Genomic DNA, 72,089 nt, shown 5'->3' with positions numbered 1-72,089 from the left:
CCACCTACGTAACAGCCACTGCTATCCTGTGGCGCGATTTTCAAAACCTTAAAAATCCTATTACTTCAATTTTTCAAACATGTGACTATTTTACAGCCATTTAAAGACAAGACTCTCGTTAATCTAACCACACTGTCCGATTTCAAAAAGGCTTTACAACGAAAGCAAAACATTAGATTATGTCAGCAGAGTACCAAGCCAGAAATAATCAGACACCCATTTTTCAAGCTAGCATATAATGTCACCAAAACCCAGAAGACAGCTAAATGCAGCACTCACCTTTGATGATCTTCATCAGATGACAACCCTAGGACATTATGTTATACAATACATGCATGTTTTGTTCAATCAAGTTCATATTTATATCAAAAACCAACTTTTTACATTAGCATGTGACGTTCAGAACTAGCATACCCCCCGCAAACTTCCGGGGAATTCGCTAACATTTTACTAAATTACTCACGATAAACGTTCACAAAAAGCATAACAATTATTTTAAGAATTATAGATACAGACCTCCTCTATGCACTCGATATGTCCGATTTTAAAATAGCTTTTTGGTGAAAGCACATTTTGCAATATTCTAAGTACATAGCCCAGGCATCACGGGCTCGCTATTTAGACAGCCGGCAAGTTTAGCACTCACCATAATCATATTTACTATTATAAAAGTTTGATTACCTTTTGTTGTCTTCGTCAGAATACACACCCAGGACTGCTACTTCAATAACAAATGTTGGTTTGGTCCAAAATAATCCATCGTTATATCCGAATAGCGGCGTTTTGTTCGTGCGTTCCAGACACTATCCGAAATAGTAAAGAAGTGTCGCGCGCATGGCGCAATTCGTGACAATAAAATTCTAAGTATTCCATTACCGTACTTCGAAGCATGTCAACCGCTGTTTAAAATCAATTTTTACGACATTTTTCTCGTAGAAAAGCGATAATATTCCGACAGGGAATCTCCTTTTCGGCAAACAGAGGAAAAAATCCCAAAGGCGGGGGCGGTCAGGTCACGCGCATAAGCCAGTGTCCCTTGATCGGCCACTTGAGAAAGGCGATAATGTGTTTCAGCCTGGGGCTGGAATGACGACATTCTGTTTTTTCCCGGGCTCTGAGCGCCTATAGACGACGTGGGAAGTGTCACGTTAGAGCAGAGATCCTTAGTAAATGATAGAGATGGAAAAGAAGTTCAACAAATGGTCAGACAGGCCACTTCCTGTAAAGGAATCTCTCAGGTTTTGACCTGCCATTTGAGTTCTGTTATACTCACAGACACCATTCAAACAGTTTTAGAAACTTTAGGGTGTTTTCTATCCATATGTAATAAGTATATGCATATTCTAGTTACTGGGTAGGAGTGGTAACCAGATTAAATCGGGTATGTTTTTTATCCAGCCGTGTCAATACTGCCCCCTAGCCCTAACAGGCTAAAGGGGAATGGACCAAGATCTCCACTACAGGTGTGTTGAAAACAATAAGAACATCAACTTTAGACCATTGAAAGTTCCCTACTAGTCACATACATTCCCTCTCTCTGTCAATGTGTTTGTGTGTCTGTAGTGAATATAGTGGATGTTGTACTGCCTCCAGAGCCCAAGACCAGAGAACAGTTGTTACAATGTGAGTATCTTTATTGTGAAGTAACAGTCTCTTTTTACTGACACTCCTAACAATCCCTCTAGAAATATATAGCAATAGTAGATCTAATCAAAGACTGGGTATCTATCTGACTCCTCATATTTCTCTGATTTGATCTCTGCTGTGCTCTAATCAAAGACAGGGTAGATACAGTATCTGACTTAACTTATTGTTGTGACTCCCCTCAATGGTCTCTGCTCTGCTCTTCTCCCAGATTCCTGTCAGCTCACACTGGAACCAAACACAGCGTGCACACACCTCTCTCTGTCTGAAGGGAACAGAAAGGTGACCTGTACAGACCAAGTCCAACCATATTCTGACCATCCAGACAGATTCACCAACTACAACCAGGTTCTGTGTAGAGAGGGTCTGTCTGGACGCTGTTACTGGGAGGTGGAGTGGAGTGGGGAGTGGGTTGTTACAGCAGTCTCATATAAAGACATCAGCAGAACAGAGACAGGTAATATATTTGGATACAATAACAAGTGCTGGAGTTTAGTGTGCTATAGAGGTGGTTATTGGTTCAGACACAATAATGTTGATTCTGAAGTATCAGGCCCTCAGTCCTCCAGAGTAGGAGTGTACCTGGATCACAAGGCAGGTACTCTGTCCTTCTACACTGTCTCTGACACAATGACCCTCCTCCACAGAGTCCAGACCACATTCACTCAGCCCCTCTATCCTGGGTTTAGTCTTACTGGTACTGCTAAGCTGGTAAAACTGTAGTAGGGTCCACATAGATACTAGTCATGCTGGTGTAGTCTATAGCTGAGCTGGTTAAACTGTAGTAGGGTCCACATAGATACTAGTCATGCTGGTGTAGTCTATAGCTGAGCTGGTTAAACTGTAGTAGGGTCCACATAGATACTAGTCATGCTGGTGTAGTCTATAGCTGAGCTGGTTAAACTGTAGTAGGGTCCACATAGATACTAGTCATGCTGGTGTAGTCTATAGCTGAGCTGGTTAAACTGTAGTAGGGTCCACATAGATACTAGTCATGCTGGTGTAGTCTATAGCTGAGCTGGTTAAACTGTAGTAGGGTCCACATAGATACTAGTCATGCTGGTGTAGTCTATAGCTGAGCTGGTTAAACTGTAGTAGGGTCCACATAGATACTAGTCATGCTGGTGGTGATGGTCCCCAGATGTGATGATTCATTCTACTCTGTTTTATCTACAATGATTTAACTGATTTGATCTTCAGATGTTCTGAATTAAAATAAACATTCAATGTATTCATATTTTTGTAATTGCAATGTTTTAATCTTGCACATTTCCATGAATCATGATGTATGGTGTTGATGTATATTGGTTGTCATTCAGAACCATTGATATGTTTTCTCAGTTGGTTCTCTGTCTCTATGTAATTCTCCTCAGTATCATTCATCAGCTTGTAGGCTCGGCCCTAATTGATGTGTTCTCTGTCACCTGGAGCTGCATGGAAAATGGTCCAGGAACAAAAGGACAATTCAGGACTAGTCAGCCCACTACAAGCTGGAATCACTTACTTTCTACTAAAGTATATGGTCTGGTTTCCCAGACACAGATTAATCCTAGTCCTGGACTAAAAAGCATGTTCAATGTAGATGTCCAGGAAACCGGCCCTAAATGTGTCATCTTTCATCCTCCCATACAGCTCAGTCCAGCAACATTAAACCTGTCCAGCAGGTGGTGCTATTGACCAAACAATAAAACCAGCAGACTTGCCACTCAGTATATCAGTAATGTTCAGAATAGTACTTTAATATCATTGGGGATTGATGGTCTTTTTAATCCACTATCCAGAGTCAGGAACAGATTCACCCTCCTGTTGTGTTGGTTTCTTGTTAATTCATTCTGTGTTCCCAGTCCAAAATGACCGCCCCATTATAGGTGATTATAAATCCATAATAATACATATATTATCACCTAATGTTGTGTTAGATCTTTTTATCAACTGAAGTTCTTCTGAACATTACAAGTTTTAATCTTCTATTTGCTATTTATGGCCTGTAGGCCTCATTGACCTGAGTTCATACAACACGTTCTGAGTAAATAAAATCACAATGTATGGATTATTCTGACTATAACAAATACTCAGATGAAACATATTGTGCTATTTATCACAGACTACTTTGTGTCAAAGTTTAACACGGACATTTGTTTTGAAACCATTTGAAATGTTTAAATAGTGGCACAAAATAGCATCTGTTGTGTTCCTGGTCCAAACTGACCGGTTTGATTTGATTAGTAAAGAAAGGACATCGGCCCAAAACTACACATGAAAACTTTACCATATTACAAAATGAATGTCTGACCACATTAAAGAACAACAGTAACAATAACAGTATTACTAACAATTACAAAAACATTAAAATGTTCACAATCTGTCAATCAATGGTGGCTACATGTTGTGTGTTCTCATGCACATGTTGGACAATACGTGGTGTTGTTGCATGTGCCTTGCAAATATATGCACTGCATTTATGGAACGTGATGCTGGTTTTGACATCTCTTGGTGCACACAGATTGCCCCTCTTCCTCCTGTCTCTTCTGTCTCTGCTGGTCGTAGATCTTGCTTCTGGCCCTTGTATATCTCTCACCAATCCAGCAGAGGATGGTGTTGGTGCTTTCCCCAACTCATCTAGGAATAGTCTCCTCTTGAAACATTTCCCCTGCTTCCAGCCTGGATTCACCTCCATCCACACCAGGAACGCGCTGTAGGCCGACACATCTAGATGTTGAAGAACACCACCATGGGCCAACGTGACGTCATCCTCAGTGCAACAATCAGGAAACAAAATAATGACTACATACAAGTGATACTTCATGTCTTGCATAGTGACGTGAAAAACTGCATCAAAGCTTTGTTTTCATTTATCACATCTAGAACATATTTACATATTCAAATGAATAGAATTGACTCCATATTGTTCACAAATTCAATGAGCATTTCACCAAACAACAACATGTCTTATTTTTGTGGTGCAGATAAAACAATCTGGTAATAGCAAAACAAATACATGAGACTTGAAAGATAAAAAGTAACGTACTTTATCAAGGTTGTCAGCTCCTCTTTGTTCCTGTTGTAGTCCAGGACAGCGTTGGGCTTCTCGTCCTCCCTGGTACTCCCTCTTTGTTCCTCTTGTAATCCAGGACAGCGTTGGGCTTCTTGTCCTCCCTGGTACTCCCTCTTTGTTCCTGTTGTAATCCAGGACAGTGTTGGGCTTCTTGTCCTCCCTGGTACTCCCTCTTTGTTCCTGTTGTAATCCAGGACAGCGTTGGGCTTCTTGTCCTCCCTGGTACTCCCTCTTTGTTCCTGTTGTAATCCAGGACAGCGTTGGGCTTCTTGTCCTCCCTGGTACTCCCTCTTTGTTCCTGTTGTAGTCCAGGACAGCGTTGGGCTTCTTGTCCTGCCTGGTACTCACAGTGGCATCCCTGTGCAGAGTTGTCATCAGGAGCGCATTCTTCTTCTTCTTCTGGCAGTAGGACGCAAGAGTGTGTATCGGTGAAGGCAAATTTAGAGGAAAAACGATCCCTGTCCTTGGTGGTGAGTTCGGCAGGAGGCGACTCAGGCTTGTTCCTTCTGACCCACCATGGTCATCAGCATATGAGGTGAAGAAATGGTCACATGTTATGTTGTTCCTCTGGAGACCTGCAGTCATTTCCAGGACCACCCACTTCCCCTGGTTCCTTTATGGGAACACCGTCAGCAGGTTCCCCTGGTTCCTTTACGGGAACACCGTCAGCAGGTTCCCCTGGTTCCTTTACGGGAACACCGTCAGCAGGTTCCCCTGGTTCCTTTATGGGAACACCGTCACCACATATCCCTGGTTCCTTTATGGGAACACCGTCACCACATATCCCTGGTTCCTTTACGGGAACACCGTCAGCAGGTTCCCCTGGTTCCTTTACGGGAACACCGTCAGCACATATCCCTGGTTCCTTTATGGGAACACCGTCAGCAGGTTCCCCTGGTTCCTTTCAGGAACACCGTCAGCAGGTTCCCCTGGTTCCTTTCAGGAACACCGTCAGCAGGTTCCCCTGGTTCCTTTACGGGAACACTGTCAGCACGTTTCCCAGTGTAAACCTGCATGTTCCAGGCATAACTTGTCCTGGCATCACATGCTGCCCATATCTTTATTCCATATTTAGACAGATTGCTTGGCATGTCCTGTTGGAATGAGCAGCGTCCCCTAAAAGCGACCAGACGCTCATCCACTGTGATGTCTGGACTTGGGTTATAGATGAGTGGCAGGCACTCCACCCACTTGTGCCAAACCTCTCTGATCGCTGCCAGCTTGTCTTGTTGACGGCGGCCTGGTCTTGTATCACGGTTGTCGAAGCGAATCACCCGTGACAACACGTGAAACGTCTGGAGTGACATAGTGGCAGGAAAAATCCCCAGACCAAACTCTGCATCCCATAAACAGGTGGTAGATTAGTTTCTGGATCTGTACACACCTGCCAAAATCAAGAGACCCTCGTCTGCTTGGACGTGTGTCCGGTCCACCTCCTTCCAGTTGTCTTTGTAAACGCGTCTCCCCTCCAAGTTGGTCATGTTTATCACTATAGTCTCCATTGACTGTCAGGAACAGTTTGAAACAGGATGTTATGTCATCAACCCGGGATATGGCGTACCTTGATGGCCCTGGTGTCATCCTGATAACATTTTCAGCAGACAGCCGACCTCTCTTCTCAGCTGGGGATGAAGACCAGGACAAATTCACATTATTTGACCGGAATGTACCAACAACCTCAGCAGGGCCCTCTTCGTCATCACTGGATTGTTCCACATCGGTTGTCACTTGGTCTGGATCATATTCTGTGTTGTCTTCAACTTCTGATACTTCCTCTTCTAATGCATCTTCACTGTCAGTTTCCTGGCCTCTCTCCTCCTCACCAGCACGTGTGTGTGTGTGTGTGTGTGTGTGTGTGTGTGTGTGTGTGTGTGTGGTGTGTGTGTGTGTGTGTGTGTGTGTGTGTGTGTGTGTGTGTGTGTGTGTGTGTGTGTGTGTGTGTGTGTGTGTGCGTGCTCAAACACACATGCATGTGGGGGTCTGGGAGAGGAAGTGTGTCCATCTGATGAATGGACATGTGCCTGAACTCAATTTTATACACTAATTATAGTCTCACCCATTCATTACTAATGACCGGCCATTTTTGACCGGGAACACCACAGGTGTACAAAAGTTAAATAAAACACCCAAAATGTAATTGTGTGTTAAGATGCCCTGTGTGGACAAAGTCATGGAACCTTATGACAATCAGATTGAATGAACTACATTTTTCAGAGAGAACTTATAAATCGGTCCAATTCAACCCGAACACAACAGAAGGGGTTTAACCTCTTACATCTAGACATTCCGCTAGCGGAACACCTGCTCCAATATCCAATGATGGGCATGGCGCGAAATACAAATTCCTCTAAAATCCGAAAACTTCCATTTTTCAAACATATGACTATTTTACAGCATTTTAAAGACAAGACTCTCGTTAATCTAACCACACTGTCCGATTTCAAAAAGGCTTTACCACGAAAGCAAAACATTAAATTATGTCAGCAGAGTACCCAGCCAGAAATAATCAGACTACCCATTTTTCAAGCTAGCATATAATGTCACAAAAACCCAGAAGACAGCTAAATGCAGCACTAACCTTTGATGATCTTCATTAGATGACACACCTAGGACATTGTGTTATACAATACATGCATGTTTTGTTCAATCAAGTTCATATTTATATCAAAAAACTGCTTTTTACATTAGCATGTGACGTTCAGAACTAGCATACCTCCCGCAAACTTCCGGGGAATTTACTAACAATTTACTAAATTACTCACGATAAACGTTCACAAAAAGCATTACAATTGTTTTAAGAATTATAGATACAGAACTCCTCTATGCACTCGATATGTCCGATTTTAAAATAGCTTTTTGGTGAAAGCACATTTTGCAATATTCTAAGTACATAGCCCGGCCATCACAGGGCTAGCTATTTAGACACCCGGCAAGTTTAGCCTTCACCAAAATCAGATTTACTATAAGAAAAATGGTCTTACCTTTCCTGTTCTTCGTCAGAATGCACTCCCAGGACTTCTACTTCAATAACAAATGTTGGTTTGGTCCAAAATAATCCATCGTTATATCCAAACAGCGGCGTTTTGTTTGTGCGTTCTAGACACTATCCTAAAGGCTAAATAAGGGTGACGAGCATGGCGCAATTCGTGACAAAAGAATTCTAAATATTCCATTACCGTACTTCGAAGCATGTCAACCGCTGTTTAACCTCTTGGGGCTAGGTGGGACGCTAGCGTGCCACCCGTGGTGCACTCCATCAACAGCAGGTGCATTTCAAGAGCGGCAAATTTGAATCCAAATAAATGTCAAAATTCAAATTTTGCAAAAATACAACTATTTTACACCATTTCAAAGATAAACATCTCCTTAATCTAACCACGTTTTACGATTTCAAAAAGGTTTTACGGCGAAAGCATAAATTTAGAGTATGTTAGGACAGTACATTTACAAGAGTTGTGTGTAATGTTTTGTCAAGTCAAAGACAGGGTCACCAAAACCATAAAACCAGCTAAAATGATGCACTAACCTTTTACAATCTCCATCAGATGACACTCCTAGGACATTATGTTAGACAATGCATGCATTTTTAGTTCTATCAAGTTCATATTTATATCCAAAAACAGCGTTTTACTATGGCATTGATGTTGAGGAAATCGTTTCCCTCCAATAACCGGCAGTCAAGTCAGCGTCAGAAATTAAATAATTAAAATTAGAAAACATTGGTAAAATATTATATTGTCATTTAAAGAATTATAGATTTACATCTCTTGAACGCAATCAACTTGCCAGATTTAAAAATAACCTTACTGGGAAATCACACTTTGCAATAATCTGAGCACTGCGCCCAGAAAAATACGCGTTGCGATACAGACTAGACGTCATGTTGGGGAGATCTAAAATCGAAAATACTATGTAAATAATCCATTACCTTTGATTCTCTTCATCAGATGTCACTTCCAGGTATCACAGGTCCATAACGAATGTAGTTTTGTTCAAAAAAGCTCATCATTTATGTCCAAAAATCTCCGTCTCGTTAGCACATGATGTAAGCCAGCCGGACTTCTCGTCATGAACGAGGGGAAAAAATATATTTCCGTTCGTTCAAACATGTCAAACGTTGTATAGCATAAATCATTAGGACAGACAGGTTTCTATGATGAGTACATTATGTAAAAGCTTGTGCCATTTCCCACTGTTCACTACCGGCAAATAGCATATCATCCAAAACCAGCAGATTGTTTTTATGAGGAGGTAAAAGTTCATCATCAGGCAGGGATGCGGGTATTCCTTCAACAAACTTGATTTTTATTTTCTTCAACAGCTCATCATCCAAAGGTTGGTAATATGATTAACACCACACAATATTCTCAGGTTTCTGACATAATACATGTTCAGAATTCTCTAAAATACTTTTTACAACACAAGTTTTACCGCTATTGGATAGGCCTGCGATTAAGGCCGAAAATGGTAGTTGCAACCTGGGATCAAAGCCTTCTACAGCAGCCATTATATCTTAAGGGTTAAGACACACGGGGGCTTGTAACCTAAGTCAGTAACCAAAGGGCAAGGTGGTCTATGACAAGAGATTGCTTTTAGTAAGTGGGGCATTCCGTAGATGGAAACCCTTTTAATCCCTAACAATCTTTTCTTAGGATTTCAAAATGTCCAATTCACTATTCTGTCCGTTTATGAACCCCTCGACCAAGCGTGTGATTGAATCCAAGTTTAAACACGGGGCATTTTCATAGTTTTGAGTCATTCCTTTGGCTTTCAACACCACGTGATTGTCTTTAACCTCTTGGGGCTAGGTGGGACGCTAGCGTGCCACCCGTGGTGCACTCCATCAACAGCAGGTGCATTTCAAGAGCGGCAAATTTGAATCCAAATAAATGTCAAAATTCAAATTTTTCAAAAATACAACTATTTTACACCATTTGAAAGATAAACATCTCCTTAATCTAACCACGTTTTACGATTTCAAAAAGGTTTTACGGCGAAAGCATAAATTTAGAGTATGTTAGGACAGTACATTTACAAGAGTTGTGTGTAATGTTTTGTCAAGTCAAAGACAGGGTCACCAATACCATAAAACCAGCTAAAATGATGCACTAACCTTTTACAATCTCCATCAGATGACACTCCTAGGACATTATGTTAGACAATGCATGCATTTTTAGTTCTATCAAGTTCATATTTATATCTAAAAACAGCGTTTTACTATGGCATTGATGTTGAGGAAATCGTTTCCCTCCAATAACCGGCAGTCAAGTCAGCGTCACAAATTAAATAATTAAAATTAGAAAACATTGGTAAAATATTATATTGTCATTTAAAGAATTATAGATTTACATCTCTTGAACGCAATCAACTTGCCAGATTTAAAAATAACCTTACTGGGAAATCACACTTTGCAATAATCTGAGCACTGCGCCCAGAAAAATACGCGTTGCGATACAGACTAGACGTCATGTTGGGGAGATCTAAAATCGAAAATACTATGTAAATAATCCATTACCTTTGATTCTCTTCATCAGATGTCACTTCCAGGTATCACAGGTCCATAACGAATGTAGTTTTGTTCAAAAAAGCTCATCATTTATGTCCAAAAATCTCCGTCTCGTTAGCACATGATGTAAGCCAGCCGGACTTCTCGTCATGAACGAGGGGAAAAAATATATTTCCGTTCGTTCAAACATGTCAAACGTTGTATAGCATAAATCATTAGGGCCTTTTTTAACCAGAACATGAATAATATTCAAGGTGGACGAATGCATACTCTTTTATAACGTATTGGAACGAGGGTACCCAACATGAACTCGCGCGCCAGGTGTCTAATGGGACATCATCGTTCCATGGCTCTTGTTCGGTCAGATCTCCCTCCAGAAGACTCAAAACACTTTGTAAAGGCTGGTGACATCTAGTGGAAGCAATAGGAAGTGCCAAAATATTCCTAAGCCCCTGTGTTTTTCAATGGGATAGGTTTAAAGTCAATACAACACATCAGGTATCCACTTCCTGTCAGAAAATGTCTCAGGGTTTTGCCTGCCAAATGAGTTCTGTTATACTCACAGACACCATTCAAACAGTTTTAGAAACTTTAGAGTGTTTTCTATCCATATATAATAAGTATATGCATATTCTAGTTACTGGGTAGGATTAGTAACCAGATTAAATCGGGTACATTTTTTTTATCCAGACGTGCAAATGCTGCCCCCTAGACCCAACAGGTTAATCCTAAAAGCATAGCTTTTGGGACCACAGGATGACCACTCTGTAATATGGTCACCATCTTCGAGTTCACTCGTTAAACCACAGAGATAGTTGCTATGAGGGGGGTTCCAATCACCCGGTTTGCTTACATAGACCACAGAGTCTGTGTCATGATAAAGAACACGCCTTTGCAACTGTTCCATGAGCATGTACAGTTCAAGTTGGCCATAGGTCGTGGTAAATGCTGCAAGAAACACATTTACATTACCCGGGGGTAGAACCCACTTCTTGTTACGTCGCCATTGCACCAGGGCAATGTCTTGACTCAAGAATAAAAAATGTGAAATTTCGTATTTGTCCGAAAAAAAACACATTCCATAAACTCTTCGCAATCTTTAATGATGAACGTTGTTAGCATATTGCTTCTCTGGGAAAGTTTGCCCCAAAGCGAGTTTAAATACATTTTTGACAGATTTCTTTTGGTTTTGTTGACCTCTATTCTGTCAGGGTCAAGACGTATACTTTCTTTGTCGTGATAGTCCTGAATGTATTTGTCTTTGCTCTTCTGATCTGTGACCGATACAGGATAGCCTGAAGCCATTTGCTTGTTTTCACTGCAGGTGCAACAAAGGGGAAAGAAAAGTTTTCCTTGAGGTCCCTTGTAAGGCAACACTGGCAGAAACAAACCCCGGGGAGGGTAAACAGTTGCTTTTATCAGACCAAAATAGTTTTGTGGTAAGTCAAAGTCACGGTGAATAATTTCAGGATAACCCATAGGATAGCAAGAGGAACTCATTACATGAGGATAAAGGGATGTAAAATCTACATATCCTATTGTCTCGTCAGGTTGCACTACATACCGTAATGTCAAAGCATTGGTACGACCTCCATACAACGCCTGTCAGGGTTCAAAGGGTTCTGGTGTGTCAAAGCTGGAAAGGAAAGCTCGAACATGAGGATCAGACTGTTTGAGTTTGGTCCACCCATGCTCCCACATCACATTCACTTTCAACCCATAAGTAGCCTGTAAAGATTCCAATTTGTCTTGGAACTCCTGGTACATTTCCCCAAAAGTCTTTTGGGTTAGGACACACATGGCCTGGGGCACAAAGCATGATTTACAACCATGGAAGAAACAACCGTTGTACTCAAACACTGTCTCAACACCGTCAATCTGTGTGTATCCATCTACGTGATACGGCCCAACAGCCTTCTCACCACTATTCAAAGCATGTTGAATAAAAATGTTTTATCCTGGGCCAAGTACTCCAACCATTGAATGGACCCGCTAGAATATGAATTGAATTGTCGTCGGTAGTTTTCAGGCGATGGAATAGCTATAGATGCTGGAGGTAAAAAGTGTGTACAGTAGGTTTTCATGCATGCCGATGCAATAGTTGTACAACTCCAGGGGTCAATGCCGGCATCTTTGATTACCTCTTCTCTGAATCTGAGGCATCCGTCACGAAGTATAACCACATCATTGCCACAGTATGACTCCATCTCTTTATGGAAATCAAAGGTGTTATGACGTACTGTCTCATACCATGTCATGAATCTCTCTTGCTCTTTGAGAGGCATTTGATCACACCCGTACATTTTGGGGCTGGGACAAGATCCGATATAATGTAGATTCTCCTCAGATGTGAAGAAATGAGGAAACCAACCTTTCACAGAGTTTTCAAAACCCAAGGCTTTAGGCATTTGAGCCAATCTCATGGGTAAGAAACTTAAGGATATGGGTTCTTGTGGTATTCTGGAAGGATCCATGTTAGATACAGTTTTTTAGTGCTTGTTTTTGCATTTTTCAATCAGATTGTTGTTTAAAAAGCGGGGCATTGTTCTATGCCAGAAGGATAGATCTTGACTGTATTGATGCTTTAGTAAAGCAACCATACGTTTGTGTAGCTGAACCTCTCTGGATTTTAGAGCCCTGTAAAAGGCTGTGAGAAACCTATCATGATCTATTTTAGGATCTGTTGTTAAAATAGCCAAGAACATTTAACTTCTATTGGCTACGTGGGACGCTATTTTACACCATTTTAAAGATACACTTCTCCTTGATGTAACCACATTGTCCGATTTCAAAAAGGCTTTACAGCGAAAGCAAAACATTAGATTATGTTAGGAGAGTACATAGACAATAATAATCACACAGCCATTTTCCAAGCAAGGACATGTGTCAATAAAACCCAAAATACAGCTAATTGAAGCACTAACCTTTGACGATCTTCATCAGATGACACTCCTAGGACATAATGTTACACAATACATGTATGTTTTGTTTGATAAAGTTCATATTTATATCCAAAAACAGCATTTTACATTGGCGCGTGATGTCCTGAAAATGTATTCCCACCAAAACACCCGTGAATGTGCACATCAATTTACAAAAATACTCATCATAAACGTTGACAAAATATATAACAATTATTTAAAGAATTATAGATAGACTACTCTTGGATGCAACCACTGTGTCAGATTTTAAAATAGTTTACGGAGAAAGCACATTTTTCAATATTCTGAGTACATAGCTCAGCCATCACAGCTAGCTATACAGACACCCGCCAAGTTCGGGGCCACCTAAACTCAGAATTAGTATTAGAAATGGTCACGTCCTGGCCAGTATAAGGTTAATTGTTTTTGTAGTTTGGTCAGGACGTGGCAGAGGGTATTTGTTTTATGTGGTTCAGGGTGGTGTGTTTGTGTAAAGGGGTGTTTGATTTAGTATTTCCGGGTTTTTGGTTGATGGTCTATGTGTTTGTAGTCTATGGTTAGTCTGGTGTGTGTGTTTCTATGTTTGGTTAATTGGGGTTGGGACTCTCAGTTGAAGGCAGGTGTTGTCTATCTGCCTTTGATTGAGAGTCCCATATATTAGGGTGTGTTTGTGTGTGTGATTTGTGGGTGATTGTTCTGTGCTTAGCCGTGTGCCTAGTCAGACTGTTATTGTCGTTCGTTCGTTCGTTTTTCGTGTTTGTTATTTTTGTATGTTCATTTTGAGAGTAATTAAAAATCAAGATGAGCATTCACATACCTGCTGCGTTTTGGTCCTCATTCACCGACGACAACCGTGACAGAATCACCCACCAACTATGGACCAAGCAGCAGAAGAAGGAGCAGAGGGACTTCGAGTTGGACTGGCGGGAGAAGTGGACCTGGGAGGAAGTTCTGGACGGGGCCAGACCTTGGCACCAGGCTGAGGATTATCGCCGCCCGCAGTGGGAAATTGAGGCAGCCAAGGCAGAGAGGCGTAGGTACGAGGCCATGGACGCGCTGAAGGAGAAGCACGAGAGGCACCCCCAAGAAAATGTTTGGGAGGGGCACACGGGTAGTTTGGCTAGGCATAAGAAGAGCCGGAAGCCAGCTACCCGTGGTTATATGGAGGAGCGTATGGGGTGGAGAGCGCTATGTTTCGCTGAGGAGCGCACTATTTCACCCATACGCACGCACAGTCCGGTGCGCGTTATTCCAGCCCCTCGCAGGTGCCGTGCTAGAGCGGGCATCCAGCCTGGTAGGAGGATGCCTGCGCAGCGCATCTGGTCGCCGGTACGCCTCCGAGGACCAGGCTACCCAACTCCCGCTCTACGCACGGCTACCATCAGGCCCCTGCACAGCCCAGTCTGCCCTGTACGAGCACCCCGCTCGTACAGGGCTACTAGTTCCATCCAGCCAAGACGGGTTGTGCAGGAGGTAAGATCGAGACCGACTGTGCGCCTCCATAGCCCTGGGTTTCCAGCTCCTGTCTCTCGTGCGGACCCGGAAGTGCGTCAACCCAGCCTCGCCAGTCAACAGTCTTCATCAGAGCTGCCCGCCAGTCAACAGTCATCATCAGAGCTGCCCGCCAGTCAACAGTCATCGTCAGATCTGCCCGCCAGTCAACAGTCATCGTCAGAGCTGCCCGCCAGTCAACAGTCATCGTCAGAGCTGCCCGCCAGTCAACAGTCATCGTCAGAGCTGCCCGCCAGTCAACAGTCATCGTCAGAGCTGCCCGCCAGTCAACAGTCATCGTCAGAGCTGCCCGCCAGTCAACAGTCATCGTCAGAGCTGCCCGCCAGTCAACAGTCATCGTCAGAGCTGCCCGCCAGTCAACAGTCATCGTCAGAGCTGCCCGCCAGTCAACAGTCGTCAGAGCTGCCCGCCAGTCAACAGTCGTCAGAGCTGCCCGCCAGTCAACAGTCGCCAGAGAGGTCAGACTGCGCTGAACTGCCGGAGTGGTCAGACTGCGCTGAACTGCCGGAGTGGCCAGACTGCGCTGAACTGCCGGAGTGGTCAGACTGCGCTGAACTGCCGGAGTGGTCAGACTGCGCTGAACTGCCGGAGTGGCCAGACTGCGCTGAACTGCCGGAGTGGCCAGACTGCGCTGAACTGCCGGAGTGGCCAGACTGCCCTGAACTGCCGGAGTGGCCAGACTGCCCTGAACTGACGGAGTGGCCAGACTGCCCTGAACTGCCGGAGTGGCCAGACTGCCCTGAACTGACGGAGTGGCCAGACTGCCCTGAACTGCCGGAGTGGCCAGACTGCCCTGAACTGCCGGAGTGGCCAGACTGCCCTGAACTGCCGGAGTGGCCCGAGTGGCCAGACTGCCCAGACTGTCCCGAATTGCCAGACTGCCCAGACTGTCCCGAATTGCCAGACTGCCCAGACTGTCCCGAATTGCCAGACTGCCCAGACTCTCCCGAATTGCCAGACTGCCCAGACTCTCCCGAGTTGCCAGACTGCCCAGACTGTCCCGAGTTGCCAGACTGCCCAGACTGTCCCGAGTGGCCAGACTGTCCCGAATGGCCAGACTGTCCCGAATTGCCAGACTGCCCAGACTGTCCCGAGTTGCCAGACTGCCCAGACTGTCCCGAACTGCCAGACTGCCCAGACTGTCCCGAACTGCCAGACTGGCCCGACTGCCCCCCGGCGATGCCAGACTGGCCCGACTGCCCCCCGGCGATGCCAGACTGGCCCGACTGCCCCTCGGCGATGCCAGAGTGGCCCGACAGCCTGGAACGGCCGGAACCAGAGCCACCTCCAGAAATAGGTGGGTTGGGGAGGGGGGGTGTAGCACAGTGCCGTCGTTGACGGCAGCCACCCTCCCTTCCCTCCCTTTAGAAAAGGGGATTTTTTTTTGGTGTTGCTTGGGGTTATTTTTTGTTAAGGTGCTTCTGGGGTAGCACCTTTAAGGGGGGGGGGTACTGTCACGTCCTGGCCAGTATAAGGTTAATTGTTTTTGTAGTTTGGTCAGGACGTGGCAGAGGGTATTTGTTTTATGTGGTTCAGGGTGGTGTGTTTGTGTAAAGGGGTGTTTGATTTAGTATTTCCGGGTTTTTGGTTGATGGTCTATGTGTTTGTAGTCTATGGTTAGTCTGGTGTGTGTGTTTCTATGTTTGGTTAATTGGGGTTGGGACTCTCAGTTGAAGGCAGGTGTTGTCTATCTGCCTTTGATTGAGAGTCCCATATATTAGGGTGTGTTTGTGTGTGTGATTTGTGGGTGATTGTTCTGTGCTTAGCCGTGTGCCTAGTCAGACTGTTATTGTCGTTCGTTCGTTCGTTCGTTTTTCGTGTTTGTTATTTTTGTATGTTCATTTTGAGAGTAATTAAAAATCAAGATGAGCATTCACATACCTGCTGCGTTTTGGTCCTCATTCACCGACGACAACCGTGACAGAAATATTCTCATACCTTTGCTGATCTTCGTCAGAATGCACTCCCAGGACTGCTACTTCCACAAGAAATGTTGTTTTTATTCGAAATGATCCATATTTATGTCCAAATACCTTCGTTTTGTTCGTGCCTACAGATCACTTATCCAAAGAGATAACGCACGAGCGCGGAACCAGAGACGAAAAGTCAAAATGTTCCATTACCGTACTTAGAAGCATGTCAAACGCTGTTTAAAATCAATCTTTATGGTATTTTTAACGTAAAATTGCGATAATATTCCAACCGGACAATAGCATATTCATTCAAGAAGAAAAAGAAGGAACGGCGCACTCGCGGGATTGAGCATATCCAATCCCTTTGTTGTCAGGCAGTCCACTCAGTAACTGAGCTCCTATACTCTGCCCAGTGACAGGAGAATGCTCAAACAACTTTCTGAAGGCTGTTGACAGCCAATGGAAGCCTTAGGAAGTGCAACGTGACCCCACAGAAATTGTATTTTCGATAGAGAATCAAAAGAAGAACTACAATTCTCAGACTTTCCACTTCCTGGTTGGATTTTTCTCAGGTTTTTGCCTGCCATATGAGTTATGTTATACTCACAGACACCATTCAAACAGTTTTAGAAACTTCAGAGTGTTTTCTATCAAATCTACTAATAATATGCATATTCTAGTTTCTGGGCAAGAGTAGTAACCAGTTTAATTTGGGTAAGTTTTTTCATCCGGCCATGAAAATACTCTCCCTACACCCCAACAGGTTAACTGATATGGCAGGTGAAAACCTGAGAAAAATCCATCCAGGAAGTGGGATTTCTTTATGTTTGTAGTTTTCAAATGAATGTCTACACAGTGTCCAATGGCTTAGGACTCAGATTGCACTTCCTATGGCTTCCAATAGATGTCAACAGTCTTTAAAAATTGTTTCAGGCTTGTATCCTGAAGAATGAGGAAGAATGACCACATTGAATTAGTGGACAGTGGACGCTATTGTCCGGTTGAAATATTATAGATTATTTGGACAAAAGACAACCTGAGGATTGATTTTAAACATCGTTTGACATGTTTCAACGAACTTTACAAAACGCGCCAACAAAACTGAGTTTTTTTTTATATAAAGAGGTACTACTTGGATTTTTCGTCTGCCTGTTGTGACCGCCTTTGAGCCAATGGATTACTGAAGAAAACGTGGCAAGAAAACATATAAAGATATAAACATATAAAACATATAAAGAGGGACTTTATCTAACAAAACAAACATTTATTGTGTAACTGGGAGTCTTGTGACTGCAACCATATGAAGATCATCAAAGGTAAGTGATTCATTTTATCGCTTTTTCTGACTTTTGTGACTCCTCTACTTGGCTGGAAAATGTTTGTATGGTTTTGTGTGCTGGGCACGGTCCTAAGATAATCGCATGGTATGCTTTCGCCGTAAAACCTTTTTGAAATCTGACACAACGGCTGGATTAACAAGAAATTAATCTGCAAGCTGATGTATAACACTTGTATGTTTTATGAATTTTTATTATGAGTATTTCTGTTTTTGAATTTGGCGCTCTGCAATTTCACCGGATGTTGGCCAGGTGTGCCGCTAGCGGAACGCCTTTCCAAAACAGGTTTTAACTTGGGGATTTCCTTAACGTCAAGAGTGAGGTTAAACATATAGGGGGGAGCAATGATGTCAGCAGCTAGGTGTAGGAAGCGGTGGTCTAGTTCATCAGGGCCAGGGGATTTTTTTCTATCAATTTCTTTCAGGGCTTTACGCACTTCTGAAACCGAGAAGGATGAGAAGGATAACCTGGTGAAGAGGTAAACAGGGGTGTCAGGGATGAGAAGGAGAACCTGGTGAAGGAGTGCACAGGGGTGTCAGGGATGAGAAGGATAACCTGGTGAAGGAGTGCACAGGGGTGTCAGGTAAATTCATAGGGGGCTCATTTAGACCTTTTGACCTTTTCAAATAAACTGCCTGCGTCTATAAAATGCTGATTCAAGTCTTTCAGAATGGAGGTTCTCTCAACTCTCGACAAAAGACAACCTGAGGATTGATTATAAACATTGTTTGACATGTTTCGACGAACTTTACTGGTACTACTTGGATTTTTGGTCTGCCTGTTGTGACCGCCTTTGAGCCAATGGATTACTGAACAAAACGCGCCAACAAAGTTTTTTTTTTATATAAAGAGGGACTTTATCGAATAAAACAAACATTTATTGTGTAACTGGGAGTCTTGTGAGTGCAACCATATCATCAAAGATAAGTGATTAATTTTATTGCTATTTCTGAATATTGTGACTCCTCTACTTTGCTGGAAAATGTTTGTAAGTTTTTTTGTGCTGGGCGGTGTCCTCAGATAATCTCATGGTATGCTTTCACTGTAAAGCCTTTTTGAAATCTGACACAGCGGCTGGATTAACAAGAAGTTCATCTTTAACCTCTTACATCTAGACGTTCCGCTAGCGGAACACCTGCTCCAATATCCAATGATGGGCGTGGCGCGAAATACAAACTCCTCTAAAATACAAAAACTTCAATTTTTCAAACATATGACTATTTCACAGCATTTTAAAGATAAGACTCTCCTTTATCTAACCACACTGTCCGATTTCAAAAAGGCTTTACAACGAAAGCAAAACATTAGATTATGTCAGCAGAGTACCAAGCCAGAAATAATCAGACACCCATTTTTCAAGCTAGCATATAATGTCACAAAAACCCAGAAGACAGCTAAATGCAGCACTAACCTTTTATGATCTTCATCAGATGACAACCCTAGGACATTATGTTATACAATACATGCATGTTTTGTTCAATCAAGTTCATATTTATATCAAAAACCAGCTTTTTACATTAGCATGTGACATTCAGAACTAGCATACCCCCCGCAAACTTCCGGGGAATTCGCTAACATTTTACTAAATTACTCACGATAAACGTTCACAAAAAGCATAACAATTATTTTAAGAATTATAGATACAGACCTCCTCTATGCACTCGATATGTCCGATTTTAAAATAGCTTTTTGGTGAAAGCACATTTTGCAATATTCTAAGTACATAGCCCAGGCATCACGGGCTAGCTATTTAGACACCCGGCAAGTTTAGCACTCACCAATATCAGCTTTACTATTATAAAAGTTTCATTACCTTTTGTTGACTTCGTCAGAATGCACTCCCAGGACTGCTACTTCAATAACAAATGTTGGTTTGGTCCAAAATAATCCATCGTTATATCCGAATAGCGGCGTTTTGTTTGTGCGTTCCAGACACTATCCGAAATGGTAAAGAAGGGTCGTGCGCATGGCGCAATTCGTGACCAAAAAATTCTAAATATTCCATTACCGTACATCGAAGCATGTCAACCGCTGTTTATAATACATTTTTACGCCATTTTTCTCATAGAAAAGCGATAATATTCCGACAGGGAATCTCCTTTTCGGCAAACAGAGGAAAAAATCACAAAGGCGGGGGCGGTCGGGTCACGCGCCTAAGCCCAGAGTCCCTTGATCGGCCACTTGAGAAAGGCGATAATGTGTTTCAGCCTGGGGCTGGGATGACGACATTCTGTTTTTTCCCGGGCTCTGAGCGCCTATGGACGACATAGGAAGTGTCACGTTAGAGCAGAGATCCTTAGTAAAAAATAGAGATGGAAAAGAAGTTCAAGAAATGGTCAGACAGGCCACTTCCTGTAAAGGAATCTCTCAGGTTTTGACCTGCCATTTGAGTTCTGTTATACTCACAGACACCATTCAAACAGTTTTAGAAACTTTAGGGTGTTTTCTATCCATATGTAATAAGTATATGCATATTCTAGTTACTGGGTAGGAGTGGTAACCAGATTAAATCGGGTATGTTTTTTATCCAGCCGTGAAAATACTGCCCCCTAGCCATAACAGGTTAAGCCGATGTATAACACTTGTATGTTTTATGAATTTTTATTATGAGCATTTCTGTTTTCGAATTTCGCGCTCTGCAATTTTCACCTACCTGGCTTTACGCACTTCAGGGCTTTACGCATTTCTGAAACAGACAAGGATGAGAAGGAGAACCTGGTGAAGAGGTAAACAGGGGTGTCAGGGATGAGAAAGAGAACCTGGTAAAGGAGTGCACAGGGGTGTCAGGGATGAGAAGGAGAACCTGGTGAAAGAGTGCACAGGGGTGTCAGGGATGAGAAGGAGAACCTGGTGAAGGAGAGCACAGGGGTGTCAGGTAAATTCATAAGGGGCTCATTTATACCTTTTGACCTTTCAAATAAACTTCCTGCTTCTATAAAATGCTGATTCAAGGCTTTCAGAATGGAGGTTCTCTCAGTTACTACCTGTGTGTCGACCAACAATAGTTTGGGAAGCTGTGAATCTTCTTTACACTCCAAACCTTTCACTACTTGTCAAATTGTGGAGGGATTTTTTAAATGATCTGAAGTAGATTTCAGGTAGTGGTCTGCTTTCACTTTTCGGATCATAGCCACACCCATATTTCGAAGACGTTTAAAAGCCATCCAATCATCCGCTGAACCAGAACCCTCTTGCTTTAGCCCACATAGCATTTAGTTCCCTTATGATTTTAGTACGTTCCTCAGTAAACCAAGGGTTCTTTCTGCCCTTAATCCTGAATTTATTTAAAGGGGCCTATTGCATAGATCCTGGAATGCATTGTGGAAGTAAGAAAAGGCAAATTCAACATCAGGGATTAATTCCATTCTATTTCATTCAATGCTAGATACATCATGTAAAAAACCTGGAATATCAAACAGCTTCTGGTTTCTTTCCGTAATGACACGTGGAGAATGCTTAGGAATTTAACCATCTCTCACACAGGCAATAGCACAGTGATCACTTGTGTCATTTGCAAAAACACCAGAAGCATTAAAACGATGAGGAGTATTGGTTAAGATCAAATCAATCAAACCGAGGATTTCAGAGGATACTTTATATTCAACCTAGTTACACTGTTGACAATCTGACTGAGATTATAGGTATTGCATAGAATTTAGAGATGATCAGAGCTAGATGTTAACCAATCCTGATTCAGATCACCCATCAGGACAAACTCAGAGTTGACATGCTGTGATAACAATCTGAAAATACAATCTAGAGAGCCAACAGTAGCAGATGGTCTATAACAACAAGATACAACAATATTTAAACTCGAGGGAGAAACAGTCATATATTCCCTCATTCATTTAGAATGTGACCCAGTTCAATGGGTCTGAACAGAACTGGGGGATGTCAGACATGAAGATGCCTAAACACAACTGGAATATTCACCCACACCACTAGCTCACCTCCACACAATCCATTTACAAGTTAAAGACACACCTTGGAATAAATAACAAAGGAAAACTATTACTAGATGAAGTTTAGTGTTGTATTTTTTATTTCCCGTCAGCATGAATCACATTTAATCACTGAACAGTAGCAGACCTAACTTCATCTGTTCCTGACTCTGGATAGTGGATTAAAAGACCATCAATCTCCAATGATATTATTAAAGTACTATTCTGAACATTACTGATATACTGAGTGGCAAGTCAAGATATCTGCTGGTTTTATTGTTTGGTCAATAGCACCACCTGCTGGACAGGTTTAATGTTGCTGGACTGAGCAGTATGGGAGGATGAAAGATGACACATTTAGGGCCGGTTTCCTGGACATCTACATTGAACATGCTTTTTAGTCCAGGACTAGGATTAATCTGTGTCTGGGAAACCAGACCATATACTTTCGTAGAAAGTAATTGATTCCAGCTTGTAGTCGGCTGACTAGTCCTGAATTGTCCTTTTGTTCCTGGACCATTTTCCATGCAGCTCCAGGTGACAGAGAACACATCAATTAGGGCCGAGCCTACAAGCTGATCAATGATACTGAGGAGAATTACATAGAGACAGAGAACCAACTGAGAAAACATATCAATGGTTCTGAATGACAACCAATATACATCAACACCATACATCATGATTCATAGAAATGTACAAGATTGAAACATTGCACTATAATAAATATGAATACATTGAATGTTTATTTTAATTCAGAACATCTGAAGATGAAATCAGTTAAATCATTGTACATAAAACACTACACCAGCATGACTAGTATCTATGTGGACCCTCCTATAGTGTAACCAGCTCAGCTATAGACTACACCAGCATGACTAGTATCTATGTGGACCCTACTACAGTTTAACCAGCTCAGCTATAGACTACACCAGCATGACTAGTATCTATGTGGACCCTACTACAGTTTAACCATCTCAGCTATAGACTACACCAGCATGACTAGTATCTATGTGGACCCTACTACAGTTTAACCAGCTCAGCTATAGACTACACCAGCATGACTAGTATCTATGTGGACCCTACTACAGTTTAACCAGCTCAGCAGTATCAGAGATAAAACCTATGAAACAAAAACCAGGATAGAGAGGCTGAGTGAATGTGGTCTGGACTCTGTGGAGGAGGGTCATTGTGTCAGAGACACTGTAGAAGGACAGAGTACCTGCCTTGTGATCCAGGTACACTCCTACTCTGGAGGACTGAGGGCCTGTTACTTCAGTCTCAACATTATTGTGTCTGAAACAATAACCACCACTATAGTACTGTAAACTCCAGGACTTGTTATTGTTTCCAAATCCACCACCTGACCCTGTTCTGCTGATGTCTTTATATGAGACTGCTGTATAAACACCACCACTCCACTCCACCTCCCAGTAACAGCGTCCAGACAGACCCTCTCTACACAGAACCTGGTACCGTAGTTGGTGAATCTGTCTGGATGGTCAGGATATGGTTGGACTTGGCGTGTACAGGTCACCTTTCTGTTCCCTTTAGACAGAGAGAGGCGTGTGTGTGCTGTGTTTGGGTCCAGTGTGAGCTGACAGGAATCTGGGAGAAGAGCAGAGCAGAGACTAATGAGGGGAGTCAGAACAATAAGTTAAGTCAGATACTGTATCTACCCTGTCTTTGATTAGAGCACAGCAGAGATCAAATCAGAGAAATATGAGGAGTCAGATAGATACCCAGTCTTTGATTAGATCTACTATTGCTATATATTTCTAGAGGGATTGTTAGGAGTGTCAGTAAAAAGAGACTGTTAGTTACTTCACAATAAAGAGACTCACATTGTAACAACTGTTCTCTGGTCTTGGGCTCTGGAGGCAGTAAAACATCCACTATATTCACTACAGACACACAAACACATTGACAGAGAGAGGGAATGTTATTATCATACCATATTCCACATGTATATGACTAGTAGGGAACTTTCAATGGTCTAAAGTTGATGTTCTTATTGTTTTCAACACACCTGTAGTGGAGATCTTGGTCCATTCTCCTTGAAGGAAGTCTTCTAGTTTCTCTCTCAGTTCAGACACAGTCTTACTCACATCTCCAAAGTACTGAAGAGGACGGACAATGATGCTGGGTAAGTCTGAAGATACATTGATACTGGAGAGAGACTGATAACTCTGGAGAGAGAGAGAGAGAGAGAGAGAGAGAGAGGGACAGAGATACAGAGAGAGGGACAAATAGAGAGAGGGACAAATAGAGAGAGGGACAAAGAGAGAGAGGCACAAAGAGGGACAAATAGAGAGAGGGACAAAGAGAGACAAAGAGGGACACAGAGAGCGAGGGACAGAGAACGAGGGACAGAGAACAAGGGACAGAGAGTGAGGGACAGAGAGCGAGGGACAGAGAGCGAGAGGTACAGAGAGAGAGAGAGTGAGGGATAGAGCGAGCGAGAGCGAGGCAGTGACAGAAAGAGAGAGAGGGGGACAGAGAGAGAGGGGGAGAGAGGGACAGAGATAAAAACAGACAGAGAGAGAGAGAGAGTGAGGGACGGACATAGAGAGAGAAGGACGGACAGAGAGAGAGAGAGAGAGAGATAGAGAGAGAGAGAGAGAGAGAGAGGGACGGACAGAGAGAGAGAGAGAGAGAGAGAGAGAGAGAGAGAGATAGAGAGAGAGAGAGAGAGAGAGGGACAGAGAGAGAGAGAGAGAGAGAGAGAGAGAGAGAGGGACAGAGAGAGAGAGAGAGAGAGAGGGACGGACAGAGAGAGAGAGAAGGACGGACAGAGAGAGAGGGGGACGGACAGAGAGAGAGAGGGACGGACAGAGAGAGAGAGAGAGAGAGAGAGAGAGAGAGAGAGAGAGAGAGGGGGGCGGACAGAGAGAAAGGGACGGACAGAGAGAGAGTTGGACGGATAGAGAGAGAGAGGGACGGACAGAGAGAGAGCGGGACGGACAGAGAGAGAGAGAGAGAGAAGGACGGACAGAGAGAGGGAGAGGGACGGACTTAGAGAGGGAGAGGGACGGACAGAGAGAGGGAGAGGGACGGACAGAGAGAGGGAGAGGGACGGACAGAGAGAGGGAGAGGGACGGACTTAGAGAGGGAGAGGGACGGACAGAGAGAGGGAGAGGGACGGACAGAGAGAGGGAGAGGGACGGACAGAGAGAGGGAGAGGGACGGACAGAGAGAGAGAGAGGGACGGATAGAGAGAGAGAGAGAGGACGGACAGAGAGACAGAGAGAGAGAGAGGGATGGACAGAGAGAGAGAGAGAGAGAGAGAGAGAGAGAGAGAGAGAGAGAGAGAGACGGACAGAGAGAGAGAGGGTCGGACAGAGAGAGAGCGAGAGAGAGGGACGGACAGAGAGAGAGGGACGGACAGAGAGAGACAGGGATGGACAGAGAGAGACAGGGACGGACAGAGAGAGAGGGACGGACAGAGAGAGACAGGGACAGACAGAGAGAGAGAGGGACGGACAGAGAGAGAGAGGGACGGACAGAGAGAGGGATGAACAGAGAGAGAGACGGACAGAGAGAGAGATGGACAGAGAGAGAGATGGACAGAGAGAGAGAGGGACGGACAGAGAGAGGGAGAGGGACGGACAGAGAGAGGGAGAGGGACGGACAGAGAGAGGGAGAGGGACGGACAGAGAGAGGGAGAGGGACGGACAGAGAGAGAGGGAGGGACGGACAGAGAGAGAGGGAGGGACGGACGGACAGAGAGAGAGAGAGGGACGGACAGAGAGAGAGAGAGGGACGGACAAAGAGAGAGAGAGGGACGGACAGAGAGAGAGCGAGAGAGAGGGACGGACAGAGAGAGAGGGACGGACAGAAAGAGACAGGGACGGACAGAGAGAGACAGGGACAGACAGAGAGAGACAGGGACAGACAGAGAGAGAGAGGGACGGACAGAGAGAGAGAGGGACGGACAGAGAGAGAGAGGGACGGACAGAGAGAGAGAGGGACGGACAGGGAGAGAGACAGACAGAGAGAGAGACGGACGGACAGGGAGAGAGACAGACAGAGAGAGAGACGGACAGAGAGAGAGAGAGAGAAGGACGGACAGAGAGAGGGAGAGGGACGGACAGAGAGAGGGAGAGGGACGGACAGAGAGAGGGAGAGGGACGGACAGAGAGAGAGGGAGGGACGGACGGACAGAGAGAGAGAGAGAGAGGGACGGACAGAGAGAGAGAGAGGGACGGACAAAGAGAGAGAGAGGGATGGACAGAGAGAGAGAGAAGGACGGACAGAGAGAGAGAGGGACGGACGACAGAAAGAGAGAGAGAGAGAGAGAGAGAGAGAGAGAGAGAGAGGGACGGACAGAGAGAGGGAGGGACGGACGGACAGAGAGAGGGAGAGGGACGGACAGAGAGAGGGAGAGGGACGGACAGAGAGAGGGACGGACAGAGAGAGAGGGAGGGACGGACGGACAGAGAGAGAGAGAGAGAGAGGGACGGACAGAGAGAGAGAGAGGGACGGACAAAGAGAGAGAGAGAGGGATGGACAGAGAGAGAGAGAAGGACGGACAGAGAGAGAGAGGGGCGGACGACAGAAAGAGAGAGAGAGAGAGAGAGAGAGAGAGAGGGACGGACAGACAGATAGAGAGAGAGAGAGATGGACGGACAGGGAGAGGGAGAGGGACGGACAGAGAGAGGGAGAGGGATGGACAGAGACGTAGAGAGGGACGGACAGAGAGACAGACAGGACAACTTTATGATTGAGATGAATAGTTTCACATTAACCTGTCTGGGCTAGTCGGACGTCATCGTCAAACTCTATTCAACAACCAGTCGTAGAGTGTGGCACGAAATACAAATACCTCAAAAAATCTATAATTTCAATTTCTCAAACATATGACTATTTTACACCATTTGAAAGACAAGACACTCGTTAATCTAACCACATTGTCCGATTTCAAAAAGGCTTTACAGCGAAAGCAAAACATTAGATTATGTCAGGAGAGTACGCAGCCAGAAATAATCACACAGCCATTTTCAAAGCAACCATATATGTCACAAAAAAAAAAAACACAGCTAAATGCAGCACCAACCTTTGCAGCACCAACCATAATGAACCCTAGGACATTATGTTATACCATACATGTATGTTTTGTTCAATCAAGTTCATATTTTTATCAAAAACAAGCTTTTTACATTGGCAGTAGTAGTCTCGTGAACGCGCATCTCCAGTCTCACTGTCCCCAGGCTGACCACTCACAAACTCTGCTGCTGTTCTTTGCCCAGAGACAGCAGACACCCCATTCCACTTTCTGGCGGCTTTAGAGAGCCAATGGAAGCCTTAGAAAATGTCACGTTACAGCACAGATGCTGTATTTTCGATAGAGATGCAACAGAACGACAACAAATTGTCAGACAGGGCACTTCCTGTATGGAATCTTCTCAGGTTTTGGCCTGCCATATGAGTTCTGTTTTACTCACAGACACCATTCAAACAGTTTTAGAAACTTTAGAGTGTTTTCTGTCCAAATCTACTAATTATATGCATATTCTAGTTTCTGGGCAGGAGTAGTAACCAGATTATATCGGGTACGTTTTTTATCCGGCCGTGAAAATACTGCCCCCTATCCCAGACAGGATAATTCTTAGTTTATCAGACAGTCACCAACACCTTGTTCTGGTCTTACCTGTTTCTCATTCCTCTCTGCTGCAGCTGACACTGTATCATGGCCTTTATGTTCATCCATTGTACACAGCATACAGATACACTGCTGATCGGTACGACAGTAAACCTCCAGCAGTTTGTTATGATGAGAGCAGATCTTCTCCTGTAGTTGTGCGGTGTCTTTGACCAGCTTGTGCTTCTTCAAAGCAAGAGATTCATAGTGAGATGGTAGGTGAGTCTCACAGTAAGAGGCCAGACATGCCAGACAGGACATGAGGGCTTTCTGCTTTTCTGGGCAGGAGCAGTAACCATATTAAATCGGGTACGTTTTTTATCCGGCCGTGAAAATACTGCCCCCTAGCCCAGACAGGTTAAGTTAATTTCATAACACATGTAACAAGGCAGTGTAGTTACCTGGAGGAAATGGATGTGATCCTCTGTGTGTGAGAGCTGCTCCAGCTCAGTGCTTCTCTTCCTCAGCTCAGCTATCTCCTGCTTCAGTTGCTCCAGGAGTCCTTCAGCTTGACTCACTTGAGCCTTCTCTTGGGCTAAAATCAGCTCCTTCACCTCAGAGCGCCTTCTCTCAATGGAGCGGATCAGCTCAGTAAAGATCTTATCACTGTCCTTCACTGCTGCCAGTGCAGAGCGCTGTTAAGAGAGAGAGAGAGAGAGAGAGAGAGAGAGAGAGAGAGAGAGAGAGAGAGAGAGAGAGAGAGAGAGAGAGAGACAAAGAGAGAGACAGAGAGAGAGACAGAGAGACAGAGAGAGAGACAGAGAGAGAGACAGAGAGAGAGACAGAGAGAGAGACAGAGAGAGAGACAGAGAGACAGAGAGAGAGACAGAGAGAGAGACAGAGAGAGAGACAGAGAGAGACAGAGAGACAGAGAGACAGAGAGAGAGACAGAGAGAGAGACAGAGAGAGAGACAGAGAGAGACAGAGAGACAGAGAGACAGAGAGACAGTAGGTAGTGACCATTTTAGAAAATCATGGGACATATAGTCTTTGGTTGCATGCTATTTTATGTTAATCATATTGCTGCTTGTAGCCTATAACTGATGCTTCGTGGTCTTATGCTGCCATCTATTGGAAATATTTACCAATTAAAAGTTATTAATTCACTTAAAGACATTGGTGAGGCAGCTGAGAAATAAAGTGTATTTAATTAGAGAGATCAGTCTCAAACCTGCCCCACCTATCCCACGCCAATTGCTGGACTTTCACATAGAGGTTACTATGTCACCCAGTTCAAACCACATTTAACATATAAAACAAATGAGTCTTATCAAGTGTTCTGCCTTGCAATAATAAATATAATAAAATAACTAATAAAAAGCAAATGCTTACATAGGTTTTATTTAAAAAATAACAAATGTTATTTAGTAGTAAAATGGTATTTACTAACATAATATTATTACTAAAATAGTTGTAGGCTACCCTACCCTAGAATTAGGGTACAGGCTAAAATAGGTTATACGTAGGGTTAGAGTTTCTGTACAGCACTTTGTGACATCTGCTGATGTAAAAAGGGCTTCATAAATACATTTGATTGATTGTTAGGTTCAGGGTATTTAAAGAGAAAAACTGTATGGGTTTATATCTCTCTTGCTCCTCCCTGTGGTCTTCTGTGGGTACTACATACCTCATTCACCACACTTGATAGGCTCATAATCTGAGGTAGCAACTGCATTAGAGCTACAAATCAATGAGCTCCACCTATCCATTTGGTTTACAACTCAGTGAAACATGACCTAAAATAAGACCTGTTTTTTCAATGCAACTAATAGGAGTTGGCAGGGTGAAACATGACCTAAAATAAGACCTGTTTTTTCAATACAACTAATAGGAGCTGGCAGGGTGAAACATGACCTATAATAAGACCTGTTTTTACAATACAACTAATAGGAGCTGGCAGGGTGAAACATGACCTAAAATAAGCCCCACTTTTTCACGTTTACTTCAAAACTACGGCAAACAGCTGGGACATATGGTAATATTATATAACTGGGCTCCTTGGCGGATGCAATGAACTAGTTTTATCAGTAAATGTGATTAAAAATGTAGTGTCCAGCCTAGTCCTAGCACCCGCTGCTGGCTGGTCGCGCTTATCTGCCTTAAACAAACCCTGTGTACCACCCCTCCCCTGTTTAATTTAGTTAAGAAACAAACACTACGAAAAGAGACACCCAGCCGAGAGCCACAACCCCCCCAACCCTGTCCAACCTCAATGACCCTACACTTCAATCTTTCCCTCTCTTCAACATCCTTACAACAATATAACAACACATGCTCCACCGTTTCATTGACAATACCCTCCAGACACAAACCATTCACTTCCTGCCAACCAGATGTAAGGACCAGTTCAATGTACAATGTCCTAAACACAATCAAGTAAACACCACCTGTTCCTTCCTAATTTGACCTTTGAACCTTGGTCCACCGACCTTTAGAGGACATATAAATGCCGCCCCTTGTGCTCAGAGTCCCATCTCTTCTGCCACACATCTATCAAAATGTCTCTGATCTTACATTTGTCCTCACCTCTACCCAGTGGAACATTAAAACCTGTTGGGGCTAGGGGGCAGTATTTTCACGTCCGGATAAAAAAAGTATGTGATTTAAACTGGTTACTACTCTTACCCAGAAACGAGAATATGCATATAATTAGTAGATTTGGATAGAAAACACTCTAAAGTTTCTAAAACTGTTTGAATGGTGTCTGTGAGTATAACAGAACTTATATGGCAGGCCAAAACCCTGTCTGACAATTTGTTGTCGTTCTAGGGCATCTCTATCAAAAATACAGCATCTCTGCTCTAACGTGATATTTTCTAAGGCTTCCAATGGCTCTCAGAAGGCGCCAGAAAGTGGAATGAGAGCTCTGCAGTCTCTGGGCGAATAAACAGCAGGAGTTTTTGTGAGCGGTCAGGCAGGGAACAATGACACTGGAGCGCACGTGCACGAGAGGACTCCATGTTTTTCTTTCTCTCTTTGAACGAATACAACGTCGCCCGGTTGGAATATTATCTATAATTCTAAGTATATGTATATTCTAGTTACTGGGCAGGAGTAGTAACCAGATTAAATCGGGTAAGTTTTCCATCCGGCCGTGCAAATACTGCCCCCTATCCCCAACAGGTTATTATCTACTTCACTTGCTTTGGCATAGTAAAGATATGTTTCCCATGCCAATAAAGATCTTTGAATTGAATTTAGAGAGAGAGAGCTCCATGTTAATGTATAGGGGACATGAGTCAGTCATGGTTACTCATGGTTATGTGATGAGGTAGCCCAGCCTGCGACTTCTAAATCAGTGTCGGCCCAATAAGGAATGTTCTCTTGGTGTAATGGTCAAGATGTTGGTTTATCCCACAGTAGACCTGGGTTCATATCCCGTTGGTTACATTAAGCAGTCAATTCTCTGAAAGGAGTCCAGACAGCCTGTTCCCAACAGTGAGGTCAGTGGGATTGGATAGGGGCCCCTCTCTCCCTCTCTCTGAATGGAGGAGAGAAGTGAAATGGTGTGTCTCCTCTGGTCAACAATACTCACCTTGAGAGACTTCACAGCCTGTTGGAGCTCCTTCAGCTCCTTCTCTCTCTCCTGGAATCTCTGCTGGACCTTCTGCTGACTCATCTCCAGCTGCCTCTGTGGAGAATCACTCTTCAATGAGATATCAAGCTTTATTAGTCCAGTAGATCAATAGTATAGTAATGTGACATAGGGCCCATAGAAGATAGGGATCAAAATATTGAGGAAGTGTCTGTCTGAAATTATATCATTATGTTGTCATGTGAATGATTATAGTTTTAGCAGAACACAAATCAGGGAGTTGATTTGGTGTTTGATAACGAATGATAATGATGTTTGATAACTAACGATAATGGTGTTTGACTTGATTGAATTCTAGCTAGAAATATACTTATTCATGTTACCAAACTATAACGTATTGATGACTTTACATGTTGTAACGCCCTGGCCATAGAGAGGGGTTTTTGTTCTTTATTTTGGTTAGGCCAGGGCGTTACATTGGGTGGGCGTTCTATGTTCCTTTTTCTATGTTTTTGTATTTCTTTGTTTTGGGCCATGTGTGGCTCCCAATCAGGCACAGCTGAAGCTCGTTGTTGCTGATTGGGAGTCACACATAAGGAGCATGTTTTTCCTTTGGGTTTTGGTGGGTAATTGTTTCTGTTAGTGTTTGCACCTGACAGGACTGTTTTGGCTGTCATTTTTCTTGTCTTTTGTATAGTGTTCACGTTGTTCTATTAAAATTCTAATGATGAACACATCCTCTGCTGCACCTTGGTCTTCTTCCGACGACAGCCCTTACACATGTATAAGGAATGTATATGTTGGGGTCAATGAAGGGTGGATAGGAACTTGGTGTATGGAAAGTTACTGAGAGAGACAAGGGGAAGTGCTGAAATATTCTGTTCAAACATGTTATTGTTGAATATCAATGTTCCTAAAGAGGGAGACAAAGGGCAACTAGTCTCTGATAAGGTAGGCCAGCTGCAGAACTAGGGAGGAGCCAGGAATTCAACAGTCTAGTTAGACTCTGATAAGGCAGGCCAGCTGCAAAACTAGAGAGGAGCTAGGAATTCAACAGTCTAGTTAGTCTCTGATAAGGCAGGACAGCTGCTGAACTAGAGAGGAGCCAGGAATTCAACAGTCTAGTTAGTCTCTGATAAGGCAGGCCAGCTGCAGAACTAGAGAGGAGCTAGGAATTCCACAGTCTAGTTAGTCTCTGATAAGGCAGGCCAGCTGCAGAACTAGGGAGGAGCCAGGAATTCAGCTCAAGTTCAATTCAACAGATGAAGTGAGAAGAAATCTCTGGGAGGGGGGCCAGAGAGGCCCACCCCAACGACCCTCCTACTACAGTCTTATCTCACACACATACAATTCCACACCCACCAAGGTTCTAGCATCAGGCAGGGCCATGACTACACCAGTGAAAGGAACCAATTCAGTTCCTGCCTAGCAACAGAGATGTATTGGCTGTCTAGATGTGTAACAATTGACCCTGCCTAGTATGAGGTTATAAATATATGTTATTGTGTAATCATACATTGTCTTTGCAGCTGTATGACCCAGTGGGTGAATAAACTTGGTTTGAGTTTTAACTCTGTCTGTTCAGAACCTAACAGAATTTTGAAAATGGTGATACATTTGAAGAATCTGGGTTAACATATCTATATAATCAAGGTTTGTGTTCATAGTTGTAGATCAATTTCATTTGAATGATCTCATATTCAAACAGCCTTAGTTCCTACTGTATCTTTAATTCTTAGTTTATCAGACAGTCACCAACAAGTTGTTCTGGTCTTACCTGTTTCTCAGTCCTCTCTGCTGCAGCTGACACTGTATCATGGCCTTTATGTTCATCCATCACACACTGATAACAGATACCCTGCTGATCGGTACGACAGTAAACCTCCAGCAGTTTGTCATGATGAGAGCAGATCTTCTCCTGTAGTTGTGCGGTGGCTTTGACCAGCTTGTGCTTCTTCAAAGCAGGAGATTCGTAGTGAGATTGGAGGTGAGTCTCACAGTAAGAGGCCAGACACGGCAGACAGGACATGAGGGCTTTCCGCTTTCTGGTCCCAGTGCAGACATCACACACCACATCTCCAGGTCCAGCACAGCACAGAGCAGGAAGGGGAGCAGCCTGGAGTCCTGTCTTCCTCAGTTTCTCCACCATGTCAGCCAACATGTTATTTTTCCTCAGATTAGGCCTTGGAGTGAAGGTCTCTCTGCACTGAGGACAGCTATAGACCCCTTTCAGAACATCCTTATCCCAGCAGTCCTCAATACAGCTCCTACAGTAACTGTGTCCACACGGGATGGTGACCGGTTCCTTCAGTAGATCCAGACAGACAGAACAACAGAACTGGTCCTGGTCCAGCAGAACTCTCTGCTGAGCCATTTGGATGGTTGTTCACTCTCACACAGACAGACGACACAGAGACTCAGATCAGTTTAGTTTCCACAGAAGAGAGTTTGTGGGAGGGGGAGGGATTTCCTTGTTCTGACAGATGGCTGGGGTTAGAGGGAGGGAGGGGTTAGAGGGAAGGAGGGGTTAGAGGGAGGGAACAAGGGAAGGAGGGGTGCAGGGAGGGAGAGAGAGAGATCTGCATACAACGTCTAGAGGGAGACAAATATTTTAGTTCCTAGTTTAGGACCCTTAATATGGAATACATCTAACAAAATGTGAGTTGTTAGCATATATAAAGGTTAACAGTTTCTATGAAGTACATATTATAAATATTTTAATGACCTTTATAATGCCTTATAATACACTTATGTGTTCTAACATTACAGTGTGGTTATTACTGTTAGGCCTAGGATCAGGGTTAGAGGTACTACATTCAGCAGTAACCATAGACATATCTAGGACTAAAAAGAGAAGATGTTTTACAATCAGAGTTCTTTGTATCTCTTCTTAGTCATACAGATCCCCCCCCCACATCTTATAGGTGGACGGGGTTATGAACATATCCTATACATTATTTCTGAAACCCGATGAAATGAAACTGTCTTATAGAGACAAGTCTCTATACCTCTCAGTCTCTAAACCACAAGGATACCTGTCACCTTGACAGTGTGTCTCTATACCTCTCAGTCTCTAAACCACTAGGACACCTGTCACCTTGACAGTGTGTCTCTATACCTCTCAGTCTCTAAACCACTAGGATACCTGTCACCTTGACAGTGTGTCTCTATACCTCTCAGTCTCTAAACCACTAGGATACCTGTCACCTTGACAGTGTGTCTCTATACCTCTCAGTCTCTAAACCACTAGGATACCTGTCATCTTGACAGTATGTCTCTATACCTCTCAGTCTCTAGAGCAGCAGACTGAGGGTCCGTCTCAGCAGAGGGAGAGAGCAGCAGCCTGAGGGTCAGTCTCAGCAGAGGGATAGAGCAGCAGACTGAGGGTCAGTCTCAGCAGAGGGAGAGAGCAGCAGACTGAGGGTCAGTCTCAGCAGAGGGAGAGAGCAGCAGACTGAGGGTCAGTCTCAGCAGAGGGATAGAGCAGCAGACTGAGGGTCAGTCTCAGCAGAGGGAGAGAGCAGCAGCCTGAGGGTCAGTCTCAGCAGAGGGAGAGAGCAGCAGACTGAGGGTCAGTCTCAGCAGAGGGAGAGAGCAGCAGACTGAGGGTCAGTCTCAGCAGAGGGAGAGAGCAGCAGACTGAGGGTCAGTCTCAGCAGAGGGATAGAGCAGCAGACTGAGGGTCAGTCTCAGCAGAGGGAGAGAGCAGCAGACTGAGGGTCAGTCTCAGCAGAGGGAGAGAGCAGCAGACTGAGGGTCAGTCTCAGCAGAGGGAGAGAGCAGCAGACTGAGGGTCCGTCTCTCAACATCAACAGGCTTCCCCCTCCATACATACATAGTATAGACAGCTAATAGCAGGCTTCCCCCTCCATACATACATAGTGTAGACAGATAATAGCAGGCTTCCCCCTCCATACATACATAGTATAGACAGATAATAGCAGGCTTCCCCCTCCATACATACATAGTATAGACAGATAATAGCAGGCTTCCCCCTCCATACATACATAGTGTAGACAGATAATAGCAGGCTTCCCCCTCCATACATACATAGTATAGACAGATAATAGCAGGCTTCCCCCTCCATACATACATAGTATAGACAGATAATAGCAGGCTTCCCCCTCCATACATACATAGTGTAGACAGATAATAGCAGGCTTCCCCCTCCATACATACATAGTATAGACAGATAATAGCAGGCTTCCCCCTCCATACATACATAGTATAGACAGATAATAGCAGGCTTCCCCCTCCATACATACATAGTGTAGACAGATAATAGCAGGCTTCCCCCTCCATACATACATACTATAGACAGATAATAGCAGGCTTCCCCCTCCATACATACATAGTATAGACAGATAATAGCAGGCTTCCCCCTCCATACATACATAGTGTAGACAGATAATAGCAGGCTTCCCCCTCCATACATACATAGTGTAGACAGATAATAGCAGGCTTCCCCCTCCATACATACATAGTATAGACAGATAATAGCAGGCTTCCCCCTCCATACATACATAGTGTAGACAGATAATAGCAGGCTTCCCCCTCCATACATACATAGTGTAGACAGATAATAGCAGGCTTCCCCCTCCATACATACATAGTATAGACAGATAATAGCAGGCTTCCCCCTCCATACATACATAGTATAGACAGATAATAGCAGGCTTCCCCCTCCATACATACATAGTGTAGACAGATAATAGCAGGCTTCCCCCTCCATACATACATAGTATAGACAGATAATAGCAGGCTTCCCCCTCCATACATACATAGTGTAGACAGATAATAGCAGGCTTCCCCCTCCATACATACATAGTATAGACAGATAATAGCAGGCTTTCCCCTCCATACATACATAGTTCCATTTACTGATGAAGTAGGTTCAGCATACACACTGACATTCTGAAGTTTATAACGTATTCCCAGCTACATGTTAGGGTGGAATGTTCCATTTGTCAACAGTAAGATCAGAGTTATGTTATTGTAGACAGAGAGGTTATACTGACAAGCACTTTCCCCCAACTAGAGACCGGTTCCATTTGTCAACAGTAAGGTCAGAGATATGTTATTGTTGACAGAGAGGTTATACTGACAAGGAAGAGGGAACAAAATCAATAGATAACAGACAAAAGAAGCTATGGAAAGATAAAACATTGACATAATAGTGTGTTAAAGTAACCACTGTGAAATACACAGAACATAATAAAAAGTATTAAACAAAACACATATAGTATATACGGTGAGTGAAGTGAGAAGATAAAACATACGGATAAAGCACAAGCTGTGTAGAGAAAAACAGCCTCAGGCTACCCAGCCGTGAAATAGGAACTAGTGCTGAGGATAGAGTAAAATAGGACCAAAACAATCATTAACCAGAAGATAGGATATAGTGAGTAAATAAATAAACATAAGAAGGATAGACATCACAAAGAATTAAATCAAAAGGAAAAGAAGATAGCAAGGAGGATTTAATCAATTATAGCTAAGCTGTAGACAATCGATAAAATGAATACAACACCAGTAGAGATATTAGGGACTAGACACCCCCTAAGTAAAGAGGAGATAATAAAATCTCTATGAAATGGGAAAAACACACAAGAAAATTAAACACCAAATGGCCTGCAGTGGGAACATTGGATGTCTCTGTGTGTGAGGAAATGGAAACTCTGATAAAGAACTGTAAACCCAAGGACAAGAAACAAAAAAGGAAAAATAAATGAGAAAGAGAAAATGAAATACTGAAAATGTTTATTACATTTATTTGTTATACCACATTACCACCAGGTGGATACCACTGGAACGTCCTGCCCCAGAACTCACACGCGCCACATTCCAACCAAGGGCCCTGTTCGCAAACAGCCTGGTGGCCCCGTAATCAACTAACTATTTCTAAAAGTATTCTAAAACTATATAAATAACATATCTGTTGGTTAGGAACACTGTGTCTGGTGAGTGTGATAGTAGTATTCCTGACCTTCCTGTCACCCGGTGTGTTTGGAAATGTACCTTCCCGTCGCTCCCCCCTACTGTTGGTTTAATGTCCTGCTTTATCCAATGTAGGTAATAGTTGCTGCACCTCGCCCCAATGTCTATTGGGTTGTCTCTCGTACACACTGTCCTCCTATTCCCTGCCTAACTATCTCTGTGTCTATAATACATGCACCTGACTTAGGCTACAATATGCTATTCTGTCTCAGTGTCACAGAGTGCATTCGGGAGTTTTGCTTGCTAGGACTGACTAATTCACCATGTCTGTCAGGGGTATGTGCTACATTTCTCCCTCCCAATGTAAACACTAAGTTATACCTGCAATAGGGTTGGGAAAGTGATGCATAGTGCTACCACTCGTCTCTGTAAGTGCTGGGAGTGCATATTCCTATGTGGGATATGAAACACTGCGAGGTATGCCTTGCAATTTTACAACATTTTAGTCATTTAGCAGACGCTCTTATCCAGAGCGACTTACAAATTGGTGCATTCACCTATAATATCCAGTGGAACAGCCACTTTACAATAGTGCATCTAAATCTTTTAAGGGGGGGGGTTAGAAGGATTACTTTATCCTATCCCAGGTATTCCTTGAAGAGGTGGGGTTTCAGGTGTCTCCGTGAAAGACAGGTGTAGGGGTAGAGATGAATAGTCAATGTAACAACAGGGCACTGAACTGTGAGAACGGCTGTTGAGCTTTTTATTCATATTCTGTGTCATCACCATAGTGCATACATGCTGTACAGTGAATGTGTAATGCTTTGAAATGAACCTCAGGTCTTGGTAGCTAGCGGTGGAGTCCATGTCTTGAGGGCTGGCTGTGGTCCCTGGCCGCATAAGGCTATGGGGGGGACCAAGTCCAGGGTGGACCAGTGTCTTTCCACTTGTGGGTGTAGTGTGAATAGGATGGTAATATTCTCTTTTACCCTTATCGTATCTATACTTTGCTTACTCTTCTCCTCTCCACGTTGACTTGACAGGGGATTGTGATGCGTGATGGAGCAGCTGCCCTGGTTCAATGTGAACATGTCTCACAGGATAGTCGTACAAACTTTTCACTCTCGGGGAGACGTAGCACGCCATGATGGCTAATAGGGCGTCGAGATGGTGGTAGTGCGTTAACGGCACATACATGGGTCCGGTGAAGAGACTGTCCCTTGGGCCTATCGTCACATGGCCGCCTTCGGCGCTGCCGGCTCTCACGTTCACACGGTCCAGCTTTCCTTCTCGTAATCTGTCAGGGTCCTGTCCTTCAAGAGGAGGCAGTCGTAGCAGCCTGCCATAGCCTTAGTGAAAGTGAAGTCTGTGGTATCCTGAGGTGTTCGATGGAGTTACGAGGTTAGGGGCTAAGCTTAGGTTGTCCTAAGAGTTTGATTAGGGAGCAAAGAGAGTTGCTGTCAGAGAGCTTTTCAGAGGTTGGCAATGGCTCTGTTGAAACCTATCTAACCAACGTGGTGTTCTTTTTGTGTGTCATGGCTAATGGACTGATATTACCATTCTGGTGTCTGAGGCGAGGCGATCAGTGATCTCAGCACGCCGTCGACTCAGGCCCCGGGACGGAGGGAGCGCTGGCATGACCGAGTGCCTTGCAGGGCACCCTCAGGGACGTCGTATGGGCCTCGGCACAGGGCACGGCGATGTCTTCGTGCCTGTGTGCTCGTCGCTCTGTGTCGTGGGGCCCTGGCCTGCTGTGTCCGCATGTCCGGTCGCTCGCCGTGCGCTGTCCGTGCCTCGGTGTCGTGCTCGGCGTGTGTGTGTGTGTGTGTGTGCTTTATCAAATGGTTTAAGCTTATTCATTGCTTTCAATGTGTCTGTTACTATTACCTGCTGGGGGTCTGGTGCTTTGCTGCACTATTTATTCCCTTCCAGAGACACTGATGCCACACACACACACACACACACACACAGACAGACAGACAGACAGACAGACAGACAGACAGACAGACAGACAGACAGACAGACAGACAGACAGACAGACAGACAGACAGACAGACAGACAGACAGACAGACAGACAGACAGACAGACAGACAGACAGACAGACAGACAGACAGACAGACAGACAGACAGACACACACACACACACAGCTTATCTCCTGTACAGAGATTAGATATTGTAAAGGCAGGGCCAGGCCAGGTGCCATGAGGCTGAGAGAGGGAGGCATTTAATCACACACTAATGCCTTGGCTCCAGAGACACTGATGCCTCACACACACACACACATATAGCGAACTAGGTTACTGATTAGAAGATGGCCTATGTGGGGAGAAGACAATTCGACTCACTCCGTGTCTCTAAGTAAAGGAAATATGGCAACTGGCCTCAGAAGTGGTGGGGTTCCGTCTCTAAAGAGCAGCTAATATCATCCCTAAATAGACCCGAAGTCACTGTAGGAGCTATTGCCATCACGGCCTACTCTGGTGAGATGCAGGGAGGTGGGGGGGCTTTCAACGGGCAGTTCCCCAAGGTCATCAAAGCACATTGAAGTTATACAGGACCTAAAAAAAGATGGAAGACGAACACCCCAAGCCAGCTGCAACGATCTGTTATATGGATGAAGAGGAATGTGGATACCTCTTTGAAATTGTAACAGCAAAAGGACAACCATACAAAGTCAAGTTTGATAATTCGGGGTTTGTGCTTGATACAGATATACACTTTAACTCAATGACAAGTTTGCTGGACCATATGACAACGGTTGTAAAAGTGTCCTTTGTACTAAGACCCTTTCCTACAGCACAGGACCTGTGCATGAGCACGATGGATGTAACAAGAGGGAGAAGGAGGAGACCAGTGGAGACAAGTGGCGATCAACCCAGTCTCAAACGGTCCATACAGACTATCCCTATGACCAACCCTCCAGTTAGTCACTTCTATTATAGGTTGCACAATCTATGTCAATACAATACAAACCTGTTATGTTTAATAACATGAATGTATTCATAAGCTATGAACCACACCTAGTTTAATTAAATATATCCCAACAATCCCCCTTTTCGCTGGGTGTGGAACTTCGTGTTATCAACTCTGCCCTGCTCATTCAGAAAGTGATTATGGCTGGGCCTGCTCATTCAGCCGTGTCTGTATTATCTAACACGAGTCCCTTCATGGCACAATATCTTGGTTATTCATCTGTGGACTGTTACTCAACCGCTCGTGTGTATTCAACCTAGGGGTGCTTAGCAACCCATTTACCACTTAGCATAATGTGGCTCTCTCTCTCTCTTCCAGCTCTGGGGTATTGATCGTATTTCATCACAGCATATGGGATGAAAATGCCCCCACCATATATGTGTCTATGAGGGAAAGATGTACAGTCGAGGTCTTGGAAGGCTCGCGGGCTTGCCATTGCCATCTCCTGAGTGACTCTGTGGAGAATCCCAATGTCGTCAAGGCAGGCAGATCGCAAAAGAGCTAGGACATTTCTGAGAGCATCATAGTCCTTGTCAGTGCTGAGGTGATGAGAAGGTATGCAGACGTAACTGTCTGCACACTGGGGAAAAGAAAAGGATGATATTCCACTGGGTCCCATGATAACCCTGGCAAGACCTATTGTTGAGCAGAGGCCGCATGTGAATTGAAACTTCCCTCGGGCAGAAGCAACTAGAATGTCTAAAGCTCCTTTTGCGCTGTCCGATGCCCAGAGACTGTTTGACATCATGAAGGCTAAGACATTGATGAGAGCCTGCCTGTTGTCGTCATCATACACAGATAGGGTTCGATTGAAAGGAACTGTGTCTGTGCCAGCTATCTTGATACAGGAGCCACCGTTAATTTACATTTACATTTAAGACATTTAGCAGACGCTCTTATCCAGAGTGACTTACAAATTGGTGCATTCACCTTATAATATCCAGTGGAACAACCACTTTACAATAGTGCATCTAAATCGTTTAGGGGGGGGGGGGGTAGAAGGATTACTTTATCCTATCCCAGGTATTCCTTAAAGAGGTGGGGTTTCAGGTGTCTACGGAAGGTGGTGATTGACTCCGCTGTCCTGGCGTCGTGAGGGAGCTTGTTCCACCATTGGGGTGCCAGAGCAGCGAACAGTTTTGACTGGGCTGAGCGGGAACTGTGCTTCCTCAGAGGTAGTGATGCGAGCAGGCCAGAGGTGGATGAACGCAGTGCCCTTCTTTGGGTGAAGGGCCTGATCAGAGCCTGAAGGTACGGAGGTGCCGTTCCCCTCACAGCTCCGTAGGCAAGCACCATGGTCTTGTAGCGGATGCGAGCTTCAACTGGAAGCCAGTGGAGAGAGCGGAGGAGCGGGGTGACGTGAGAGAACTTGGGAAGGTTGAACACCAGACGGGCTGCGGCATTCTGGATGAGTTGTAGGGGTTTAGTGGCACAGGCAGGGAGCCCAGCCAACAGCGAGTTGCAGTAATCCAGGCGGGAGATGACAAGTGCCTGGATTAGGACCTGCGCCGCTTCCTGTGTGAGGCAGGGTCGTACTCTGCGAATGTTGTAGAGCATGAACCTACAGGATCGGGTCACCGCCTTGATGTTAGTGGAGAACGACAGGGTGTTGTCCAGGGTCACGCCGAGGCTCTTAGCACTCTGGGAGGAGGACACAAGGGAGTTGTCAACCGTGATGGCGAGATCATGGAACGGGCAGTCCTTCCCCGGGAGGAAGAGCAGCTCCGTCTTGCCGAGGTTCAGCTTGAGGTGGTGATCCGTCATCCACACTGATATGTCTGCCAGACATGCAGAGATGCGATTCGCCACCTGGTTGTCAGAAGGGGGAAAGGAGAAGATTAATTGTGTGTCGTCTGCATAGCAATGATAGGAGAGACCATGTGAGGATATGACAGAGCCAAGAGACTTGGTGTATAGCGAGAATAGGAGAGGGCCTAGAACAGAGCCCTGGGGGACACCAGTGGTGAGAGCACGTGGTGCGGAGACAGATTCTCGCCACGCCACCTGGTAGGAGCGACCTGTCAGGTAGGACGCAATCCAAGCGTGGGCCGCGCCGGAGATGCCCAGCTCGGAGAGGGTGGAGAGGAGGATCTGATGGTTCACAGTATCAAAGGCAGCAGATAGGTCTAGAAGGATGAGAGCAGAGGAGAGAGAGTTAGCTCTAGCAGTGCGGAGAGCCTCCGTGACACAGAGAAGAGCAGTCTCAGTTGAATGCCCAGTCTTGAAACCTGACTGATTAGGATCAAGAAGGTCATTCTGAGAGAGATAGCAAGAGAGCTGGCCAAGGACGGCACGTTCAAGAGTTTTGGAGAGAAAAGAAAGAAGGGATACTGGTCTGTAGTTGTTGACATCGGAGGGATCGAGTGTAGGTTTTTTCAGAAGGAGTGCAACTCTCGCTCTCTTGAAGATGGAAGGGACGTAGCCAGCGGTCAAGGATGAGTTGATGAGCGAGGTGAGGTAGGGGAGAAGGTCTCCGGAAATGGTCTGGAGAAGAGAGGAGGGGATAGGGTCAAGTGGGCAGGTTGTTGGGCGGCCGGCCATCACAAGACGCGAGATTTCATCTGGAGAGAGAGGGGAGAAAGAGGTCAGAGCACAGGGTAGGGCAGTGTGAGCAGGACCAGCGGTGTCGTTTGACTTAGCAAACGAGGATCAGATGTCGTCAAACTTATTTTCAAAATGGTTGACGAAGTCATCCGCAGAGAGGGAGGAGGGGGGGGGGAGGGGGGAGGAGGATTCAGGAGGGAGGAGAAGGTAGCAAAGAGCTTCCTAGGGTTAGAGGCAGATGCTTGGAATTTAGAGTGGTAGAAAGTGGCTTTAGCAGCAGAGACAGAAGAGGAAAATGTAGAGAGGAGGGAGTGAAAGGATGCCAGGTCCGCAGGGAGGCGAGTTTTCCTACATTTCCGCTCGGCTGCCAGGAGCCCTGTTAATGTCAACGTTCCACTGGGATGAACGTTTAGATGGATCGTTAGTCAGGACCCTTGTCTTGTTGTCATTGAGGACAGTGAACTTGGCTGGTATTTTGTCGAAGGTGCCTTGCTTGTATGTGGTAACTGTCATGTTGTCAATGATGAACAGAGTTGTCAATGATGAACCGTGCCACTTTACTATTAGATACCCCCTTTCCCTTTGTTTGCCTAGTCCAATGGTCATCATAATTTCCCTTTACGAGAGTGGTCTTCCTACACTTGGCGCAAGACGCAGATGATATCTTACGTAGAGTCTTGCACACATCAGGGTTGACAAAGGAACTGCTGCATACCACACAGCCCTGAGTCAACATCTCACTAAGGTCACACAGATCCTTTTGTGTGAACTTGCCAGGCTTAAGCTTTTCCAACAGCGACATCAAACTGCTTTCCAGCCGGAGTACCTCCTTGGGATCCATAATGCACACCGTGATCATTCCGAGCAGGCAGCATACAGCGATGCACTTCCAACTCTTGAAGCGTAACAACCTAATGTCCAATGCACATTTAGAGAACAGCTTGGCAGCTACCAGTGTGACACTTTCATTCAGCACATGGATAGGTGACAGGGTACGGGACGTGTGTTCTCGGACATGTTCCAGGATTAGATACTTGCACAGTATACTGATCATGTTTTCACTGTGTGCGGGGAAAACGGATCCTTTCAACTTGGTAATTATCCGCTTCTCGGCCTCTTCTATCCCTTGTACATCTGACAAGATGTACACGTTGAATCTTGGGTTGTCTGTGTCTCTGGAAGATTCTGTAACACATGCCTTCTTTACCCAGTCCCTGTGCTTGACAATTCCCTTTAGATTACATATTGTGTTCACACTATGCATCTTAATCGAGAGCGATAGGCATGCAGCTCGGATGTTAGAGATGTTTGTCAGCAGCTGATACAGGTCCTCTCCGAGGTCTACACAGGTGGTTATGTATCGGTCCATGACATTCACAGCCGGCATAAAGACAGAGTGGTGCTTCTGTGTGTAGATCATGTCGACCGGTATCATGTTAGCAAACCAGCTAACGGCCGCTAACCGATGGTTCTGGTAGTCGGTGAAGGTATCATTGGTTAGCTCCTGTGGATTAGGGTGATCCACCCCTGTCTCGTTTGCAGTGTTTGTACTGTGCAGAGACAATTGGTCCACCAAGGCTCGCTCCAGTTCAACCTTACCCATCTCTGGCATACCAAAGTCCAATTTAGGAAATTTGAACACGTGGCGATCCAAAGGGGTGAAACGGAGTGCAGTCTTGCTCGTCCCTGAACAGCATACAAGGTGCTGTTTCCTCCTGGACTTGATCTGAGTAACTGTTGTTGTTGCAGTTACAGTACAAGACTGTGCTTGTTGACAATATCCATTAAGGGGTTCCATTTCAATATCATCAGACCAGGTGATGTTGAGTGTAAGATCTAGTTCGCATCCTTACCCTTTATAACCATTTTGGATATTTAATTTTAGCTAGCCCTTCCGACCTCGAGCTACACAGCCGACCAAGCCTAATGGCAATAACCTCTGGTTCAGATAGACTTGTGAATGTCTGAGGGACGTTGTGTGTTGCCTCAGGACTTGGAAGTGTCCTTTTACTCTGTTAGTGTGTCAGGGGCTGTGACTACGGCTATTCCCCACTAGCAGTAGGAAATGATATGTACTCAATGGGACTACCAACACAGAAAGGAATAAAGACATGTCACAGGTCTACATTGAGTCGCGATTTCTTTATTCATTTTACAAAGCATTGTATAAACTAACTTAAATGCATATACATGCCACAAATAACATAGGTGAACAGCATATCTGGTTCAATAAAGATTCAAAGGTTACACAGAACAAGTAAACAAATCATCTGTGAGGTTAGTTGTTAGTTACAAAACATGGTGCAAAATCACGCCTGGTTAAAGGGTTATCGGGCTCCCTTTTGTGATTGCAGCATTCCGTCATTGTCACACGGGACCATGGGATAGATTTTCCAATGATAGAGAATATGGAGCCCCTGAAGGTCTGCAGGGTTGTATAATCTGCGGCCGTGATATACATCCCGAGAGCCTCTATGATGTTCACGGCAAGGTCCTTATTCTGACCCTTAAACCTCTCGACATTGTACATGTCCAGCCAGGTTTTCACATTTGTGTGTGCCGTGTTTCTTTCGAATATACAGGCCAAGCCATCGACGATTGCTTCCACCAGGTTCATATTGTCGATCTCATCCTGATGAAAGTGCTCAGGGTGATGGGGGTTCTTCTCATAATGGTGCTTGAATCCAATGTTTGCCATGGCTGACATGTCATCCGTGTTGTCAATATACAGCTTCTCCAGTGAGCATGCTTGCACTTCTTCTTCGGTCTGGTTACCTCCGTAACGTTTGTTGAGCAGGATCCGTTTCTTCTTGTTTACAGCCGTGGCTTTCTTGTCCATGTGTACGGCCATGATACCAGAGTACGCAGCTGCTTCAATTGCACTTGTCTTGCTAGAGTCGTGACACGCAATGCTTCTCACATAGTAGCGATCGGCAAGCAGGTCCAGAGTGCCTTCACAAGTCCTGGTTGCTTGTTCTAGAGCTCTGGTAACCCTGTAGTGATCCTGCTGCCTCTACGTCTCTGGTGGGTTGTAGTACAGACACACAGTACATTAATATATACAGGACTGTGTGGTGGTAACCCTGTAGTGATCCTGCTGCCTCTACGTCTCTGGTGGGTTGTAGTACAGACACACAGTACATTAATATATACAGGACTGTGTGGTGGTAACCCTGTAGTCATCCTGCTGTCTCTACCTCTCTGGTGGGTTGTAGTACAGACACACAGTACATTAATATATACAGGACTGTGTGGTGGTAACACTGTAGTCATCCTGCTGTCTCTACCTCTCTGGTGGGTTGTAGTATAGACACACAGTACATAAATATATACAGGACTGTGTGGTGGTAACCCTATAGTCATCCTGCTGTCTCTACGTCTCTGGTGGGTTGTAGTACAGACACACAGTACATTAATATATACAGGACTGTGTGGTGGTAACCCTATAGTCATCCTGCTGTCTCTACCTCTCTGGTGGGTTGTAGTACAGACACACAGTACATTAATACATACAGGACATTATAATAAATGTGAATGCTCACATCAAAAGTTTAAAGAATGTCACAAATATTAAGTTGAATCATTTTATTGAAATAAAATTTATTGAATTTAATCAAAAGTGTAACCATGCTGAGGGATCAGGATTAGGAAAAGGTCCGGAGGTGTTCAGGGGTGAGGAATCATCCATAAATGAGGTATTATTAACCATTTCAAAAGGTCTGGAGGTGTTCAGGGGTGAGGACTCATCCATAAAGGAGGTATTATTAACCATTTCAAAAGGTCTGGAGAGGTTCAGGGGTGAGGACTCATCCATAAAGGAGGTATTAAAGGGGGTACATGTCCACTGTTACCTCACAGAGAGAGAGGAGGGGGTACATGTCCACTGTTACCTCACAGAGAGAGAGGAGGGGGTACATGTCCACTGTTAACTCACAGAGAGAGAGGAGGGGGTACATGTCCACTGTTAACTCACAGAGAGAGAGGAGGGGGTACATGTCCACTGTTACCTCACAGAGAGAGAGGAGGGGGTACATGTCCACTGTTACCTCACAGAGAGAGAGGAGGGGGTACATGTCCACTGTTACCTCACAGAGAGAGAGAGGAGGGGGTACATGTCCACTGTTACCTCACAGAGAGAGAGGAGGGGATACATGTCCACTGTTACCTCACAGAGAGAGAGGAGGGGGTACATGTCCACTGTTACCTCACAGAGAGAAAGGAGGGGGTACATGTCCACTGTTACCTCACAGAGAGAGAGGAGGGGGTACATGTCCATTGTTACCTCACAGAGAGAGAGGAGGGGGTACATGTCCACTGTTACCTCACAGAGAGAGAGGAGGGGGTACATGTCCACTGTTACCTCACAGAGAGAAAGGAGGGGGTACATGTCCACTGTTACCTCACAGAGAGAGAGGAGGGGGTACATGTCCACTGTTACTGGACTCCAGACAACCTGTTCCCCACTGTAACGCTCCTACAGTTGTGTTATCACTTTGGTACTATTTTACCAGGTGTGGTAACATTTCACAACTCTTAGTGCAAAACTCAACACAGATCATCAAATATATATTTTTATGTTTTTATTACTTTAAGCACATTTCAATTGACTAATGTACAACACACAAAATGACAGTAACTTTTTCACCAAACCTAATCAGTATCATCTAGAAATACCTTCCATATAAAGTCATAGCCTTTCACAATGCAATGTTCACAACACTTTCATATGATTCTCTTCTTCTTTATTTAAATACACCTGACCATCACTTAATCCAACTGAGTTTAATGATGAATCACTTAACCGTTTGGTAAAACTATAGATGTTAAACGGGTCTGTCTGCTATATAAGGATGTAGAGACCCGACAGTAATAAAATGTGTTTAAAGTAGAAACATGTAGATGACATGTATGATACATGATAACATACATAATGAATACTGGTTATTGATCATTGATCCACATAGTGGAACCACAACAGGTCAGTGTTGTAGAACACGCTGTATTACTTCTACAACTAATAGAAGGACAGTAACTAAGGAGACGGGAGTAGAAACTAACGTGGCCATTGTTTCATCACAGGACAAAACATTCCAAGGATTCCAATGTACATAAGCAGGGGGGGGCGTTACAGGTGCCCTAAAGGGACAAACTACAATATCAATATACAGTCACCGTATATAAGGGTTGTGCTCTTATTGTCTCTGTTGAGCAGTATCTGAGTATTCAATATATATGTTGTGTATATGATGTCAAAACCATTACATGTGACCATGTTGTCTGGACTGTCACACTCTGACCAGGTGAACTCGGGTATTTTGGGTCAGGGTGTGTCATGTTGGGTATTTTTCCTTGGTTTGTTTTCTATGTTTGCGTTATAGCCTGGTGTTAGCTCTATGTGGTTTATTTCTATGTTGGGTTCTGTCGATTCCCAATCAGAGACAGCTGTCGCTAGTTGTCTCTGATTGGGATCACATTTAAGTTCCTTTTTCCCCCACGCTGTTTGTGGGGTGTTGCCTCTTTGTGTTTTGAGCAGTTAACGTATCGGCATTTTCTTGGTTTTGTGTACGTGTTTATTTCAGTGTGAAGAATAAACATGTGTTCGCTCCCAGCTGCGCTTTGGTCCGCTTCCTCATCACCCGACGACGATCGTTACATGGACCCAAACCAAGGGCTGGATTCAATCCATATCGCAGAAGTATCATGGAAGATCCACATTAAAATGTAAAGGTAATATTCGACATATGCAACATTTACCGTGAACGCAGTCTCCAAGAACTCTGGAACATTGCCTTTAGTTAAATCGAGCTATAATGTGGATCTTCCACAATACTTCTGCTGTACAGATTAAATCCATATTTGAATTAGTGAGTCCTGATAAGAACATCAGCTAATTAACCAAACGGACGGACAGACAGACACACTGACAGACAGAATCAAATGTTATTGGTCACATACACATATTTAGCAGATGTTATTGTGGGTGTAGTGAAATGCTTGTGTTCCTGGGTCCAACAGTTAGGACACAGACGGACGGACAGACAGACACACACCACAGTAATCAGATCATGGTGACCCCACAGTAATCAGATCATGGTGACCCCACAGTAATCAGATCATGGTGACCCCACAGTAATCAGATCATGGTGACCCCACAGTAATCAGATCATGGTGACCCCACAGTAATCAGATCATGGTGACCCCACAGTAATCAGATCATGGTGACCCCACAGTAATCAGATCATGGTGACCCCACAGTAATCAGATCATGGTGACACCACAGTAATCAGATCATGGTGACCCCACAGTAATCAGATCATGGTGACCCCACAGTAATCAGATCATGGTGACCCCACAGTAATCAGATCATGGTGACCCCACAGTAATCAGATCATGGTGACCCCACAGTAATCAGATCACGGTGACCCCACAGTAATCAGATCACGGTGACCCCACAGTAATCAGATCACGGTGACCCCACAGTAATCAGATCATGGTGACCCCACAGTAATCAGATCCCGTTAACCCCACAGTAATCAGATCCAGGTGACACAGTAACATGTTAGAACAAACCAAGACCCATCCTAAATCACCAGGTGACAAAATGTTTTGACAAATAATTTGACAAATATTCCCCCCAAAAAAGACACTAAGGTAATCAGAATGGAGAGAAGCCTTACTCCTGCTCTGATTGTGTAAAATGCTTCACAACATCAACTGACCTAAAAGTTCATCAGAGGACACACACGGGAGAGAAGCCTTACTCCTGCTCTGACTGTGGAAAGAGTTTCTCTCGACTGGCCCAGTTCAAGAGACACCAAGGGCCGGACTGGGGACACGCCTTATCACTGATCTGACTGTAGATTTTGTTATTTATCAACAGCTGAGCTAAAAGGGTCATCAGAGAACACACAGAGGAGAGAAGCCTTACTTCTTCTCTTAATCTTCCCACAGGGGGCCTGCAAAAAAATGTATGAAATTGTATGAAATGTATGCATTCACTACTGTAAGTCGCTCTGGATGAGAGCGTCTGCTAAATGACTAAAATGTAAAATGTAAATGTTAATGTGGCAATAGTTTCTCTCGATTGGGCAATGTAAAAACACACCAACGGATACACACTTGAGAGAAGCCTCATCACTGCACTGACTGTGAGAAGAGATTCTACAGATTGGTGTCTTTTTAAATGGCCCAATGTATACATAAAGGAGAGAAGACTCATCAGTTTTCTCAGACCAGCTAAGATTAGTCACTCCACTTAATTCTCATCCCATAAAATAATTGTCAACTTTGAAATGGATCAAATGAAGAAAGCGTAGAACACTCTTGTAATCCTGTTGTTTTCACTGTGAGAACCGTGCAGAAAAAAGGGAGCATTCTAGAATGTTAGTCTCTCTTCTCTTTACTGATCAGCACCTTGTTGATATTGACATCTTGGATTTGCAATGATGGTTGAATATCCTCTGTGAGGCGTCTCACAATGGAGTCTGATGGTTGACTGGGTGGTACTGCTTCCCTCTGCAGTTTTCTGTGGGAATGAGCTTGTAGACACAACATATACTGAGTGTACAAACCATTAAGGATACCTGCTCTTTCCATAACATAGACTGTTTCTGTACAGCACTTTGTGACATCGGCTGATGTAAAACGGGCTTTAGAAATACATTTGATGATGATGATGATGATATTAACAAACTTACCAAGTGACCTGTGATTAAATCTATTGTAGAATAAATGGAACCTGGATCCATTTCATTCTATTAACATGGTTGATGTGTGTTATAGCAGTAATGGGGTTAAACTGATATTAAAATGACAACTCCATAGGTGGTACCAGGTCAGGGGAGTTCATCTCTGCTCCCAGCATCCCTGGGACAGTACTGATCAACATAGCTGACCTGATGCAGAGGTGGACCAGTGATGTTTTCCTCTCAGTGGTGAGACTTGCCCTTCCATTTGAAACACCTTTACCTGAGATCGTACAAGACGTTACAGGCTTATTGCATGTGGAAACATACCTGTGTTCAAATACTATTTAAAATAATGTTGAATACTTAATGAGCAGTGGTTGATTGAGTTTGTTGTAATGGAACCAATAGAAAAGTCCTAAAAGTACAAACAAACCCCACCCACCTGGAAGACTAAAGGAAATGCTCAAAGTATTCAAGTCCAACCCTAATGAGAGAATAAATAAGTCCAGTCCAACCATTACCTCTCTCCTCTTTCACATCCCTCTATCATCTCTCCATGGGGAGTACAACCATTACCTCTCTCCTCTTTCACATCCCTCTATCATCTCTCCATGGGGGAGTACAACCATTACCTCTCTCCTCTTTCACATCCCTCTATCATCTCTCCATGGGGACGTCCCAATAATCTCTCCTATCTCCTGAAGTGTAGCTTTCCTTCTCTACTCCTCACAAATGTAAAAGCATTGGATTGGTGTTGACATGGAGTAGAGGGAGTTTACATATACCAGTCATTTCCTTTAAATCCATGAAGGGAAGTGGACAAGTTCACACTTAGAAAGGAGATAATTGGGGCACACCAATGTTCTGATTACTACAGGAATGAAACCATATTGAGGTTGTCTGCTATATATATATATATATATATATATATATATATATATATATATATAGAGAGAGAGAGAGAGAGAGAGAGAGAGAGAGAGAGAGAGAGAGAGAGAGAGAGAGAGAGAGAGAGAGAGAGAGAGAGAGAGAGAGAGAGGGAGAGAGAGAGAGAGAGAGAGAGAGAGAGAGAGAGAGAGAGAGAGAGAGAGAGAGAGAGAGAGAGAGAGAGAGGAGAGAGAGAGAGAGAGAGAGAGAGAGAGAGAGAGAGAGAGAGAGAGAGAGAGAGAGAGAGAGAGAGAGAGAGAGAGAGAGAGAGAGAGGAGAGAGAGAGAGAGAGAGAGAGAGAGAGAGAGAGAGAGAGAGAGAGAGAGAGAGAGAGAGAGAGAGAGAGAGAGGTAAGTAAAGTTGTGGAGATGAGGGAATATGTGATCAGAACCCCTCCAGTCTGGTTAACCACAGTTCGGTCCAGTATGGACTATCAATACAAGTCACCATTTAGAATGTGACCCAGTTCAATGGGTCTGAACAGAACTGGGGGATGTCAGACATGAAGATGCCTAAACACAACTGGAATATTCAGCCACACCACTAGCTCACCTCCACACAATCCATGTACAAGTTAAAGACACACCTTGGAATAAATAACAAAGGAAAACTATTACTAGATGAAGTTTAGTGTTGTATTTTTTATTTCCCATCACCATAAATCATATTTAATCACTGAACAGTAGCAGACCTAACTTCATCTGTTCCTGACTCTGGATAGTGGATTAAAAAGACCATCAATCTCCAATGATATTAAAGTACTATTCTGAACATTACTGATATACTGAGTGGCAAGTCAAGATATCTGCTGGTTTTATTGTTTGGTCAATAGCACCACCTGCTGGACAGGTTTAATGTTGCTGGACTGAGCAGTATGGGAGGATGAAAGATGACACATTTAGGGCTGGTTTCCTGGACATCTACATTGAACATACTTTTTTCACACTTAATCTGTTCCATGTCCAGGAAACCAGTCCATATAGTTTAGTTACTATCTGATCCATGTCCAGGAAACCAGTCCATATAGTTTAGTTACTATCTGTTCCATGTCCAGGAAACCAGTCCATATAGTTTAGTTACTATCTGTTCCATGTCCAGGAAACCAGTCCATATAGTTTAGTTACTATCTGTTCCATGTCCAGGAAACCAGTCCATATAGTTTAGTTACTATCTGTTCCATGTCCAGGAAACCAGTCCATATAGTTTAGTTACTATCTGTTCCATGTCCAGGAAACCAGTCCATATAGTTTAGTTACTATCTGTTCAACGCCACTACGGAAAACTTGACCAATTGAGAAAACATATCAATGGTTCTGAATGACAACCAATATACATCAACACCATACATCATGATTCATGGAAATGTACAAGATTAAAACATTACAATGACAAAAATATGAATACATTGAATGTTTATTCATAACATCTGAAGATCAAATCAGTTAAATCATTGTGGATAAAACAGAGTAGAATGAATCATCACATCTGGGGACCATCACCACCAGCATGACTAGTATCTATGTGGACCCTACTACAGTTTAACCAGCTCAGCTATAGACTACACCAGCATGACTAGTATCTATGTGGACCCTACTACAGTTTAACCAGCTCAGCTATAGACTACACCAGCATGACTAGTATCTATGTGGACCCTACTACAGTTTAACCAGCTCAGCTATAGACTACACCAGCATGACTAGTATCTATGTGGACCCTACTACAGTTTAACCAGCTCAGCTATAGACTACACCAGCATGACTAGTATCTATGTGGACCCTACTACAGTTTAACCAGCTCAGCTATAGACTACACCAGCATGACTAGTATCTATGTGGACCCTACTACAGTTTAACCAGCTCAGCTATAGACTACACCAGCATGACTAGTATCTATGTGGACCCTACTACAGTTTAACCAGCTCAGCTATAGACTACACCAGCATGACTAGTATCTATGTGGACCCTACTACAGTTTAACCAGCTCAGCTATAGACTACACCAGCATGACTAGTATCTATGTGGACCCTACTACAGTTTAACCAGCTCAGCTATAGACTACACCAGCATGACTAGTATCTATGTGGACCCTACTACAGTTTAACCAGCTCAGCTATAGACTACACCAGCAGCATGACTAGTATCTATGTGGACCCTACTACAGTTTAACCAGCTCAGCTATAGACTACACCAGCATGACTAGTATCTATGTGGACCCTACTACAGTTTAACCAGCTCAGCTATAGACTACACCAGCATGACTAGTATCTATGTGGACCCTACTACAGTTTAACCAGCTCAGCTATAGACTACACCAGCATGACTAGTATCTATGTGGACCCTACTACAGTATAACCAGCTCAGCTATAGACTAGACCAGCATGACTAGTATCTATGTGGACCCTACTACAGTTTAACCAGCTCAGCTATAGACTACACCAGCATGACTAGTATCTATGTGGACCCTACTACAGTTTAACCAGCTCAGCTATAGACTACACCAGCATGACTAGTGTCTATGTGGACCCTACTACAGTTTAACCAGCTCAGCTATAGACTACACCAGCATGACTAGTATCTATGTGGACCCTACTACAGTTTAACCAGCTCAGCTATAGACTACACCAGCATGACTAGTATCTATGTGGACCCTACTACAGTTTAACCAGCTCAGCTATAGACTACACCAGCATGACTAGTATCTATGTGGACCCTACTACAGTTTAACCAGCTCAGCAGTACTATAACAGAGATAAAACCCAGGATAGAGGGGCTGAGTGAATGTGGTCTGGACTCTGTGGAGGAGGGTCATTGTGTCAGAGACACTGTAGAAGGACAGACTACCTGCCTTGTGATCCAGGTACACTCCTACTCTGGAGGACTGAGGGCCTGATACTTTAGTCTTAACATTATTGTGTATGAAACAATAACCATCACTACAGCACTGTAAACTCCAGGACATGTTATTGTTTCCAAATCCACTATCTGTCCCTGTTCTGCTGATGTCTTTATATGAGACTGCTGTTTCAACCCTGTCCCTAGTCCACTCCACCTCCCAGTAACAGCATCCAGACAGACCCTCTCTACACAGAACCTGACAGTAGTTGATGAATCTGTCTGGATGGTCAGGATATGGTTGGACTTGGCATTTATTGGTCACCTTTCTGTTCCCTTTAGACAGAGAGAGGCGTGTGTGTGCTGTGTTTGGGTCCAGTGTGAGCTGACAGGAATCTGGGAGAAGAGCAGAGACCAATGAGGGGAGTCAGAACAATAAGTTAAGTCAGATACTGTATCTACCCTGTCTTTGATTAGAGCACAGCAGAGATCAAATCAGAGAAATATGAGGAGTCAGATAGATACCCAGTCTTTGATTAGATCTACTATTGCTATATATTTCTAGAGGGATTGTTAGGAGTGTCAGTAAAAAGAGACTGTTAGTTACTTCACAATAAAGAGACTCACATGGTAACAACTGTTCTCTGGTCTTGGGCTCTGGAGGCAGTACAACATCCACTATATTCACTACAGACACACAAACACATTGACAGAGAGAGGGAATGTTATCATCATACCATATTCCACATGTATATGACTAGTAGGGAACTTTCAATGGTCTAAAGTTGATGTTCTTATTGTTTTCAACACACCTGTAGTGGAGATCTTGGTCCATTCTCCTTTAAGGAAGTCTTCTAGTTTCTCTCTCAGTTCAGCCACAGTCTTACTCACATATCCAAAGTACTGAAGAGGACGGACAACGATGCTGGGTAAGACTGAAGATACACTGATACTGGAGAGAGACTGATAACTCTGGAGAGAGAAAGAGAGAGAGAGAGAGAGAGAGGGACGGACAGAGAGAGAGAGAGGGGGACAGAGAGAGAGACAGAGGGACACAGAGGGACAGAGAGGGAGAGACACAGAGAGAGAGAGAGGGAAACAGAGAGAGGGGGGACACGGAGACAGAGGGGGACACAGAGACAGAGGGACACAGAGACAGAGGGACACACAGAGACAGAGGGACACAGAGAGAGAGAGGGACACAGAGAGAGAGAGGGACACAGAGACAGAGGGGGACACAGAGACAGAGGGGGACACAGAGAGAGAGGGGGACACAGAGAGAGAGGGGGACACAGAGAGAGAGGGGGACACAGAGAGAGAGGGGGACACAGAGAGAGAGGGGGACACAGAGAGAGAGGGGGACACAGAGAGAGAGGGGGACACGGAGACAGAGGGGGACACAGAGACAGAGGGGGACACAGAGACAGAGGGGGACACAGAGACAGAGGGGGACACAGAGACAGAGGGGGACACAGAGACAGAGGGGGACACAGAGACAGAGGGGGACACAGAGACAGAGGGGGACACAGAGACAGAGGGGGACACAGAGACAGAGGGGGACACAGAGACAGAGGGGGACACAGAGACAGAGGGGGACACAGAGACAGAGGGGGACACAGAGACAGAGGGGGACACAGAGACAGAGGGGGACACAGAGAGAGAGGGGGACACAGAGAGAGAGGGGGACACAGAGAGAGAGGGGGACACAGAGAGAGAGGGGGACACGGAGAGAGAGGGGGACACGGAGACAGAGGGGGACACAGAGACAGAGGGGGACACAGAGACAGAGGGGGACACAGAGACAGAGGGGGACACAGAGACAGAGGGGGACACAGAGACAGAGGGGGACACAGAGCAGAGGGACACAGAGAGAGAGGGACAGAGAGAGAGGGACAAAGAGAGACAATGAGAGAGGGACACAGAGAGAGAGAGGGACACAGAAAGAGAGGGACACAAAGAGACGTGACAGAGAGAGAGGGACACAGACGGACACAGAGAGAGAGGGACACAGACGGACAAAGAGAGAGAGGGACAAAGAGGGACAAAGAGAGAGAGGGACAAAGAGGGACAAAGAGAGAGAGGGACAAAGAGAGAGAGGGACAGCGAGAGGGACAGCGAGAGAGAGGGGGACACAGAGAGAGAGAGAGGGGGACAGAGAGGGACACAGAGAGAGAGGGGGACAGAGAGGGACACAGAGAGAGAGGGGGACACAGAGAGAGAGAAAGGGACAGAGAGAGAGACAGAGAGGGACACAGAGAGAAAGGGACACAGAGGGGGACAGAGAGAGAGGGACAAGGAGGGACAAAGAGAGAGAGGGACAAAGAGAGAGAGGGACAAAGAGAGAGAGGGACAAAGAGAGACAATGAGAGAGGGACAAAGAGAGAGAGGGACAAAGAGAGAGGGACAGAGAGGGAGAGGGACAGAGAGGGACAAAGAGGGAGGGACAAAGAGGGACAAAGAGGGAGAGGGACAGAGAGGGAGAGATGGGGACAGAGAGAGGGAGAGAGATGGGGACAGAGAGAGGGAGAGAGATGGGGACAGAGAGAGGGAGAGAGATGGGGACAGAGAGAGGGAGAGAGATGGGGACAGAGAGAGGGAGAGAGATGGGGACAGAGAGAGGGACAGAGAGAGAGGGGGGCACAGAGAGAGAGGGGGACACAGAGAGACAGGGGGACACAGAGACAAGGACACAAAGAGAGGTGACAGAGACAGGTACACAGAGAGAGAGGGACAGAGAGAGGGACAAAGACGGACAAACAAAGAGAGGGACAAAGATGGACAAAGAGAGAGAGGGACAAAGAGGGACAAAGAGAGACAAAGAATGAGAGGGACAAAGAGGGACAAAGAGAGAGAGGGACAAAGAGAGAGAGGGACAAAGAGGGACAAAGAGAGATAGGGACAAAAAAGGACAAAGAGAGAGAGAGGGACAGACAGAGAGGGACAGAGATATAGAGGGACAGAGACAGAGCGGGACAAAGAGAGAGGGACAGAGAGAGAGAGAGAGACACACAGAGAGAGGGACACAGAGAGAGGGACACAGAGAGAGGGACACAGAGAGAGGGACAAAGAGAGACACAGAGAGGGACAAATAGGGACAAAGAGAGAGAGGGACAGAGAGGGAGAGGGACAGAGAGAGAGAGGGGGACAGAGAGAGAGAGGGGGACAGAGAGAGGGGGGGGACACAGAGAGAGGGGGGGACACAGAGAGAGGGGGGACACAGAGAGAGGGGGGACACAGAGAGAGGGGGGACACAGAGAGAGGGGGGACACAGAGAGAGGGACACAGAGAGAGGGACAAAGAGAGAGGGACAAAGAGGGACAGAGAGAGAGCGAGGGGGACACAGAGAGAGAGCGAGGGGGACACAGAGAGAGAGAGAGGGGGACACAGAGAGAGAGAGAGGGGGACAGAGAGAGAGGGGGACAGAGAGAGAGGGACAGAGAGAGAGACGGACAAAGAGGGACAAAGAGGGACAGAGACAGAGCGAGGGACACAGACAGAGCGAGGGACACAGACAGAGAGAGGGACACAGACAGAGAGAGGGACACAGACAGAGAGAGGGACACAGACAGAGAGAGGGACACAGACAGAGAGAGGGACACAGACAGAGAGAGGGACACAGACAGAGAGAGGGACACAGACAGAGAGAGGGACAGAGAGAGAGAGGGACAGAGAGAGAGAGGGACAGAGAGAGAGAGGGACAGAGGGACAAAGAGGAACAGAGAGAGAGAGGGACAAAGAGAGAGAGGGACAGGGACAGAGAGACAGACAGGACAACATAATGATTGAGATGAATAGTTTCACATTAAGTTAATTTCATATCACATGTAACAAGACAGTTTAGTTACCTGGAGGAAATGGATGTGATCCTCTGTGTGTGAGAGCTGCTCCAGCTCAGTGCTTCTCTTCCTCAGCTCAGCTATCTCCTGCTTCAGTTGCTCCAGGAGTCCTTCAGCTTGACTCACTTGAGTCTTCTCTTGGGCTCTGATCAGCTCCTTCACCTCAGAGCTCCTTCTCTCAATGGAGCGGATCAGCTCAGTAAAGATCTGATCACTGTCCTCCACTGCTGCCTGTGCAGAGCGCTGTTGAGAGAGAGAGAGAGACAGAGAGACAGAGACAGTAGGTAGTTACCATTTTAGAAAATCATGGGACATTGTCTTTGGTTGCATGCTATTTTATGTCAATCATATTGCTCCTTGTAGCCTATTACTGATGCTACGTGGTCTTATGCTGCCATCTATTGGAAATATTTACCAATTAAAAGTTATTAATTCACGTAAAGACATTGGTGAGGCAGCTGAGAAATAAAGTGTATTTAATTAGAGAGATCAGTCTCAAACCTGCCCCACCTGTCCCACGCCAATTGCTGGACTTTCACATAGTTACTATGTCACCCAGTTCAAACCACATTTAACATATAAAACAAATGAGTCTTGTTTATCAAGTGTTCTGCCTTGCAATAATAAATATAATAAAATAACTAATAAAAAGCAAATGCTTACATAGGTTTTATTTAAAAAAATAACAAATGTTATTTAGTACTAAAACGGTATTTACTAACATAATATTATTACTAAAATAGTTGTAGGCTACCCTACCCTAGAATTAGGGTTCAGGCTAAAATAGGTTATACGTAGGGTTAGAGATTCTGTACAGCACTTTGTGACATCTGCTGATGTAAAAAGGGCTTCATAAATACATTTGATTGATTGTTAGGTTCAGGGTATTTAAAGAGAAAAACTGTATGGGTTTATATCTCTCTTGCTCCTCCCTGTGGTCTTCTGTGGGTACTACATACCTCATTCACCACACTTGATAGGATCATAATCTGAGGTAGCAACTGAGTCAGAGCTACAAATCAATGAGCTCCACCTATCCATTTGGTTTACAACTCAGTGAACCTGCGCAGCAATCTCTCTATTTGATGTCTACGAACCAACAGATTTCAACGATTATCATATTACCCAGCAGCCATTTAGAAACAACAAATCTGTTTAAATCGGACACATCTTGAAAAAGAGGACAGGGACATACGTTTTGTTTAGGTTTTAAACCTTTTTCTGAAATAAAATCTGTTTAAACATGTTTAACGTTTGATGTCTTTGCACCAACCATCTGTTCTACTCACTAACACTGTAGGTCACTACAACGTGTAACCAGGTGAACAGTGAGCTTCCTCACCAAGTAGCTGTAACCTAGTTAACAATAAGTTACCTGAGGTAAATCTACAAGGTTAACGTGGGCTGGAAGAGAATTACTTCAAAACCACAGCAAACAGCTGGGACATATGCTAATATTATATCACTGGGCTCCTTGGCGGATAGTTTCATCAGAAAATATTTGTAAAAAATGTCCACACTATCTGTGCTAACAAACCCTGTGTACCACCCCTCCCCTGTTTAACCTTGAATTTAGTTCAGAAAACCACTTGGAAATGGACCAAAACGAACCAACTCTTTACGGATCTGTTCGTCCGTAATAAACGGAGGCAGATTAGACACCACTACTCTTGTTGAAATCAGCACCAACACACCCCTCACATAAATCATACTGGTAACTAGCCGGGCAACAAGACTCACCTTTTACATTACCACAACCACCGCCTTGTTCATTCTGGATACAGAGTGTATATGTTCCTCTCCCACCTGTTCACCGACCATGATCAATAATTCCTCCACACCATTCTCCAGAACGCACCTGAAGAGACAGCGTTTCTTCTCCACTCGGTTGAGGACATCACACCTCCCAAACAAACTACCCTACTCCCCCCTCAACTCTAACCGATAAACAGTGGAAACTAATAAATAAACCCTTAACAACTACAAAATACATTTGGAAAATATGCAAAAAGAATAGTAGCCCTCCTCAGGAACCACAACACCTTCTTCTTCTATGATATAATGGCGGTCCGCAAATCAACGTTAAAGGTGCATGGCGCCACCTACTGTGCTGGAGTGTGTTCAATCACGGTTTACACCATTTCTAAATCCTCCTACCTAACTCAGTACTTCTGAGAAAATAAAAAAGAGTCCTACTAACTTCTAATAGACCCTCCCCCATCCCCCAAATCCCTTCCACCCCCCCAACCCCATCCAACCTCAATGACCCTACACTTCAATCTTTCCCTCTCTTCAACATCCTTACAACAATATAACAATACATGCTCCACCGTTTCATTGACAATACCCTCCAGACACAAACCATTCACATGCTGCCAACCAGATGTAAGGACCAGTTCAATGTACAATGTCCTAAGCACAATCGAGTAAACACCACCTCTTCCTTCCTAATCTGACCTTTGAATCTTGGTCCACCGACCTTTAGAGGACATATAAATGCCGTCCCTTGTGCTCAGAGTCCCATCTCTTCTGCCACACATCTATCAAAATGTCTCTGATCTTACATTTGTCCTAACCCTACACTCATTAAAAACCCACTACCCCATTCCACTACTTTGACCCTATCTGCTCCTGCACCATGCCAACTAACCCTACACTCATTAAAAACCCACTACCCCATTCCACTACTTTGACCCTATCTGCTCCTGCACCATGCCAACTAACCCTACACTCATTAAAAACCCACTACCCCATTCCACTACTTTGACCCTATCTGCTCCTGCACCATGCTAACTAACCCTACACTCATTAAAAACCCACTACCCCATTCCACTACTTTGACCCTATCTGCTCCTGCACCATGCCAACGACCTGGGAGGACGGGACACCACCACTCAACACACCCTGGAACTCTTCTGAAGTCAAATCTCACATGACCAAATACTTCTCTGCAGCTGCCACCACAAGATCTATTGTCTGTGATTTACGTTCCATTTCTGAGGTACAGTTGATAACCATTGCTTTGAACTCTAAGAAGCCAACCTTACTGAAGCATATATCACTCGTTGGCCAATTCCTCTGTGCTGGCACAGATCTACTACTCACAGGGATACTACTCACAGGGATCCTCTCAGGATCCCACACCCTTGACCCATCCTCCTCTACTTTCTTCACTGCCTCAGCATACGCCACCTTCTGCACTACTCTGACTCTAGCCACCTTAACCTGCCTCTCTCTCACTGGACACCTCTGATCCCCAGCAACATGGACACCCCTACAGTTGACACACACAACTTTATCCACCGAAATTACACAGTCCTCTATCCCATGACCTCCTGCACACTTCCCACATCGTGGAATCTCCCTCCTACAAACTGCTGCAACATGACCATAAACGTTGCACCTGAAACAGCTCAGTGGATTCAACACAAAGACTCTAACAGGATAACTGATATATCCCAACATGACTTTGTCAGGTAAAGACTCAAACGCTGACAGTGACTCCTCTGTTTCACCACGCTCACCACCTGGTCTGCTTCACACCAAGCGGCGGGCATCACAAACATCAAGAGCCTTCAACTTCAATTGCTCCACCTCCACCCACCGTGAAACCACAAAAAAACTCTGTTTTCCAATTGAATTATAACATTTGAAATGTCTCTATTTCTTTGAAACTTTTGTGAGTGTAATGTTCCCTGTTCATTTCTGTTCATATGTAAACATATGTTTCCCATGCCAATAAAGCCCTTTGAATTGTATTGAGAGAGAGAGAGAGAGCTCCATGTTAATGTATAGGGGACATGAGTCAGCCATGGTTACTCATGGTAATGTGATGAGGTAGCCCCGCCTGCGACTTCTAAACCACTGTCGGCCCAATAGGGAATGTCCTCTTGATGTAATGGTCAATATGTTGGTTTCTCCTGCAGTAGACCTGGGTTCATATCCCGTCAGTTACATTAAGCTGTCTATTCTCTTAAAGGGCTCAAGACAGCCTGTTCTCAACGGTGGGGTCAGTGGGATTGGAGAGGAGCCTGTCTCTCCCTCTCTCTGACTGGAGGACAGAAGTGAAATGATGTGTCTCCTCTGGTCAGCAATACTCACCTTGAGAGACTCCACAACCTTTTGGAGCTCCTTCAGCTCCTTCTCTCTCTCCTGGAAACTCTGCTGGACCTTCTGCTGACTCATCCCCAGCTGCCTCTGTGGAGAATCACTCTTCAATGAGCTATCAAACTTTATTAGTCCAGTAGATCAATAGTATAGTAATGTGACATAGGACCCATAGAAGATAAGGATCAAAATATTGAGGAAGTGTCTGTCTGAAAATATATCATTATGTAGTCATGTGAATGATTATAGTTTTAACAGGGAGTTGATTGGGGGTTTGATAATGAATGATAATGGTGTTTGAAAACGAATGATAATGATGTTTGATAAGTAATGATAATGATGTTTGACTTGTTGGATTCTAGCTAGAAATATACTTATTCATGTTACCATACTATATCGTATTGATGACTTTACATGTATAAGGAATGTATATGTTAGGGTCAATGAAGGGTGGATAGGAACTTGGTGTTGGAAAGTTACTGAGAGAGACAAGGGGAAGTGCTGAAATATTCTGTTCAAATATGTTATTGTTGAATATCAATGTTCCTAAAGAGGGAGGCAAAGGGCAACTAGTTTCAGTCTCTGATAAGGCAGGCCAGCTGCAGAACTAGAGAGGAGACAGGAATTCTACAGTCTAGTTAGTCTCTGATAAGGCAGGCCAGCTGCAGAACTAGGGAGGAGCCAGGAATTCAACAGTCTAGTTTGTCTCTGATAAGGCAGGCCAGCTGCAGAACTAGGGTGGAGCTAGGAATTCAACAGTCTAGTTAGTCTCTGATAAGGCAGGCCAGCTGCAGAACTAGGGAGGAGACAGGAATTCAACAGTCTAGTTAGTCTCTGATAAGGCAGGACAGCTGCAGAACTAGGGAGGAGACAGGAATTCGGCTCGAGTTCAAGTCAACAGATGAAGTGAGAAGAAACCTCTCGGAGGGGGGCCAGAGAGGCCCACCCCAACGACCCTCCTACTACAGTCTTATCTCACACAATACACTTCCAAACCCACAAAGCTTTTAGCATCAGGCAGGGCCATGACTTCACCAGTGAGAGGAACCAATTCAGTTCCTGCCTAGCAACAGAGATGTATTGGCTGTCTACATGTGTAACAGTTGACCCCGCCTAGTATGAGGTTATAAATATATGTTCTTGTGTCATCAAACATTGTCTTTGCAGCTGTATGACCCAGTGGGTGAATAAACTTGGTTTGAGTTTTCACTCTGTGTGTTCAGAACCTAACAGACTTTAGAAAATGGTGATACATTTGAAGAATCTGGGTTAACATATCTATATACTCAAGGTTGTGTTCATATTTATGGGTCCATTTCATTTGAATGGTCTCATATTCAAACAGCCTCAGTTCGTATTGTATGTTTAACTCTTTGTTTATCAGACAGTCACCAACAAGTTGTTCTGGTCTTACCTGTTTCTCAGTCCTCTCTGCTGCAGCTGACACTGTATCATGGCCTTTATGTTCATCCATCACACACTGATAACAGATACACTGCTGATCGGTACGACAGTAAACCTCCAGCAGTTTGTCATGATGAGAGCAGATCTTCTCCTGTAGTTGTGCGGTGGCTTTGACCAGCTTGTGCTTCTTCAAAGCAGGAGATTCATAGTGAGATAGGAGGTGAGTCTCACAGTAAGAGGCCAGACACGGCAGACAGGACATGAGGGCTTTCCGCTTTCTGGTCCCAGTGCAGACATCACACGCCACATCTCCAGGTCCAGCACAGCACAGAGCAGGAGGGGGAGCAGCCTGGAGTCCTGTCTTCAGTTTCTCCACCACCTCAGCCAACATGTTGTTTTTCCTCAGATTAGGCCTTGGAGTGAAGGTCTCTGTGCACTGAGGACAGCTGTAGACCCCTTTCATAACATCCTGATCCCAGCAGCCCTCAATACAGCTTCTACAGTAACTGTGTCCACAGGGGATGGTGACCGGTTCCTTCAGTACATCCAGACAGACAGAACAACGGAACTGGTCCTGGTCCAGCAGAACTCCCTGCTGAGCCATTTGGACGGTTGTTCACTCTCACACAGACAGACGACACAGAGACTCAGATCAGTTTAGTTTCCACAGAAGAGAGTCTGTGGGAGGGGGAGGGATTTCCTTGTTCTGCCAGATGGCTGGGGTTAGAGGGAGGGAGGGAGGGGTTAGAGGGAAGGAGGGGTTAGAGGGAGGGAACAAGGGAAGGAGGGGTGCTGGGAGGGAGAGAGAGAGATCTGCATACAACATCTAGAGGGAGACAAATATTTTAGTTCCTAGTTTAGGACCCTTAATATGGAATACATCTAACAAAATGTGAGTTGTTAGAATATATAAAGGTTAACAGTTTCTATGAAGTACATATTATAATTATTTTAATGACCTTTATAATGCCTTATAATACACTTATGTGTTCTAACATTACAATGTGGTTATTACTGTTTGGCCTAGGATCAGGGTTAGAGGTACTACATTCAGCAGTAACCATAGACATATCTAGGACTAAAAAGAGAAGATGTTTTACAATCAGAGTTCTTTGTATCTCTTCTTAGTCATACAGATCCCCCCACATCTTATAGGTGGACGGGGTTATGAACATATCCTATACATTATTTCTGAAACCAGATGAAATTAAACTGTCTTAGAGTGACAAGTCTCTATACCTCTCAGTCTCTAAACCACTAGGATACCTGTCACCTTGACAGTATGTCTCTATACCTCTCAGTCTCTAGAGCAGCAGACTTAGGGGTCCGTCTCAGCAGAGGGAGAGAGTAGCAGACTGAGGGTCAGTCTCAGCAGAGGCAGAGAGCTGCAGACTGATGGTCCGTCTCAGCAGAGAGAGAGAGCAGCAGACTGAGGGTCAGTCTCAGCAGAGGGAGAGAGCAGCAGACTGAGGGTCCGTCTCAGCAGAGGGAGAGCAGCAGACTGAGGGTCAGTCTCAGCAGAGGGAGAGAGCAGCAGACTGAGGGTCAGTCTCAGCAGAGGGAGAGAGCAGCAGACTGAGGGTCAGTCTCAGCAGAGGGAGAGAGCAGCAGACTGAGGGTCAGTCTCAGCAGAGGGAGAGAGCAGCAGACTGAGGGTCAGTCTCAGAGGAGGGAGAGAGCAGCAGACTGAGGGTCAGTCTCAGCAGAGGGTGAGAGCAGCAGACTGAGGGTCAGTCTCAGCAGAGGGAGAGAGCAGCAGACTGAGGGTCAGTCTCAGCAGAGGGAGAGAGCAGCAGACTGAGGGTCAGTCTCAGCAGAGGGAGAGAGCAGCAGACTGAGGGTCAGTCTCAGCAGAGGGAGAGAGCAGCAGACTGAGGGTCCGTCTCTCAACATCCCTCCACTCTCTCTTTCCTCCACTGACACTGACCAAAAAGGGACACAGTCTTCCAGCTGATGGCGAAACTCGAGTCGCACCACATTACTTCTGCCTCATGGACAAATTCATGTTGTTACTCCTATGAACAGAGGAAGTGAAATATTCCTTGATATTAAAAAAGACCCAAGCCGCTAATAATAATAACAACACAAACCTATGGAAACACTTTCCTCCTCATTCATTACTGCTGCACTGCTTGTTGTACATCACATACATAGTGTAGACAGCTAATAGCAGGCTTCCCCCTCCATACATACATAGTATAGACAGATAATAGCAGGCTTCCCCCTCCATACATACATAGTGTAGACAGATAATAGCAGGCTTCCCCCTCCATACATACATAGTATAGACAGATAATAGCAGGCTTCCCCCTCCATACATACATAGTATAGACAGATAATAGCAGGCTTCCCCCTCCATACATACATAGTATAGACAGATAATAGCAGGCTTCCCCCTCCATACATACATAGTATAGACAGATCCATACATACATAGTGTAGACAGTAATAGCAGGCTTCCCCCTCCATACATACATAGTATAGACAGATAATAGCAGGCTTCCCCCTCCATACATACATAGTATAGACAGATAATAGCAGGCAGATAATAGCAGGCTTCCCCCTCCATACATACATAGTATAGACAGATAATAGCAGGCTTTCCCTTCCATACATACATAGTTCCATTTACTGAGGAAGTAGGTTCAGCATACACACTGACATTCTGAAGTTTATAACGTATTCCCAGCTACATGTTAGAGTGGAATGTTCCATTTGTCAACAGTAAGATCAGAGTTATGTTATTGTAGACAGAGAGGTTATACTGACAAGCACTTTCCCCCAACTAGAGACCGGTTCCATTTGTCAACAGTAAGGTCAGAGATATGTTATTGTTGACAGAGAGGTTATACTGACAAGGAAGAGGGAACAAAATCAATAGATAACAGACAAAAGAAGCTATGGAAAGATAAAACATTGACATAATAGTGTGTTAAAGTAACCACTGTGAAATACACAGAACATAATAAAAAGTATTAAACAAAACACATATAGTATATACGGTGAGTGAAGTGAGAAGATAAAACATACGGATAAAGCACAAGCTGTGTAGAGAAAAACAGCCTCAGGCTACCCAGCCGTGAAATAGGAACTAGTGCTGAGGATAGAGTAAAATAGGACCAAAACAATCATTAACCAGAAGATAGGATATAGTGAGTAAATAAATAAACATAAGAAGGATAGACATCACAAAGAATTAAATCAAAAGGAAAAGAAGATAGCAAGGAGGATTTAATCAATTATAGCTAAGCTGTAGACAATCGATAAAATGAATACAACACCAGTAGAGATATTAGGGACTAGACACCCCCTAAGTAAAGAGGAGATAATAAAATCTCTATGAAATGGGAAAAACACACAAGAAAATTAAACACCAAATGGCCTGCAGTGGGAACATTGGATGTCTCTGTGTGTGAGGAAATGGAAACTCTGATAAAGAACTGTAAACCCAAGGACAAGAAACAAAAAAGGAAAAATAAATGAGAAAGAGAAAATGAAATACTGAAAATGTTTATTACATTTATCTGTTATACCACATTACCACCAGGTGGATACCACTGGAACGTCCTGCCCCAGAACTCACACGCGCCACATTCCAACCAAGGGCCCTGTTCGCAAACAGCCAGGTGGCCCCGTAATCAACTAACTATTTCTAAAAGTATTCTAAAACTATATAAATAACATATCTGTTGGTTAGGAACACTGTGTCTGGTGAGTGTGATAGTAGTATTCCTGACCTTCCTGTCACCCGGTGTGTTTGGAAATGTACCTTCCCGTCGCTCCCCCCTACTGTTGGTTTAATGTCCTGCTTTATCCAATGTAGGTAATAGTTGCTGCACCTCGCCCCAATGTTTATTGGGTTGTCTCTCGTACACACTGTCCTCCTATTCCCTGCCTAACTATCTCTGTGTCTATAATACATGCACCTGACTTAGGCTACAATATGCTATTCTGTCTCAGTGTCACAGAGTGCATTCGGGAGTTTTGCTTGCTAGGACTGACTAATTCACCATGTCTGTCAGGGGTATGTGCTACATTTCTCCCTCCCAATGTAAACACTAAGTTATACCTGCAATAGGGTTGGGAAAGTGATGCATAGTGCTACCACTCGTCTCTGTAAGTGCTGGGAGTGCATATTCCTATGTGGGATATGAAACACTGCGAGGTATGCCTTGCAAAGTAATGAGTGAAAGACAGGTGTAGGGGTAGAGATGAATAGTCAATGTAACAACATGGCACTGAACTGTGAGAACGGCTGTTGAGCTTTTTATTCATATTCTTTGTCATCACCATAGTGCATACATGCTGTACAGTGAATGTGTAATGCTTTGAAATGAACCTCAGGTCTTGGTAGCTAGCGGTGGAGTCCATGTCTTGAGGGCTGGCTGTGGTCCCTGGCCGCATAAGGCTATGGGGGGGACCAAGTCCAGGGTGGACCAGTGTCTTTCCACTTGTGGGTGTAGTGTGAATAGGATGGTAATATTCTCTTTTACCCTTATCGTATCTATACTTTGCTTACTCTTCTCCTCTCCACGTTGACTTGACAGGGGATTGTGATGCGTGATGGAGCAGCTGCCCTGGTTCAATGTGAACATGTCTCACGGGATAGTCGTACAAACTTTTCACTCTCGGGGAGACGTAGCACGCCATGATGGCTAATAGGGCGTCGAGATGGTGGTAGTGCGTTAACGGCACATACATGGGTCCGGTGAAGAGACTGTCCCTTGGGCCTATCGTCACATGGCCGCCTTCGGCGCTGCCGGCTCTCACGTTCACACGGTCCAGCTTTTCCTTCTCGTAATCTGTCAGGGTCCTGTCCTTCAAGAGGAGGCAGTCGTACCAGCCTGCCATAGCCTTAGTGAAAGTGCAGTCTGTGGTATCCTGAGGTGTTCGATGGAGTTACGAGGATAGGGGCTAAGCTTAGGTTGTCCTAAGAGTTTGATTAGAGAGCAAAGAGAGTTGCTGTCAGAGAGCTTTTCAGAGGTTGGCAATGGCTCTGTTGAAACCTATCTAACCAACGTGGTGTTCTTTTTGTGTGTCAGGCTAATGGACTGATATTACCCCCTGAGTGTGTGAGGACTGGAGGCGCTAAGTGTATCTCAGCAAACTGCCTGTAGACTCGGGCCTCTCTGGGATCGGTTTATGTGGTATTGACAGATGTGTGCTTATGTACCGAGTGCCATTTGCATGTGTGCATATACACACTTCAGTGGACTGTGTAAATGGTGTCCTTCTTGTGCAACAGGGCAGGGTTCTCTATCTATACGTGCCTTTGATTACATCTAAGTCGCTACTATGGCAGATGGGGACCCTGGAAACCATTCTTTCTACACATCATATTCAACGGTTGACTCAGCCGAAAGCGCTGATACCATTTCAACTCAGGAGTCGTATCTACAGGACGGCGATGTGTGTGTGTGTGTGTGTGTGTCTTTATCAAATGGTTTAAGCTTATTCATTGCTTTCAATGTGTCTGTTTACTGTTACCTGCTGGGAGTCTGGTGCTTTGCTGCACTATTTATTCCCTTCCGGAGACACTGATGCCTCACACACACACACACACACACACACACACACACACACACACACACACACACACACACACACACACACACACACACACACACACACACACACACACACACACACACACACACACACACACACTATAGCAAACTAGGTTACTGATTAGAAGATGGCCTATGTGGGGAGAAGACAATTCGACTCACTCCGTGTCTCTAAGTAAAGGAAATATGGCAACTGGCCTCAGAAGTGGTGGGGTTCCGTCTCTAAAGAGCAGCTAATATCATCCCTAAATAGACCCGAAGTCACTGTAGAAGCTATTGCCATCACGGCCTACTCTGGTGAGATGCAGGGAGGTGGGGGGGCTTTCAACGGGCAGTTCCCCAAGGTCATCAAAGCACATTGAAGTTATACAGGACCTAAAAAAGATGGAAGACGAACACCCCAAGCCAGCTGCAACGATCTGTTATATGGATGAAGAGGAATGTGGATACCTCTTTGAAATTGTAACAGCAAAAGGACAACCATACAAAGTCAAGTTTGATAATTCGGGGTTTGTGCTTGATACAGATATACACTTTAACTCAATGACAAGTTTGCTGGACCATATGACAACGGTTGTAAAAGTGTCCTTTGTACCAAGACCCTTTCCTACAGCACAGGACCTGTGCATGAGCACGATGGATGTAACAAGAGGGAGAAGGAGGAGACCAGTGGAGACAAGTGGCGATCAACCCAGTCTCAAACGGTCCATACAGACTAGCCCCTATGACCAACCCTCCAGTTAGTCACTTCTATTATAGGTTGCTCAATCTATGTCAATACAATACAAACCTGTTATGTTTAATAACATGAATGTATTCATAAGCTATGCACCACACCTAGTTTAATTAAATATATCCCAACAATCCCCCTTTTCTCTGGGTGTGGAACTTCAAACCCACACATAAGGAAAGCCAAATACTTCACACGAGATAAAAAGATAGAAAAAACAAAGCAAGCGTTTTTCTTCTCCCCCTTGTTCCTTTTCCGAGGTCGTGTTATCAACTCTGCCCTGCTCATTCAGAAAGTGATTATGGCTGGGCCTGCTCATTCAGCCGTGTCTGTATTATCTAACACGAGTCCCTTCATGGCACAATATCTTGGTTATTCATCTGTGGACTGTTACTCAACCGCTCGTGTGTATTCAACCTAGGGGTGCTTAGCAACCCATTTACCACTTAGCATAATGTGGCTCTCTCTCTCTCTCTTCCAGCTCTGGGGTATTCATCCAATCAAGCCTTGGATGAATCCCAAGCAAGCCTTGGATAAACCCAACCCCCGGGTGTTTACCCAACCAACTATCACAGGAAAGCAGTTAAATAGCAAGGTCTGTTCCTGTATATGAACACACTTAGCCTGTCTCAGCACTGGGAAGAACAGCAAGTGTCTATTGGAAATGGCTGGAATGGAAGTGACATATGGAAACTGGCCTCTATTGGATAGATCATGGCTTTCATTTGTAGAGTCACTGGGTGACAACTGGTGGGGTTCTGTGTCTGAGCAACAAATGACATCTTTCCTGAATAGACCCGATGTGAATGCTGGAGCTTTTGCCATATCGGAAAACTGTGGAGCGGTGCCCGGAGGAGTGTGTTCATGTATGATGTATCATGTATGATGAAGACAGATGATTATGTTATTATCTCATTCGCCATATATGTCATAGGAGGCCGTTACAAATGTACCGACTTCCTAAAATGGGAATACAGTCAACCTGCAAACATTATAGAGGACATGATTGTAAAATACCCAGGAGGGTACCTGATGGCTAGACCGAGATCCATACCTGGTGGTCAAAGTGAGTTCCCTTGCATACGTGTAGTGGAAGAGATGCATACCATGATACAGTCACTAAAGAGTGCATGGTGGGGACTGTCTTTTGGGCAGTCACCAAATGGAATGTCCTCAGGGTAATGTGAGCACACTGCCTTGTTAAACAACCTAAAAAGTATGCAAATGGAAAAAGCAATCCTGCTGCAGCAATATGTTACATGGATGAACACTGCTCTGGATACCTCTTTGACATTGTAACAGGGAAAGGAAAGGGACACAAAGTGATGTTCGACAGGTCTGGGTTTCGATGTGGGGCCAATCTACACTTCTCCAATATACGAGAGTTGATGGACTACATGACAAGGGCTAAGAATGTACTTTTTGTGCCACGACCTTCCCCTTAAAGTGAGTGGAGACAATGACAAGGATAGACTATGATCGAAGGACACAAGAGGGTCCGATGTGCTCAGCACAAGGCTATAGATATGAATAGTGAACTCTTTTCATAACATACTCTGTGTAAGCTATTGTATGATTATTGTATAATGCCATTCCAGCTAGCATTTAGTTTGTCTTCACATGAATAAACCAAATGAATGATCAGTCAGGGAGATGTGTCTTGTGCCTTTATTCAATATATTTGTGAAACATTACTGTATAACATAGTCCACCTGTACATATCACACAATTGCTGTTAACCTGTTAGGGCTAGGGGGCAGTATTGACACGGCTGGATAAAAAACATACCCGATTTAATCTGGTTACCAGTCCTACCCAGTAACTAGAATATGCATATACTTATTACATATGGATAGAAAACACCCTAAATTTTCTAAAACTGTTTGAATGGTGTCTGTGAGTATAACAGAACTCAAATGGCAGGTCAAAACCTGAGAGATTCCTTTACAGGAAGTGGCCTGTCTGACCATTTCTTGAACTTCTTTTCCATCTCTATCATTTACTAAGGATCTCTGCTCTAACGTGACACTTCCCACGTCGTCCATAGGCGCTCAGAGCCCGGGAAAAAACAGAATGTCGTCATTCCAGCCCCAGGCTGAAACACATTATCGCCTTTCTCAAGTGGCCGATCAAGGGACACTGGGCTTATGCGCGTGACCCGACCGCCCCCGCCTTTGGGATTTTTTTCCTCTGTTTGCCGAAAAGGAGATTCCCTGTCGGAATATTATCGCTTTTCTACGAGAAAAATGGCGTAAAAATTGATTTTAAACAGCGGTTGACATGCTTCGAAGTACGGTAATGGAATATTTAGAATTTTATTGTCAGGAATTGCGCCATGCGCGCGACACTTCTTTACTATTTCGGATAGTGTCTGGAACGCACGAACAAAACGCCGCTATTCGGATATAACGATGGATTATTTTGGACCAAACCAGCAAGATGGAGGCGGCAGAGCAAGAGTCGTTGTCGACAAGGGACAGTATGCCTTCCGATATGGCTTCCGTGAGCCTTTTCCCAAGTGAGGCACTTAGGTTCCTGTAG

The 72,089-nt window shown here is 44.7% G+C and overlaps 1 protein-coding gene, 1 long non-coding RNA gene and 1 pseudogene across 3 annotated transcripts; 1 reads left to right on the top strand and 2 right to left on the bottom strand.

Annotated features, from left to right (window-relative positions):
* The first annotated feature begins 1,431 nt into the window (after positions 1–1,431).
* Positions 1,432–2,096, top strand: LOC145863067 (uncharacterized). Its single transcript, XR_014382399.1, has 3 exons — positions 1,432–1,463; positions 1,564–1,623; positions 1,856–2,096. It is a non-coding gene; the product is annotated as an uncharacterized LOC145863067 (long non-coding RNA).
* A 20,533-nt stretch (positions 2,097–22,629) lies between these two features.
* LOC123731754 (tripartite motif-containing protein 16-like) lies at positions 22,630–34,099 on the bottom strand (annotated as a pseudogene). Its single transcript, XR_014382388.1, has 6 exons — positions 32,780–34,099; positions 31,003–31,098; positions 27,869–28,102; positions 23,856–24,015; positions 23,671–23,730; positions 22,630–23,434 (listed from the first exon to the last, which is right to left on the bottom strand). The product of XR_014382388.1 is annotated as a tripartite motif-containing protein 16-like (transcript).
* Positions 34,100–51,699: 17,600 nt separating this feature from the next.
* On the bottom strand, positions 51,700–63,979 carry LOC123729858 (tripartite motif-containing protein 16). The gene is made up of 6 exons (XM_082968290.1): positions 63,262–63,979; positions 61,842–61,937; positions 57,750–57,983; positions 54,717–54,876; positions 54,532–54,591; positions 51,700–54,300 (listed from the first exon to the last, which is right to left on the bottom strand). The coding sequence occupies exons 1-6, from the start codon at positions 63,853–63,855 to the stop codon at positions 53,786–53,788; spliced, it is 1,659 nt and encodes a 552-aa protein (XP_082824416.1). The 5' UTR covers positions 63,856–63,979; the 3' UTR covers positions 51,700–53,785.
* Between the last annotated feature and the right edge of the window lie 8,110 nt (positions 63,980–72,089).

The sequence above is a fragment of the Salmo salar genome, chromosome 23 (genome assembly GCF_965601325.2).
Source record: "Salmo salar chromosome 23, fSalSal1, whole genome shotgun sequence".
Classification (NCBI taxonomy): domain Eukaryota; kingdom Metazoa; phylum Chordata; class Actinopteri; order Salmoniformes; family Salmonidae; genus Salmo; species Salmo salar.
Note: the sequence above shows the minus strand (reverse complement) of the source record. Positions and strands in the feature narration are given on the sequence as shown.

Bases quoted from the DNA above. Each gene is read 5' to 3' on its own strand.
- LOC123729858 (XM_082968290.1), bottom strand. From the start codon at position 63,855: ATGGCTCAGCAGGGAGTTCTGCTGGACCAGGACCAGTTCCGTTGTTCT. The intron at 61,938-63,261 runs GTAAGACCAGAA...GATTCTCCACAG, and splicing joins CAGAGAGGACTGAGAAACAG to AGGCAGCTGGGGATGAGTCA. The intron at 57,984-61,841 runs GTGAGTATTGCT...CTCTCTCAACAG, and splicing joins AGGTTGTGGAGTCTCTCAAG to CGCTCTGCACAGGCAGCAGT.